The following is a 72089-nucleotide window of genomic DNA, read 5'->3' on the forward strand; positions in this document are numbered from 1 at the left end:
ATTGATTAGTGGGAAAATAAGATATAAAAATAAACAAAATGAAAGAGCTATGTGGATGAGAGCAATTTAGAGATTAAGTTTGTAGATGAAAAAGAGAATGTGATATTAGAATATTTTGGCTGGCTTCCTTTGTTATTAATTGATGTATATATTTTGCTTGTGGAATATTTTGTCTTATATATCAGGTGGACCTATGTTATATTCATAGGGCCGATCTTAAGCAAGTGCAAGTCGTGTCTACGCCTAAAACTCTAAAAAATTTTAGTTTTCAACAACTGCTATGGTTCGAACTTTTCTATATATATACAATAGTTTAGGGACCCATAAATAATCTTTTGCCTCGGACCCCTAAAAACCTAGGGTCGGCCCTGCATCCACACTTCTAACTCAAAGGGCTCTCGTGTGAGTGGGTGTGTTAGAGTGAAGTATAACATATTTTGGAAAATCATCAACTTAACCTTTTGATGTGAAAAATTTTATTTAACCACAAGCGCACGGTGTACGTGTAGTCGCGAGTCAAACACAAGAAAGTTAGGACAAGAAACTTGCTAATTTCGATTAATTATATTGCTTAAAGAAGAAAAATATTTGGTTGGTTGTTTAGCTATTGAACTAAAAATGCAATAAAAAATGGGTTTAAACTATACGATTAAGAGATCTAGGGTGTCGGGAATCCCCTAAAGTCTTGTATGATCAAATTCTCATTAGTGTCTATAAAATGTCGGATTAATTACGTCGTCAAATATGATCTTGTTAATTTCAAACTCTCGCTCTGTTGATTAACTATTAAATTTAGACCCTACTAATTCAATTCTCACACGCTAGTTTTATTGAATGAATTAATAAGAATTTAACTAAAATTTACCCTAAAGCAAAGTCGATCCTAATCTCACACACTAGTTTTAGAGTTATTAGGACAATTTAACCACTTTAATTCTAATTTTTAGTAAATAAAAGATGATGTATCTACAAAATAGTCTAGCAAAGCATTAGTAAGAAATTTTTTTCTCTCATTTCTCTCTTCTACTCAGGTAAATAAACATTTTCCTGTTTATCTTAATTAGATGCATTGTAATTAATGCAAGTGTTTTTTTGTATAAATATAAGAAATTGAAAAACATGTACAAATATATTAGAGGAAATACTCTTTATATCCTTATATATGAAATTGCACTTAATTTTATCTTATTTTTCAACTATAAATTTATATTACATCATTAAAAAGAGTTGTTATTCAATTGGAATTGGGAACCGACGGAGTTTAACATTTAGTTTAAGGGAGGTAGTGCTGGCAGAGGCTCAACCCCGCAGTTCAATCTCACAATTCACTTTGGCAGCTTATTTTTTAGTGTGGTCTCCGTAAATATTTTAGTTGTGTACTTCTAGTATTGTTACAAGAGTAATTAAAAAGTCAGTATTTTCTCTGTTCCATTAAATTTGTATTAATTTTTATTTTAGTCCGTTTCACTTAATTTGTATTATTTTTATTTTTGGAGAATGACTTACCATTTTCCTTTAATCTCATCTATACATTTTAACTCTCTTTTAATCTCATCCATACATTTTAATTCTCTTTTAATCTCATTCACATAATTCATTCTCATCTATACATTTTTATTTTAGTACATAATTTAAATGATAAGGAAAGCTTTGATATTATCGTTCCCTTTAATCTGTACGTTCTGGTTTTGTCCCGGACTCCCGGTTCTAGAAGATTAGGAATATTAATAAAGTACACCAATACATCATGATGCATCTTTAAAAAGTCAACCAAAGTACTTCTACATGCATGAAGCAAGGACGGGTCAATCAAACAAAATAGGATTTTAAAAAGTCAATACTACTATATGAATTTTTAGCCTTTTACTATATTTCATAATAGTAACAATGTCCTACGTATCGAATTAAGTTGAGTTGGCATGTTATTGTAAACTCTATAATGATCCGGAAATGTCAAGCAAGCTAACTGCAATCCTATTCGTGATTCGATGCAGTCATATCTATGCACATGGGACATGTAATTAGCGAACAAATTCAAGTCAATCAATCAATAATTAACTAATTAATTCTTAATTTTATTTTAACTTATTTTAATTTGACAATATAAGATCTTTGCTCATCAATTGCTATTTTTGTTTGTCCTTTATAATGATCATTCACTAGCTAGACACAATTACTCAAATTATTAAATGTATTCAGAATCATTTTAAGAAGAATGTCAAGATTGTTCAAACTGATAATGCTAAAGAATTTTGTCAAGGTCAAATGCTTAATTTTATTCTAGATATGAAATCCTACACCAAAAGAGTTACACTGAAACGCCTCAACAAAATGGTATCGTTGAACGGAAGCATCAACACCTGATAGAAACTGCAAGGGTTCTTCTTTTCCAATCAAATTTACCTAAATCTTTTTGGGAAGAGTGCGCTTTTTATACTGCTTATTTTATAAATAGACTATTCTTATCATGTCTTAATAATATTAAATAAATAGGGCCTGATCTCTAAAATTGGTGTGTATTTTTGATCCGCCAATTGTATTCTTAGGTGATCTTTAACTTTTGTATTTTTCCTTTTATTGGATGATGCTTTCAATACCCTTGGATTGTAACAAGGAGAAAATTTTATTTTTGTAAATGTGTTGTGCATTTGTTATGTATAGAAAGTCTCATGGTGGCAATTTGTTGATGTACGTAATATTATATATATTTTTTATTAAATTTATGATATTTTTAAAAGCATTTTTTAATGTTTCTAAAATGAAAGGATTTGGACCCTCAAAGGGTAAAAAATAAGGTTAAGAAAAGCAAAAAATCAATAGCACAACGATAGAGAATAAATAAAAAAATTTCATCTGGTAACTCTTAATTTTTGGCTTTTCTATGTTGTAGATTAATTTTTTTTTAATTCACATGGTGACCTTAATCTTTCAATTTTTCAGCGTAGTAGACAAAAAGGAAGTTTTTTTTAATTAATTTTACGCTATTGTTACCCAACATAATGACATTTATTAGGCCGTGACAATTCGTCACATAATCTCACCATGGTCCACTAATGTGGACACGGAACACCCGTGAGCTTGGGCCCACAAACCCATGGGTCAAGAGAGTTGACTTGCATATACACTTGGTGAAGTTTATTGTTTTCCAAAACTATATGGTAGTAGGAAGTTTAGCTCACCCAATATATATGCAAGTCCACAACCCACTATTCTATCGATGTGAGATCTTCTCTCACATGTGAAGTATTTCCAACAACATTTTTTTCAAAAAAACAAACATCGTGATCACCTAATTGACCACATATTTCGAAATTCAGTCGAAATAATTACTTAATTTAACCAAACGTTTAATATTTTATCTATCACATGAAAAAAATTGAAAATTCAAAGTCACCACATAAATTTTAAAAAAACATTCGTAGAAAAACTAAAAGCTCATAATTATCACGAATTTTTTTAAAAAAAATAAGGTGTTGAAACACCTTATTATAATAAATCAACTATTTTCAACAAACTAAGTAAAATCAAACAATCTAATTAATCACTTAAATCACCTATCTACATTATTTACTATAAATACGCCAAAAGTTCTATATACTTATACTCTTTAAATCCAAAACAAACAAAATATAACGAAGTCAAACTTGACTTAACGAGTAGTGCAATCGTTTTTATTGCCAATGAATAATCTTAAGAAAACCCAGTTGAGCCTACGTAAAAACATACATGCTCCCTATCCTAATATTTGCTTCATTACAATTATCAATTATTGACACTATTTATTATTTAAGCTTATTTTATATATTACGACTAATATGTCAGAAAAATATTATCACATGAGATTTTATTAATTTGAATTTTCTAATAGCATAATTTTATACTATTCACTTTTTATAATTTTTGATTATTTATAATTCAATATATAAATAATTATAATAGTAAAATAACAAATTAGATAACATAAAAAGTCAAAATATATATAATGAAACAGTAATTTAATTTATAATGATGGACTTAATAGTGGGCATCCATGAACATAATTTAGCGATTGACTAATTAAGCTGAAATAAATTATATAAATACGGACTCCTTCAAATATAATCTCATTTGCAAGTTGATATATTTTCTATTCCTACGTGACCTCATTAGTGCTAATTCTTAATTGCATAATGCATCAAATTAAACACTTCAAACATACCATCATTATCATATTAAATTTCAGATAGAAAACAAATGATTACAGAGAAAAATAGGCAAAAAAAAACGGTAAAAATGAACTCATCAGAAATGGTGTCCATCTTAATGGTGTCGGGAATTATTATATGGCTGTCAATGCCAATAAAACATTCATCTGCACAACTTTTCGGCGATGGCGAAACGCCGTCGTGTTGGGCAAAGATTGAGGATTGTCAAGCGGAAAATGTGAGAAAGAATGAAACAGATCCAAGGTTTGATCCAAAAAGCTCTAAGTTTAATATAGGGGAATTGTATTGTTGCTCTTTAGTTAAGAAAACAGCTGAGAGTCAGAAAGAGTGCTTTTGTGAAGCTAATAGTGCTATTGGTAAAGATCCTTCAATAGGAGCCAATTTTACTCTTCTTTTGGGTGCTTGTAAGGTTGCTGATTCTGTTTCTTCTCTTGATGCCTTTTGTAAAGGTCAGTTTCTAATTTGCCTACCTCCCATTTCATTCATTTTTTCTTGTTTAGTTCTACAATAAACAATATTCGGAATATTATGTTTTATTTCTGCAATGCTATCAAATAATAGTATTAGAGGGAATTTTATGAAGAAAATTTTGAATATAAAATGAAACAAGTATACTATTTATCAGAATTTCCATTATTTAATACTGCAAGTACAAAATTGCATAGATAATTACCTTCCTCATAGCTTTAGTCAAAATCAACAACAAATTAAGACGGATGGTGGGTGTACTTCTGATAGTTGAACAACATGCATGGCTATACATTAGGAATTAGGATACTTAACAAATTTTGTTTTCAGTTTTAATAAAGTATGTACAAGTACAGTATGCAATTACTGCAAAGTGTTTTTCCCCTAAATGATATTAGGATGTGACAATTCGTCACATAATCTCATCGTGGCCTATTTGTGTAGACACATGACACTCGTGGGCTCGGGCACACAAATCCATGGGTCAAATGATTGACTTGCACATAAATTTGGTGAGGTTCATTGTTTCTCAAAACCATATGGTAGTAAAAGTATTAGCTCACCCAATATATATGCAAGCCCACAACCCACTATTTTATCGATATTAAATCTTGTCTCACATGTGAAATATTTCCAACGAATGAGATTTAAAACATTTAATTTACACAATTTTTATTTTTATTTCTAAATATTGTTTCCCATTCACCTTTCATGTAAACATCTTTTCTTCATATATATATATATATATATATATATATATATATATATATATATATATATATATATATATATATATATATATATATATATTGTTGTGATTAGTGTGACTTGAGTGCACAATTGAAGTGTGTAATCATGTGTGTGACTCTTGGTTTTGTGGAAACCAAATGGGTGTAATTATGTGGAGAGTATTCATGAAGAATTATGGGTGTTAATGAAGATTAATGAAGAAGTAGAAAGAGTTTGATTTATTGTAGCTCAATCAGAATTCTGACAGAGGAAGTAGAGAGGTCGCTAGACCTACCCGCTCGACCGAGCGAGCCATATTGGTAGGTCGAGCGGTCAGACAGAATGCTCCAGAATGCAGCTGATACTCGCTTGACCGAGCCGCTTGACCGAGCGAGCTCTCTGATCCGATCGAGCGGATCCTCTGATGTGCATGAGATGCTCTTTTTCGACCTTTCAAGTTCTTGGAATTATTTCATATTATTCATTACCCTATATTAATGTTGTATTCAGGAGAGCTATTGATATTCTTGTATCTAGTACTATATATAGAACTCTCATACTCAAGGTGAATCATCCACAAATACACCCCAAGCCAAACACTAGCCTATATCTCTTCTCTATTGTAATTCTCCATATTTGAGAGTTCTTTGAACTCCTTTTGATAATATAAGAGATACTACACGCCGGAGGACGTAGCCTTAGTTGGGTGAACCTCGTTAAATCTTTGTGTCGTTTTATTGCTTTATTTTCTCCTACAAACATTGATATCATTGATAGCGTAATTTGTTTGTCACTAAAACTTCATACACTCGATCTTGGCAATATTGGAGTTTGAAACACATTGTTCAAACTCTAATACATCGTCGTTTTCATATATATATATATATATATATATATATATTTATATATATTTTAGATAATTTAATAATCATTTAACTAGTTCATTATAATTCAAAATCATAAAACTTTCAAATCTTTAGCTCCGATGAAGATTTACATCAACTATGAATAATGCATATAATCAGCCTGAAAATACATTGTTTCAAATTAAATTTTCAAACAAGATGCAACAGGATTTTTGTATCAAATATATAAAAAAATCAGAAAAGAACTAAGTTTGAAGAATCAAGCCACAAAGGGCAATAATATAAATTGATGCATTAGAAAATAAACAACTGTAGTTTGATCTGTTTCATTTTCCTTGTATGATGTACTAGTGATTTTTGGTTTTTCTGTATGTTTCACAGCTCCTCCAACTCCTCCTCCTACTTCAACACATCCTTTAGCTTCAGGTAAAATTAAATTATTAAATAAATGACAATATCAAAATGAATAATCCGCAATTTACAAATATTAAAGTTTAAGGTTTTTGCGAATTACACTCTCAATATTTGTTGTATAATATTATGGCCACTAGAGTTTTAAACCGCGTTCAGGCCAAATTGCACAATCCCAACCGCTTAACCTTAAATTTCGACAACTAAAATGGTCAGGTGTCTTGTTATTTGACTAGAATATTGTAGAAATTGATATTTTATTAGCTGTAATTTACAAAAAAAAAAAATTAAAATTATGATTTGCAAAAGACCTAAATAAATAATTTGCAAATATGTCTATTAAAAAAACAAAAGCTTTTAGGCCAATAAAAAAATTTTTTTATTTTTTTTTAAATTTTTTTTATGGTAATCTCCTTTAGATTCAAGACTAACTTGAAAACTTTATTTTTAAATGTTAATTAAGATGGTACCACTCCGGCCTCACCTCCACCAGATCCTCCAGTTTCTAAAGGTAAATTTCTTTTTTCACAATATCATTCTATCAAACTAAATAGAGTATATAAGCTATCAAATTAGGCTTTTAATTTATCGAGTCAATTTTTTAATATGATATTAAAAATCAATATACAACTGATAAAAAATTATTAGGCTACGTATTGCTGTTTCACATTTCTAGTCTAAACTAGGGCTCAGGTAAAGGAGTGTGATAAATATAAAATATATTACAAAACCTTTACATTTGCAGGAAACCTTACAGTAATTGTTGGTGTTGGTGTGGGACTAGGAGCCGTCTTACTGGTGGGAATCGTTGTAGGCACAATCCTTTACAAAAGGAAAAAGAACAAGAAGAATCCTCAACATAATATCACCAACTCTCAAAATAATGGTGAACATTTAGTAAAATTTAATTTGCATATTGGAGATCATTAATTATAATTATTAACTGTGTTCAGTAAAGTAAACTAATAATTAGGAAAATCTTGCTTAGTGTTTGGCTGTGTATGTAGAAGAAGGGAATGAGTCACCTCCCCCTCCACCACCAGTAGAGAAGATCGTTACAATGGAGAGCTTGCAGTATGAATGGGAAACTCTGAAAGCCGCCACTAGGAATTTCTCGGATGATCGGAAACTTGGTCAAGGTGGCTTTGGCATCGTTTACAAGGTACTACAACAATTTTCATTATCTGAATGTGTTGGGATGGTTTATCCCACATCGATAAAATAAAGATGGTGTGCACACTTTATAACTCATTGAAGCCCTTTCTTCCATTGTTATATTGCTTTTGTTTTAGTAATTTATATTTTATTCTTAATCTATAAGTTAAAACATAGTTAAGTGGGATCCTATTTAATTCGTCTGATATAGAGATTATTGATATCAACTTTTTTATAATTTTTAGCTATGCACCGTTAGAGATATTCCCAAATGAAATGGGATAAAGTCATTAAAAATAAGAGAGTACGTTTTTGTGCTGGTATATTCTAGGCTTAGGAGTAAATAAATTCATTATTTCCAATTGATTGATTCTGATAACAAATTTCATTTTTCATCTGCAACTTCATGTATAAAGAGATTACACGTAATTTAATTCGTGTTTAAATTTTGCAAATCAATTAACATTAGTATCATTAATTTATTGTTACTTTAATTTACTTGTGTGTTTAACTCAGGGGACCTTAGGAAATGGACAAGAAATAGCTGTAAAAAGGCTATCAAAAGGCTCTGGCCAAGGTGATAAAGAATTCAAGAATGAGGCAGTATTAGTAGCCAAACTTCAACACAGAAATTTAGTGAAGTTGGAAGGGTTTTGCTTGACAAAAGAAGAAAAGTTACTTGTGTATGAGTTTGTGCCCAACAAAAGTCTTGACTGCTTTCTATTTGGTATTGAGCTAAGTAATTTTATTCAATACAAAAAATTGCTATTAAAAAGAAACGGATGATACTTATGTACTAATCATATTTTTATGAATTAAATCCGAAATATGATGTATAGATCTAGAAAAGCGAAAACAACTGAATTGGACAAAGCGTTTTGACATCATTAAAGGTGTTGCTCGAGGAATGATGTACTTACATGAAGACTCTCCCATTCGAATTATTCATCGTGACCTTAAAGCAGCCAATGTTTTGTTAGACTCTGTAATGAATCCTAAGATTGCAGATTTTGGCATGGCAAGGATCTTTGATGAACAAACCTATTGCCATACAAGTAGAGTTGCTGGGACTTAGTAAGTTTATAACTCTAAATTTCTACTTTTTTCTTACGTATAACTTTATTTGGTACTATTAATTTGTCTTTGTATGAATTGCAGTGGTTATATGGCTCCAGAGTACTTAATTCACGGACATTTCAATGTGAAATCAGATGTATATAGTTTTGGTGTACTTGTTTTTGAGATCATGAGCGGAAGAAAAATAAGTGCTATGACTAATCAATCCGGTGTGATTGAAAACCTTCTAAGCTATGTGAGTTTATATACAACAACTACAATATATCGAATTTTATTGTCGTTTATGATCATGCTTGTTTTAGTGAAATTCATTCTCAAAACTGCCGTTTAAAAACGAACATTAAATAAATTAAATGTGATTTCCATTCTAATGTACAAAATTGACAGGGATGGAGATGTTGGAAGGAAGGAAGATCAAAAGATTTCATAGATTCAACACTTAAAGAAACATATTCAAAAGGAGAAATCACAAAGTGCATACATCTAGCCTTGTTATGTGTCCAAGAAGACATGAAAGAAAGACCTTCTATGTCAACAATAGTCCTGATGCTCAACTCTAACTTTGGTGTTGGTGCATTGTCAATGCCTGCGCCACCAGCTTTCATGTACATTGGAAATAATCAACAATCAACAGCCATTAGCACTAACACTGCTTCTATGATGTGGTCTAGTGGAACATCAATCAATGACTAAACATTTTTCAGGGTTCAATTCTCATAACGTACAGAAAAATTTTTAGAGAATTATCTTTGTCCGAATGTCAAAATTTTTCTTTTAGATGTTAACCATGTGAATCTTGACTTTCTAGTTTTTCCTTGTAGGGAATTCCTAAACTTTGCTTCATATACTCCAATTGATTTGATAGGATGTTGGTAGTATTGGAAGTATATTTTGTTTTTTTTTTTTTGAAGTACTTTTATATTGTCAAGATATGAGCTTTTTATTTTAGAGGTAAGAGAAAATGTAAGTTTATTACATAAATAAATAATGTCATATTCAAGGGCGGATTCAGGTGTCCTTATGTGAGGACACTGCATTTAAAAGAAAAAAAACATAAATTGCAATAGGATTTGAACCTTTGACCTGTGAGTTATGAGGTAAGACATAAACTAGTTGTGCTATTAAGTTTTCTTTGTAAATAATGAATTTTTATTGCACTTAATATGTGTTCAACTGTATAACAAAGCTCAATTAAATGCAGTTACAATTCTCAATACCTATTTAAAATCCAATTAATTTTTCTTAACTATCCCCTTTTTTATGTTTAACAAAACATCCAATTGAAAACATTATTTTTTATCCGCCACTAATCATATCACCATACTTAGAATAAACTATGTTTATTATTACTATTAAACCTTCAATATCTTATACTAGTATACTATAACAAAGTAATAGGGTACACATTTTTTGACTTATAAGTTACAAGTATAATAAATTAGGAACAAATGATCAAATTATGTTAGTACTACGAGCTGATCTTGTCCGACAAAATCGGTTGAAAACTTCAAATATGTTTCAGCTTACAACTAGGAAAATTATATAAAAAAAAATTATTAAAAAATTTTAAAACTAAACTTAGAAACTTTATTTTTCAAAATAAACGTCTTCATGTCTAAACTTAAGGTTATGATTTGCTCGCTATTACCAACAGTAAACAGGAGAAAATTTTTAACACAACATTGTTGATAATAGAAACAAAAGGAAGATAAAGTTATAATTTTTATAAGAAAAAAAAAATAAATGGTATTATTCTCTATTATGAAAACACCCACACCCAATAAACAATTGTATTTTTAAGTTCTGAGTTAATCTTACTTTTGTTCGCAGTTAGTAATATTGAATAAAACTGTGGTAATTTTTTTCCTTTTAGACTTTAAACTCATACACAAATACACTTATTTTAAAAATTAAAATTATCGTATACTTATTTTGAGAATTGTTTTTTTAAAAAAACTTATTTTATTCCATTTTGTCCTTAACTACAACACATGCTTTGGACTTGTTCACGGGAATCTAATAGTTTTCCAAGCCCTGTTTCTCCGCAATGGCCATTGGCCAATGAGGTTTAGATATCCACAGTTGAACTCCATTTTCTACATGCGTAAATTTTGATGTCGTGTGGCATCCTAGCAAACTGTATTCCTGCATTGTCAGAATTTCTTTGTGCTTCTTCCATCCGGAAGATAAGTTTCTGGGATATGTTGGTGAAGCTGAACAAATTTGAAGCAGAACCCTAATGTAGTTTCGTCTCTGGGCGTAAATCATCATCTCCTTAGGCGCAATCTTGCAGAATTTCTCTTTCTTTTTCCTGATAAATTTTCATTGTAAGTTCATTATTTATGTCAGTTCTTTCAATTTTTTCATATATGATTATTAGCGTTGGATGGACTTTACTTTGGTGGTTATAGTGGGATGCCTTGTATGTGTTTGATGAAATGCCACTTTGAAAAATGTCAACATCTATCAGCTGTAAATATATGCCATGTAATCCCAACTTTTTGTTATTAGAGATTTCCAAAATTTGTGAAAACGAGGATGACTACACAAGATCCTAAATTGACTCGACAAGACATATATTAGTCCAACATAATTCTGCTGAAATTATCGCAGGCATTGATGGGTAATGAAATAAGGATTTAATGATTTAGGGCCTTTCTAGATTAGAGGGATTATTAAAGTGCTGCTAGGATTCTTTTGATGGTAGGTTTTCTGGATGCTTCAAATGAATATTTGGACTTCCAAGAAACATATATCTATGCTATTGCTATCAGATATTTTACTCATAGTTGAGTTTCTTATGTTGCAATAACCTGAGACAAGGATTTGTGCTTTAATTTTGACTAGATCTGTGACTGCTTCTGGACTCCATGGACTTGGGGGAATGCTAATTTGACTTTCTTCATTTCACTCTGATCAGGAATGTGGCCTATACTTACTCTCTATGTTTCATGTCAAGCTATTAAGATGAGTTGGGGGCTGGGCTAGGACGGGGTGGGTAAATGATAGAGACTAGAGTTGAAACGAATTGAATTAGGGGATGTAAGAGAGATGGGTTGTAAAATGGGCATTTCTCTTCTGCAAACAGTATGAAGTATGAACTAAAGTACACTGATTCATGAATTGATACATTGTTCAGCTTTTTTAGGGATTATTGGTAGATTATTGTTATTATTATGTAATGATTATTTGAAGCTTCTTGTTATTTTGATGGAGTAGATAGTTAGGACTTGGGATGAAATGAATCAAAAAAGCAGTTTCAAGTGGTACACGGGTACACCAAAGTAACTGGATGTAGTGTTGTGTATTTCTTTATGTCTAATTGTTTGTATGTTTTTAGGTTCAACTAAGATCAAAATACAATGAGCAATGCCTCCAGATTGAGTAGTCTAAGATCTTCTTTCTCATACTGTGTACAACAAGTAAGAAACTATGATTACCACAATTACCTTTGTCTGCTCGAACTGCCCCCTGAAATGCGAAGAGCTGCATTTGCACTTCGTGCCTTCAATGTCGAAACTGCCAAAGCTATGGATGTTGCTTCTGATCCCAGGATTGGCCTAATGCGCCTTATCTGGTGGCAAGATGCAGTTGACAAAATCTACGCCAATAAGCTGATTGAGCATCCTATAGCTCAATCTCTATCATCTATTGTAGCAGAGCATAAAATCAGTAAGGCTTGGCTGAAAAGATCTATTGATGCTCGTATTAAAGATGCGCAAAGGGAACCTGATGAAACCCCCAAGACTGTGGAAGAGCTAGAGAAATATTCGGAGGACACGCAATCAACTATCTTATACACAACACTGCAAGCTGGTGGCATTAATTCTACAGCGGCCGATCATGCTGCTTCTCATATTGGTAAAGCTAGTGGGCTTGGTCTACTGCTGAAGTCTTTTCCATACCATGCTAGTCGCCAGCGATTATTTGCTTATATTCCTTCCGACATTGCAATCAAACACGGACTGTTAATCGAGGATGGGGGTCAGACTGGGATCAGAATGGATTCCCGTGAGGGGCTCAGTAATGCGGTCTTTGAGATGGCATCCTTGGCAAACACACATCTACAGAAGGCGCGTCAGTTGGCTAAAACAGTCCCTAAAGAGGCTATTCCTGTGCTCCTCCCTGCAGTTCCAACTCAAGTGCTCTTGGATTCTCTGCATCGGGTGAATTTTGATGTTTTTGATTTGAGATTGCAACGTGGTGTTTTGGGGATTCCTCCATTATGGTTTCAGTTAAAATTAAAGTGGCAGTCATGGAGGGGGAAATATTGAAAAACTTTTTGTTGTAAGAACATGAACAAAATTGCTAACTATGTTCTGTTTAAAAACATGTTGAGCAGAGTTAGTCAGTCCACAGGCTTATATTATATACCACTACGGTTACAATCAGGATTGATTTGCTTGAGTGTAATGTAGCTGACGCTAGAATATTTTATGAATTTGATATTTCTGAACTTTCAGACTCGTAATCCCTATAAAACGAGAATTTTGGAGCTCAAATTGTGTAAAAATCTCATATATTGAAGTTGTGATTCCCTGTTCTAAATACTTTTGTGATGCTTTGTGACGGAAGGGGAGAGTTAGCTAAGATTTATATGGGTTCAAAAAAGAAAAAATTAAAAAACGCTAAAAGGAGGGCTTAAACCTCTAACCTTGTGGTTAACACCCACACGTTATAACCAACTGAGCTATTCTAGCTTTTTGTTAAAGTAACCCTTCATATATTTATATTTCACTATGCCTGGTAGGGTGTTGTCTCATGGGTTGGATTGGTGGAAGCTTTGATTAGGATGTGGCTGTTCTGGGGCCACTCTTGCTAGTGTCTGTATGACTGCTCCGGTGAGCCGTTTTATATCATTTCCTTCTTTTCATTTTATTAGCCAAAGATTACTGCAACAATAATAATGTTAAAGTCGCTAACAATTTATTGCAACGACTTGATTTGAAGCGAATTAAACCAAACCAGATGCTTTTAATATAAGCCAAAGAACACGAAAAACTATTAGAACCGAGGAGATTGCCTTCACCGTAATGATAATTAATTATGTCGTCTCTTTGAAATTGTTATTGATAATCGCATTACTTGGTAGTAGCAATCGCATTACTTGGTAGTAGCAATCTCAGATATAGCATTACAAAATTCTGAATTACACTACCTCGATGTGCAAATTTCAAAAGTAAACAATAAAAAGCAAGAAATTATGTCAAATAGGAGGAGGAGAGAGACACAGTGTAATGCTTTTTTTTATACATTCAGATAGAAGTGTTTAAAATAGATTTGATGTTCTGAAATTTTGTCCAATTTTATAATCGAATTCGATTTGACTCGACTTAAATATAATTTACATTTATGAAAAAACAATATGAATACAAAATCTGATATCAAACCCACCAAAAAAACTCTGACCCAAAAATAACTCGATCGCTCAAATCAACAACTCTAGTTCCATCCCACGCAATAAAAAGATAAAAAGAAACAAATGAATACACTCAACAGAAAACGTAAGTCCAAGAGTAACACATGCTTCACACAGGCCAATTCCCAAGACTCTTCACTTCCCTCACGTGTCAATTCCTCCTTTTGCATGGCTTTTTGCCTTCTTCCTCCTCTCATCTCTTTACTTTCTTCTTCATATAACCACATCCCTAATTTCCTTGAACTTCAAATGCTTGCTTTCATTTCTTAGCTTCATCTCATCAGTTTCTAATTCGATGGCTACTCTGAAATCAACCTTAGGTATTCTTGCAGTGTTAGCCTTTCTAACTCTTGAAATTCTATGCATTTCTTGTGAAGCATATAGGCCATGGGAGATGAACATTCGATTGCCTTCTGACAAGAAAGAAATACAAAAGGAAAAAGTAAATCAAGCAGAAGCTCAGAAGGATTCTGGTACTAGGTGGGCTCTTCTTGTTGCTGGTTCTCAAGGTTTTGGTAATTACAGGCATCAGGTATACATTTCTCTCTATTCATTCTTCTATTTTTTTTCTTCGATGTGGGATCCCGGGTCCAGGTAGCATATATAGACTATACAACATATTGTTCTACAACCATCAGCTTATGCTTCTACTCAATTAGTTTGAATTATATATAATATTCTGGGCTATAACCATCAGTTTATCAACAATCTATTCAATAGTTGTAGCTTCAGGGCATGCTATAACTTTTATCAACAAAATTATTTGTTTTGTAACACTATACCTTTGTCTGAAATGGGGTTTAGTCTCTGATGAGGTTTATTTCATTACGTATATTTTTTCTCTGTTTTCGAGTTGTTGAATTTGGGGTGTAAATTTCATTGCAGGCAGATGTTTGTCATGCATATCAGATATTAAAGAAAGGAGGATTGAAAGATGAGAATATAGTAGTGTTTATGAATGATGATATTGCTAATAACCCCCTTAATCCAAAGAAAGGTGTGATTATCAATAGCCCTAAAGGTGAAGATGTATATGCTGGTGTTCCTAAGGTAATATTTAAATTCCTTTTATCAGATTTATTGTTCTTTAATTATAAATTTTTCAGAAATTTTTGGTTGTATGTGATTTGAATGAGAAACAGGCATGGAGAAAGTTTAGGATTTCACAAACCGAAGGTATTAATTTTGTGATATTTGTATTCTATCCCACATTGACAAATCAAAACATTCTTTAATACTTTATATAACTTCACATGACTTATTTCGAATGCCGAGCCTGGTAACGTGGGCTTGTGACCCTAGTGGGGGCATTACTGTGATGGAACATGAATTCAGCTTGGTGGGTTGGGCCAATGGTTGGCGCCAAGCTGGCTCGCCCTATCCAAGATGGGAGTTGGCCCATGTGGTCTGGGCGAAGGCCTGGACTTCATGAGGCCCTAGAGTGGAGGGAATCGCGTGAGGCTGGTTTCACAGAGCAACGAAAACCTCCCTCTCTTGTCAGTGGAAGGATAACGGGCTAGCGTCTCCTTGGTCCTCCAATGCCTAGCTGGCTGGGTTCCTACTTGAACCATCACTTTTTTGTTTTTTAGTGTAAATAATATTGCTTTAGTCAACACAACCAATGAGACAACCATGAGAGATTGTTACTAATTTGTTTCGGGATTAAAACTTTGGCATTGTTGCCACTTTGAAAACTTCTTGTTTAGAATTTCACTTTATATGATGGAGATCCCGGGCCTGTGACCCAAGTGGGCTCCTGAGCTGGGCCAAAAAGTAGCTATTATGCTGGTCCGCCCTATCCAAGTTGATAGTTGGCCTATGTGGTCTGGGTGAAGGCCTAGGGGTGTTTAATGGGCTGGGCCCACATTTTGAGCCCTTACCCGGCCTGTATTTAGATGGGCTTTGTAAGGGCCAGCCCAAAAAAAGAAACGGGCTAGGGTTGGAAACGACTCTTTGTAAATAACATAATTAATGTATAATTTAAATATTATAAATGACAATGTCAATGGAGATTATTAATATTTTTTCAATTCAATTATTATAAATTGATAAAAGGGGATTAAAATAATTGTTGGTAATAAAATGGGCCGGATTGAGCTGGGCTGGGCTTTGAAAACCCAGACCATTTAAAGCTCATATGTTTAAAGGGCTTTTATCCAATCTGGCCTATATTTACTTAAAACTCAGCCCGGCCCTTAATCAGCCCATTGAACCATTGACATTAATAATATCTTCCATTGACATTTATAATATTTAAATTATACGTTAATTATATTATTTATCATTTGTAACCGTTTTTGAGACTATCCGTTTAAATATTAACCTCCATTGAGATTATTCAATTTAAATATGTATAATTTTTGTCAAAGATTAATAACCCTGTTTTGGAGATTCTGGCCCTAAAGTGGAGGACACTGCGTGAGGCTGGTTTCACAGAGCAATGATAACCTCCTGCTCTTGTCAGTGGAAGGTTAACGGGTTAGTGCCTCCTTGTTTCTCAATAGCCTGGCTGGCTGGGTTCTCACTTGAACCGTCACTTTTATTTGGTTTTTTATAGGTTAACTCTTAAAGAGAATTAGTTGTGATTTATATGGTGATTGCATGTGTGAATTTGTTGAATTTACTATTCAATGCAACAGAAGAGACATGAATTTAGCCTACATAACCAGAAAAATGACTGTCATCCTTTTTGTGTTTTGTGGCCTAATTGCAGAAGTTATTTGTGAAAACGAGGCTGAGGGTTTGTCGTCTTTGTAGTTGGGTGTAAAGTTGGACCTTCAACCATAGTGTGTAAAAACAAGGCTGCATCTCATCGGCCACGTAGCAAATGTTTTAAAAATAAACAAATTCATATTTATCGCATTGTAAATGTTCAAGAAAACATGGTTAGGGTCGTAGGAAAGGATATCTTATGGTTTTGGGCCGTAGGAAAGGATATCTTATGGTTTTGGGCCGTAGGAAAGGATATCTTATGGTTTTGGGCTGTATGAACGGATATTTAGGCGTTAGAATAACCACATCACTCTTGTTATTGCATCACCGTTATCATGATCGTGATCGTTGCCGAATTTTTACACGATGCCTTTCAACCTTTAAAATCTTTATTTTAGACAATCCGGCTCTGGCTACAACCTTTGAAAGATTATTACCTTCCCAAAAGAATAGAAGTCTATGATAATAGCATGGAAAAAGTTAAGGGATTTTACAAACCAAAGTTGGTATTAATTTTGTAATTGTACCACATCAAAGAATAACAACTTATTTTAATACGTTATATTGCTTCAGATACATGATAATTGCTGAGTTCAGTAACGTGAGCTTGTGACCTAAGTGGGGGCATTATTGTGATTGGGCCAATGGTTGGCATCAAGCTGGGTCGCCCTATCCAAGTTGAGAGTTGGTCCATGAGGTCTGGGCGAAGGCCTGGACTTCTGCCTCCCTAAAGTGGAGGGCGTTGCGTGAGGCTGGTTTCATAGAGCAACGAAAACCTCCTGCTCTTGTCGGTGGAAGGATAACGGGCTAGTGCCTCCTTGGTCCTATATTGTCTAGTAGGCGTGGTTCTTATTTGAACCATCACTTTTTCCCTTTTTATTGTGTAAATATTGCTTGAATAAGAAAATTAGTGGAGATTTATATAGTGGAGATAAATTTCAGGGAAATTTCACGTGGTGATAATGAGTTTTTTACTTTTTCACAAATGTTTTTTTAAATGCGTTTGGTGACCTCGAATTTTCAACTTTTCTATGTGGTAGACAAAATGTTGTTTCTGGTTAAATTAAGTACTATATATTTTTGATTGGATTTTGAAATACGTGGTCAATTAGGTTGATCATAACGTTTGTTTTTAAAAAAAAAACGCCATTATGTTGGATAAAAATAGTGTAATTAACAAAAAAAAACTTCCTTTTTGTCCATCACGTGGAAATATTAGAAGGTCAAGGTCACCGACTCACCACGTGGATCAAAAAAAAATTTGTCTACCACGTGAAAAAGCTGGAAAATCAGGGTTACCACATGAAATTTCCCTAAATTTAATTATCTAAAGTCAAAGTTTGTAAACAGAAGGAACAAAGGATTTAATTTTACACCTATTTTGCATTTAGTGGAGATTTGTGTACTTTAGATTTGGTTTTGTAGTGTAGTGTAGCTTATCGTTTGATGTTCATGGCCTGATCACGATGCATCATAGGATTATACAGGGGAGCAAGTAACTGCGGAGAACATGTATGCAGTGCTTCTCGGTAACAAGAGTGCTGTGAAAGGTGGCAGTGGAAAGGTCATCGATAGCAAACCAAATGACAGGATCTTTGTATACTACTCCGATCATGGGGGTCCTGGTGTGCTAGGTAAGTACGTCTGTAATTCTCTTTTTGTTTTTCATTTTTCAAATATCTGTTGTAACTAGTACGTACACAATCGATAGCAAGTGTCGGACTGTGGTTCTTTTGTGACACAATCCCATGTAAATGGTCTAAAACTATGTTACATGGACTCGGGTACTGATGTCGGATACTGGTACGTGTCCAAGTATTGGATACGTATAAATTAACAATTTTACACCTAAAATGAAGTGTCTTAAATGAAGTGTCTTAAGGGCCATACCAATGTCCGTGCATCAAGGATTGAACACGGGTACATGAAATAAAATGAAGAATCTGAGTAACATATATCAAGGATCGAATACGGGTACGTGAAATAAAATAAAGAATTCGAGTAACATAGGTCTAAAGAAATTGACAAGAATCTGACTTTCAAATAACGATGTTGATGTGTGCAATTGAGAATTTGAAACAACGCTTTTGGGATTGCTTGCAGGTATGCCCAATTTACCATACGTGTATGGTAAGGACTTCATTGAGGTTTTGAAAAAAAAGCATGCTTCAAAAGGCTACAAGGAAATGGTAAGTGGATGCAGATTTCTAAGTAGAGACATCATAAGAATTTGTAATGCTGTGAAATTCAACTAACGAATGTGGAAAATTTATGTTTTCAGGTAATGTATATTGAAGCTTGTGAAAGCGGAAGTGTTTTTGAGGGATTGATGCCTGAAGATCTGAATATATATGTTACAACTGCGTCCAATGCCGAAGAAAGTAGCTATGGAACTTATTGTCCTGGTATGGACCCTGCACCGCCTGCTGAATTCACGACGTGCTTAGGGGATTTATATAGCATAGCCTGGATGGAGGACAGGTAATTTCCCTATCAAATATGTAGGTGCCCCTCATATTTTTTGGCTACTATCGAGTATAGTCAACTATTCCCAAGGTTGTTGCTCTCGATCAGCTGGTTTGACCAGCTGATAGTATTTACAGTGTTGACTGATTTGCTAGCCGTTAAACCATTGGTTGTGAAGATGTTTGGTAAAATTTTGTTTTTGCCAGTTTGCCATTTTTATTAGAGAAAACGTGGATTAATAAGCCAAAAACCAATACAAAAGTTATTCATAGTAGCCTCTTTGTTTTGACTTAAATTCTTTTACAAACACTTACTGTTAGCTGTTTGATCGACCAAAAAGCCGAAAGCTTTTAACCAGCAAAAAAAAAGCTATCCGCGAAACGCCATTTTATATAGGCAAGCAGATCAACATCTTCAGACTTGAACTCATTTTCTTATATTTCTCAACTGAGAGATAGTTGCTAACTTGTCATGCATTGGAGCACAAAATGATTCCCGAGAGGTATATATAAACTGAATGTTTTATAACTTTTTTCTGCAGCGAGACGCACAATTTGAAGAAAGAAACCATCACCCAACAATATGAGAAGGTAAACATATTTTGAGCTCAATCAGTTAAACACGAGATTATAGTTATATAGACAATAAGGCTCTCGTTGACAGCAAATGTACGTATTTTTTACAGGTAAAGGCAAGAACGTCAAATTTCAACACCTACGCGGCTGGATCCCATGTGATGGAGTACGGAAATAAAAGCATTAAACCAGAGAAAGTGTATCTATACCAAGGTTTTGATCCAGCGACTGTGAACCTTCCCGCTAATAGTTTGCCTCTTGATATTACGTTAGGTGTCGTAAATCAGCGAGATGCAGACATTCTCTTCCTCTGGAAAATGGTATGCCTGCATTCAAGTCCTTTAAAACTCTATATTACTCGTATTAATCGGTTATGTTTACCTGGATACCTTCTAATTTACTTCTACTTCCGACTTCCTAGGCCCCATATCAGATTATAACCAACTTGTCTTGGTAGGCTGATGGGATCAAATTCTCTTTGGATTTTGGTGTTATTACCCCTTGAGCCTTGATTAAACTACCACGGCCATGGCCAAGGCCATTAACCCTTGAGACTTGACTAGGAGTGCTCAATGGGCCGGGCATCCATTTTGAGCCATTATTTTAGAAAGGCTTTGCAAGGGTCGGGCCTAAAACAGGCTCAACTATAATTAAAATGAAACGGGTTATAAAAGAGTTCAGTTAGATTTGGAAACGCCCTTTATAAAGAACATGATTAATGGAAAATTTAAATATTATAAATGACAATGTCAATGCGAAAAATTTAATTATTATAAATTAATAAATAGGGGTAAAAATAATTAGAACTAAAAATGGGCCAGTTTGAGCCGGATCGGGCTTTCAAAGCCCAGCCTATTTAAAGCCATATGAAGTTTATGAAGTTTAAAGAGCCATTATCCAACCCGGCCCATATTTACTTAAGTCCGGATCTTATCCGGCCCATTTAACACCCCCTAGCCTTGACCAAAGCCGCCACTATATCAACCAGCTCTAAAATAAAATTTAAACTAGCATCGTATGTACATAATTCCATGCAATGAACTGCAAATTTTTTGTGCATTTGCTGCGCGCAGTTTGAAAGATCAAAAGACAAACCAGAGGAGAAGCATAAAATCCTTACAGAGATAACTGAGACAACGAAACATAGAACTCACCTCGACAGTAGCATCGAACTGATTGGAAAACTCCTGTTTGGACTAAGCAATGGCCCTTCCATTTTAAGTGCAAAACCAAAACCGGGTTCGCCTCTTGTCAATGATTGGGATTGCATGAAATCAATGGTAAAGAAACCAAGCTCTTAGCTGAGGTGCTTCATAATTAACTAGTATAAGAACAAGTTTAATAAGATTTGATTAAACTTAACACTTATGTTTTACTTCTTTAGGTTCGGACTTTTGAGAAAGAATGTGGTTCTTTAACTCAATACGGCATGAAACATATGCGAGCCTTTGCTAACATTTGCAACAAGGGGATTTTACTGTCTGAAATGGAGGAAGCTTGCATTGCAGCATGCAGTTGGCGCAACGGAGGGCAATGGCATCCTTCGTTCTACGGTTATAGTGCTTAATTGATAATTTGCCCTTTAATCTGCAATGTATGTGCAAAAGGCCTACAGTAGTCCTATATATTATTGTAGTCCTACATATTGTTGTATTATATGTGTCGTATATGTAGTTTGTATTCTAAGCTCCGCTTGCGTTTGTTTGGACTTGTAAAACAAAGCTGAGGGTTTGTTCATGATTGCTGTAGCCATCAATCGTAATGGTAATTGTTAGTCGTAATAGTAGTTTGTTAAATTACTCGAACCGTTTAGTTTATCCAATATAAAGTACCATGTCGAATTCTCGACATCCGGACAAGTAGAATGTTTGGACACTTCATTCTAAACAACAATAATGGGACTTCATTGTAATTAATTAAACAACTAATTGGACTTGCAACTTATAAAAGCTTTTATGAGACAATTATATGTTGTACCTTCGCCTATAGTTAAAGTAATTGGATTCTATGTTAGAGGAGCACTATAGAAATGTAATGAGAATCATCAAAATATTTGGATGTTAAGGAAAAAAAAAAGGAAAAAAATTTTATACTCGAGTTTTGAGAATATAAATATCGTATGTATATACTTTATTTATAAACAACCTATGAAATGCATATTTATTATTTATTAACTAATTATTAATTTTTATTTTATGTGAGTAAATTATCAATGGATAGATGTAGCTAAGTCTTAAAAACTATTTCCTTTCACTGAAAATGAGATAATATCTAAGATATTTTAGTAAACTTAATTAAATATAATGGAAGATCTAGAAAAATCTAGAATTTTAATTAAATATAAAAATATCTAAACTAAAGAATTAAAAAATAAAAATATCTAAGATAATATAATGGAAGATCCTAGAAAAGTAATTAAAAAAATAAAAATATCTAAGATATTTTAGTAAACTTGCACTATAAATACCCATTGATGTAATCAATTTTTTGTGCAATGAAGAACAATATCCATTCTACATATTCACTCATCTTCCTCTCCAAATAAATCCATTCACTATTTTACCATCTAAATTTTCCTACATTTGGTATCAGAGCTAATTAAAACCAAGACCTCCAAACAACCTAAACACATTAACCAACATACTCTACAATAAAATAAACCTCTAACCACAAAATAAAAAATGACCTCAACCACTAATTACCCCCAAGTTAATTGGGTTCCCACATTTAAGGGAGAAAAATATGAACAATGGGCTATGCAAATGAGGTCAATATTTATCTCCCAAGATTTATGGGAATTAGTACAAGAAAGTTACGAGCAACCACCCAAAGATGACACTAAAGAGTCATCCTCTTGGGATGAAACAAAAATAAAACAATATAAACAAAATAGGATAAGGGATAACTATGCCCTATCCCTATTATATCGTGGAGTCGACGAGGCAATACTTACAACGATCATGCCTGCAAAAACAGCTACGGAGGCTTGGAGGATCCTGGAGACAAAATACAAAGGTTCCGAAGAGGTAATTCTTTTTAAACTCCAATCACTATGTAGAGAATTTGATAATCTATTAATGGCAGAAAATGAAACAATACATTCATTTTTTGACCGAGTCACTAATATAGTTTATCAAATAAGATCAAATGGTGGTAAAATAGAAGATGAAAATGTGATTCGAAAAATATTAAGGAGTCTTTCACAAAAATATAACATTATTGCCACAACAATAGAAGAAGTTAACAAGAAAAATTTATCTCAATTAAGTATGCCCGAATTAATGAGATCACTACTTGCACATGAAGATAGATTAAAAAGATTTAACGAAGAACCACTAGAACAAGCATTTCAAGCTAAATTAAAATTTTCTAACGGTGAAAATAAAAATAGTCATTGTAAAAATTATGAAAAAGGACAAACATCAACTAATTGTAGCAAGGGGAGAGGAAATTTTAAAAATCAAAGGAGTCGATTAAATAATCAAACTGACCTTTATTGTAAATTATGTAAGAAAACTAACCACAATACTAATGATTGTCGGTACAAATGTAAGAGGTGTAAAAAACACTCTCACCTCGAAAAAGATTGTTGGTATCGACAAAAAGAAGAAGCAAACTATTCCGAAAACAATAATTCCGGAGAGCAAATATTTTACACTGGATTAAATGCACAAGAAAAAGTAAGTGACATATGGTATATTGATAGTGGTTGTTCAAATCACATGACTGGCAATAAAAATTATTTTGTCACTCTTGACGAAAATGTTAAAACACACATCACACTTGGCGGCGGTAAAAAAGAAGATGTCGCCGGAAAAGGAACAATCGCCGTTAAAACAAAAAATGGCTCATCAAAATTAATTCATGAAGTTTTTTATGTTCCCGGACTTGCATAAAATTTATTAAGCGTAGGCCAATTAATTAAAAAAGGATATATGGTTAAGTTTGAGAATAACAAATGTCAAATCTATGATAAAAATAAGGGTCAGATAATAACAACTGTTGAAATGGCTCTTAACAAAATATTCCCATTAAAATTGCCATTTGAAGAAAAATTGGCTTTAAACTCAATAAATGATGAATCCACCTTATGGCATTTGAGATTCGGGCATCTAAATTTTAACAGTCTAAAACTATTAAAACAAAAAGAAATGGTAATTGGACTACCATCAATAAAAAATGAAAGTAAAATTTGCGAAGGCTGTATATATGGCAAGATGCACAGATTGCCATTTCCTACCGCACCTTGGAGGGCCAAGGCTCCTCTAGAGCTTGTTCATGCAGATATCTGGGGTCCTACCAAGAATCCGTCTCTTGGCGGAAAAAGATATTTTCTTCTGTTCATAGATGACTACTCCCGCATGATGTGGGTATATTTCCTGGAGAAAAAATCATAAGCTTTTTCCCACTTCATGGAATTCAAAGCCCTCACAGAAAATCAAAGTGGGCATTCTCTTAAGATTCTTAGAACGGATCGTGGCGGAGAATTTACAAGCAACGAATTCAACAACTTTTGTAAGAAGCATAGGATTAAAAGAGAACTTACAGCAAGGCGTACACCTCAACAAAATAGTGTCGCGGAAAGGAAAAACCGCACTATAGCAGAGATGGCCCGCAACATGATGCAAGGTAAACATCTACCCAAAGGATACTGGGCCGAAGCTGTTCACACGGCAGTATATATCCTCAATAGATCTCCCACAAAAGCAGTTAGGGATTTAACGCCATATGAAGCCTGGCACAAGAGAAAGCCAAGAGTAGAATACCTCAAAGTGTTCGGATGCGTAGCTTATGCCCACATCCCGAAGAAGAATCGGGAAAAGCTCGACGAGAAGGGAGAAAAATGCATATTCATTGGATACAGTCACAAAACAAAAGGATATCGCCTTTACAAGCCTGAATCTAAACAATTAATCATCTCTAGAGACGTAATTTTCGACGAAGCAGCCGAATGGACGTGGAAAGAAAAAGAAACTGAAGCTCGCGAAGGAGATACTCTCCTAAGAGATCCAAGTGAAGAAGACAGAGCAGACCAACCAACAAACCCATCATCTCCGAGTCCAAGTACACCTGAAAGTACAAGATCATTCCCAAGCTCAAGAAGCCAAACATCACGTTCAACTCCTCAACCTCAAGAAGCCCGAAGATCAACACGAGATCGGCAACCGCCATCATGGTTACAAGATTACCATTGTGACCAAGCAATGATGGCTCTCTTCTCTAGTGAGCCACAAACATTTCAAGAAGCAGCACAAGAAGAAACCTGGATTGAGGCTATGAACGAAGAAATGAAAATGATCGAGAAGAATCACACATGGAAACTTGTAGACAAACCACAAGACAAGGAAGTCATCGGACTCAAGTGGGTCTACAAGGTGAAACATAATGATGATGGCTCCATCAACAAGTATAAAGCAAGGCTCGTAGCAAAGGGATATGCGCAACAACCAGGAATCGACTTCAACGAAACATATGCACCAGTTGTCCGCATGGAGACAATCAGAACAGTCCTGGCATTAGCAGCACAGCATCAGCTACCAGTCTTTCAACTCGATGTCAAATCAGCATTTCTAAATGGTGAACTTGAAGAAGAAGTGTACGTCGAGCAACCGCAGGGATACGTCATCAAAGGCCAAGAAGACAAAGTATACCGCCTTCGAAAAGCTCTGTACGGACTCAAACAAGCACCCCGAGCGTGGAACAACAACATCGACAATTATCTTCTCCAGCATGGTTTCATCAAGAGTCCGAGTGAACCTTCACTATACATCAAGACACAAGGTAACAACTTTCTCATTTTATGCTTGTACGTGGATGATCTAATCTATACAGGCACACACCCAACGATGATCGAAGAATTTAAAAAGGCTATGATGAAGGAGTACGAGATGACAGACCTTGGTACAATGAAATACTTCCTTGGCATACAAATCAAACAAAGCCCAGGAAAAATATTTCTATCACAAGAGAAATATGCAGAAGACCTTCTCAAGAAATTCAACATGGGTGAATGTAAACCGCTGGCTACACCAATGGCAATCAATGAGAAGTTATCAAAGTACGATGGCAAACCAAAAGTCGACGGAGCAATGTATCGAAGCTTGGTCGGCTCTCTTATCTATCTCACACATACAAGACCAGATATAGTCAACGCTGTCAGCATCGTATCCAGGTTCATGAGTGAACCGAGCAAGGATCATCTAACAGCAGCAAAGAGGATTCTCAGATACATTAAGGGAACAAAAAGCTATGGGATCATGTACGAAACTGAAAAAGATTTCAAGCTCACAGGATACACCGATAGCGACTGGGCTGGAAGCGTGGATGATAGAAAAAGTACAAGCGGGTACGTATTTCAGCTTGGAAACAAAGTGGTCTCATGGTCATCAAAAAAACAGGCGACAGTAGCTTTATCATCAGCAGAAGCAGAGTACATTGCAGCAACAAGTGCAGCATGTGAAGCAGTCTGGCTGAGAAGGATATTAATCGATCTACAACATAAGCAAGAGACACCAACTACAATGTTCTGCGACAACATGTCAACAATAGCAATGACGAAGAATCCAGTGTTTCATAGCAAATCAAAGCACATCGAGATACGACATCACTACATTCGTGAGTTAGTAGATAAGAAAGAGATCGAACTACAATTCTGCAAGACGGAGGAGCAGCTCGCAGACATTTTCACAAAACCCATATCAACTGATAAATTTATCGAGTTCAGAAGACAACTTAGAATTCAAGAATTTTCAGATTAGGGGGAGTGTTAAAATAATCTAGAAAAATCTAGGATTTTAATTAAATATAAAAATATCTAAACTAAATAATTAAAAAATAAAAATATCTAAGATAATATAATGGAAGATCCTAGAAAAGTAATTAAAAAAATAAAAATATCTAAGATATTTTAGTAAACTTGCACTATAAATACCCATTGATGTAATCAATTTTTTGTGCAATGAAGAACAATATCCATTCTACATATTCACTCATCTTCCTCTCCAAATAAATCCATTCACTATTTTACCATCTAAATTTTCCTACAGTTTTGAGAATATAAATATCGTATGTATATACTTTATTTATAAACAACCTATGAAATGCATATTTATTATTTATTAACTAATTATTAATTTTTATTTTATGTGAGTAAATTATCAATGGATAGATGTAGCTAAGTCTTAAAAACTATTTCCTTTCACTGAAAATGAGATACTTATTATTTCACGCTATGTAAAGCACTTATTCAATATTTAATATTCCTTATTATAAATAACGAAATATCCTTTATTATACATAACAAAATACTATAAATAGTGGATATTAATAATCTTTGTATTAATATGAATCAATTAAATTTTACATGACTACATTTTAATTTATAGATTAAGAAAAATACAAATTAAGAATAACAAGTGAATAGTGCTAAAAAGTAAATGTCTGATTGTGAATAGGAGGGTTTATCTAGAGTCTAGACAATTAATATTATTAGGAGAGACAAGTTAATAAATTGTAAATAATAATAATAATAATAATAATAATAATAATAATAATAATAATAATATAATAATAATAATAATATTAATAATAATAATAATAATAATAATAATAATAATAATAATAATAATAATAATAATAGAAAGTGATTAGTTGCTATTTGCTATGCATGTGGACCAAAAGAGAAGATTTGATATTGATCCGGAGGTGGACTTGAGATTTCAATCATGGATTTGGGTTCAGGTAATGGTAAGCAACTAACCAACATTTGAATATTATAAAGATGGGGAACTAAGTTACCAAAAAGGGAGAATCATATTGATATTCAATTTCATAATATATACATGTTTGACACAATTGTTAAGAGTTTTAGCTCAACAAATCAGCTTGTGAAATTAACTTTAAAATTTACTTTTTGAATTTTCAAATTAACTTCTTGTTAAGGTGTTTCGAGAAATTAGGTTTTGAAATTAATTGTTTAAATATAAAATGAAAAAAACATATATATGAGAATATGATATTCATATCTTGATAATGAAATATACGTCTTGATAATGATGATCTTTTAAAAAAATTTAAAACGCTATTGTGTTGTTTCTCAAAATTCCCATAAAAAGCCATTTGTAAAATGTTTATTTTACCAAATATACCGTACTCTTGGTAATTTGCATCACCCTTCAATATTAATTTTAATTTCTGCGTGATTATCTATACAAAGTCTTTTAATAATATAATATAAAAATAACTAAGTAAATAACATAAAAATTAATTAAGTCTTTTCACTAATACAAAATCACCAACCATTGATTGTAAAAGATTTTTGTTCAAACAATTCCAAGAACAATCGACCCCACAATAAGCTATTATCAGCTTGCAAATTGCAATTATCTAAGTCAATAAGTGAATACCATTAAGAATATTATTTCCAATTATAAACAATTCCAAGAATCAGCAACCTCAAGGCAATAATTGTGATTAAGGAAATATCATTAACTCCTAATAACACAAACGAAAAATATACTATTTTCAAAAGGAAAAACTTCATAGTCATGAAAGTTGAAAAGGTTCATTATTGAGTAATTAAGATTGGGAGAACCATTCCTAATTAGTATTATTATTAATATCATTAATTCATCATCAAAACTAATTACAAATTTCTAACATTCTCAAAATTGAAAGGGAAAAAAAAAGAAAAAAAGAAATACTCACAATTTTAAGAGAATTTCTCATCATAATTATATTACAAACATGTACTATGTAGTATGTACAACCCTAATGGATTAACTACCTTTTCAAATACTACAACTACCTCAAAGTGAAAAAAACATACACAAAAATATTTCTCTATTTAATCGACGCCTATTAACGAATGCAAATTCGATCACAATCAATAATAAATTTATGGACCATAATTATGTACTAATCTAGTAATAAAAGGCTTTTAATTTCACCTTTATAATAATCGTTCGATTCTCACCGTCTGGTCAGAGGGATTAATTTTTCTTTCCCAACTTTATCTTCGAAGCAAATTCATTTAGACGGAGCAAATATAAATTAAAATATTATTGTTTGATCTCAAACCAATCATAGAAACAAACATTTGGCTCCGGAAATATTATTATTTGGACAATAACCTCCGGGTCGGGGCAGACATTTCCGATTTCCTGCAGCAATCCTCATCTGAACATTCTCAAATTCCGATATTGGACATGGTATAGTTATCCGACCCGGATGATCAAACCCATAAACATTCTCTGCCTCTTCCAACAACTTCCCAAACAGAGGATGATTCAAGAACAGAATAGGCACCAGAACACGCCGTGTGTCACCTTCTGGCTCCTCCACGTGTACAGCCAGATGCCCCTTCGGAATGTGAATCGGTTTTGAGTCAATCACTGAGTCATGACCAACTCGTACGTATCCCCGAGTTGCTACCGAGTTAAGCAATCCGCGTTTAATCTTCCTTCCCCAATTGCACAATCTCGAAATTGTCTTGCTTTTTTCTAACTTCTCATATTTGCTTAATTTTGATCTTCTCCGGATGATCCATTTAAAACCCCGAATCAATTTCCGGCCCAATTTGAATCCCCTGTTTCTTTTTCCGATCATCATTTTGATCAAATTAGATAAATACTTAAGTATAATTAGGAATAATTAGAGTTAATTTGATGATATTGAGTAGTTTAATGACGTGGGTTTTTGACAAATAAGCCAATAGACTTTTTTCTTTGTAGTTTTTTATGGTAAAATATCTGAAACACAGGATAGAGAAAGGTTGGAGAGGAAGAAGATGAAGGTGGGGTATTGAGTAGGGAGATATATAGGAAATCAATGGAGAGTTTATGGTTATTTAAAAATGTAGGAAAATAAGATTAAATAATGCTTCACTTTTTTTATTTCACAATTGCTACTTGTGATAAGACTTTTCTTTTTTTTTTTTTTTTTTTTTTGGGATACTAGACTGTTTGTTTGATGCAGTATTATGTTTATATAATTTTTTTTAATTAAGGTTAAGACATAAAGATTTCTCTCTTAGGGGAGAAAGAAGTAAGGTGGTATTTGGCCAAGTTTTTACAACAATTTTATAATAAGAAAGTTAAAATTTGTCAAAATATTGTGTTTCTCAGAAGTTGGAATACTTTTAAATAAAGCTAAAAATAACTTTTATAAGGATCTACAAATTATAACTTCTCCTCCTAATTTCTGAAGGAGCTTTATACTTTTCTCATCTTATGTTAAAAAAATTCTTATATTTTCTCCAACTAATTGTAAAAATCTTTTTCATTACTTTTTTTTCTCTATATCTTCTTCCAAAATTCAAAATTTTCTACTTTATTGCATAGTTATCCATTTGTTATCACAACCAACATCGCAATTATTTGAAGTAATTTTACGCTAATTGAATATTATGCGATCAAATTATATCAAAATTTCATACATGTTTTATCTTTAAATTTATAAACACATTTAAATATGTTTTTCTATATAGTAAATTGTCAAATTTGAAATTTATTTATATTTTCAATTACTTTAGTGTATTTGAATTTTTTTGCTAACATTATAGTGATTATTTTTTAGTGTATGCTATATGTTTTTCCATCATATAACAACACTAATTTTAAGTAAACATAGGAAAAAAGGGCCAAACACAAATTGTTTTTGTTTCCCGAAAACTCTTTTTAAAAATATAAGGCCAAACACATCTGTTTCCAAAAGTATTTCTCTAGAAACAATTTTTTACAAAATTACTTTTAGAAAACAAAAGTTGATTTTCAAAAGTTGGCCAAACATACCCTAAATTATTTTTGTATGGCTTTGTTTTTTTTTTTCCATATATATGTTCTTACGAAATTTTAGTATCAAATTTTAATCATAATTTATCACTAATATCTATATGAAATCAGATATATTTATGTGCGATTTTGATAGTTTCGTTTCAATATATATATTCTAAATATTAACTTTCTATAATTTTTTAAAATTCACAATTAAATTATTTAATTTTTAAGTTTGCATTAGGATCCAAAAAAAAAAAAGTAAATGAAAATTTAAACAAATGAAAAAAGATAGAGTATTTCTTTTTTTTTTAATTAATTTAATTGATTTTAGTAATGAAAACTCATTTTATTGATTGTAACTCAATCTTACTTATAAAAACAAATTTTTAATGATTTAAACTGATTTTTAATTATTAGTGAAACTAGTTTACTAAGTGTAACACAGTTATCGTTGATTAAAACTAAAAGTAAAAACACGTAGCGTTTAGGTTAACACATGATATTCATTCGAGTAAATTCATATTATGCCAAATGCATTAAACATTAAACATGAATAGTAAGTGATAAAATCTCTTAAACTCTAAATCACTCCTTAAATGTTGGAAACAGAGCAAGTTTAAGTTGGAAAATATAAAAGAAAAAATTAAATGTTGAGAGATGCTTCGTGGGTGTAGTGATGAAAGTGTATGCTCCAATTCAACTTTGAAGTTTGAAGTAATTAATGGTGGGGGATTTGAAAATTGTCTTAGTCAGAATATGTTTGTTTTGGCAATTTAATTATGTGGGAGGTTTAAGTGTCTCTTTTGGTGGGAGAAAATTTCGGCAGGCAGAGACAAAAATGAAAATAAAAAACTTGGGAATAAAGTGGTAGAAAGTAGGATGTGCGGGTAACCGGACGTGTGCGCCATTGACCGTCTGCCCCCCCTTCCTACCGTTACATGCACTTGTAGAAACCGAGAACTACTAGAGCAGTAGAGCATTATAACACTATGTTATTTTATTTGTTTTTTTTATTGATTATAACTGATTTTTATTGATTAAAATTTATTTTTACTGATTATAAAATATTATCTTTTAGAGTTGAATCGAAAATATTAATTTTTAACATATATATTTATAATTTATTTTTATTTTTTATTGAATTATTTCATAATTGTGTTCTCACTGAGTTTGACTCTTGGATCCGCCATTGAACATAAGCCTACAGTTGTCAAAAAAAATTTCTAATTGAATGTTATTGATTAGTTTGAGTGAATCAATTTAATTCATCAATAATTTTTGACAAATAGTAAAGATTTTCAGAAAAACATAGTATAGTAATTGTAAATTATTATTATAAAGAACAGTATATTATTAAAATATATAACATATCATAGGCCTCAATCATAAGCTTAAGTTTTTGGTTGAATTAGTTCCTTGATATGGTATTAGAGCCAACGTGACAAGAGGTCACGGGTTCGCATCTCAACCATCCCTTATTTAAAGTGGAATATTCAACATCTATGCGCATCCACATTTTTAGCCCAATGGGCTCTCGGGTGAGGAGACGTGTTAAAGTATATAACATATCCTGGGGCCTTAACTATAACCTTAAGCTTTTGGTTGAGTTGGTTCCTTGACATATATCACTTTAAAGGATTTAAGAAACAAATAAAAAAATTGTCTAAAGGGTTGAATTTCACTTCTCATTTTAATCAAGGAACATATTTTCAAGAAATCTGTTAATGAACTATTTATTCTTAAGCTTGAGCTGAGATTGATAATTAAAATCACCACTTACGCTAATAAATTAGCTCAAACTCTCCTTTTTTTTATAGCTTACTCAAGCCTAATAATTTTATTGTTAAACTAATCAAAAAATCTAAGAAAACAGCATATAAACCTTCTACATCTACACACTATAGTAATTTTTTTAAAGACATTCTATTAGTTATTGGAAACATTTAAATCAAAATAACCATAAAAGAAGTAGTATACAAATTATATTCTCTTCGATTAAGCGTCTATAAGAATCACACTTAATAAAAAAAATCAAGCTAATAATTGTAACTCCGACCAGCTAATACTATATAATTTATCACGCACACCTTTTATAAATGATTTATTGAAGTTTCTATTTGTTACTCATATGTGCATTGTTCATCAACTGATGATTATGCCAACTTATATAGTTGATAAATGATTTTAGTAATAAACTTTCTTTGAGCTTGTAACTTCTAATTAGATTATTTTTTCTTCTCCTTATTTAAATTCTCCTAATCCATTTCTTAAATTCTAACTATTTTCACTTAAAATAAGAGATAAATACATCGAACCTATGACCTATAAAAAACAGACTCAACTAATAAAAAGACAAAAAAAATTTATTTAGCAAACATAAATCTAGTAACCTTGTTGGTATCCAGTTCTTGGGTGGAGTGTATGAGATTTTAAGGCAAGACAAACGAGTCACAATCATAATAAACCTGGAAACTTTTAAACAAAGTACACCAAGTAAAGTTTTTGTGACTCGTGAGTGTGATTAAATTAATATTGTTTACATTAATATTTGACCTTTCTAATGCATATAAGGGTACCAACATCAATCTCATTATTATGAAATAGATTAGTGAGTGATTGCTAATATCAATTTGCTATCTAATTGAATGACTCTTTGCTTGAGGATTGGGTCACATAAAGCTAATATATTCATTTGTGATAAGAATCTAATATAATTTTTTGATCAATGGAATGTAATTCTAAAAGTTTTTTTTTTTTTTGGCAACTTTTTATTTATTTGTATCAATCTTAAATTAGTAGTTGTAAAATTTAACATAACTTAATTTAAGAAAGAAATTAATTTAGGGAATTTTTTTTTGTTTGCTACGAATCGATGAATTTTAATAAATTTAGATAGTGAGTAGTATTAGATAAGATTTGATCAAACAAAATTTCTCTCGTAATTTCTATTGATTTCAAGTAAAATGAAAATTTACAAAAGCTATAACTCATGAAATAGTTCATAAAATTCAAATTATATATCATTGTCAAAGAATTTAATATCTTATTGAGAGAAGAAATCAATAAATATAGGTATTAAATAAAAAATTTTACAAAGTAGTGCTATATAATAGAAAACGTTTATATTTCGCTATTGACGATAGTGTTGCATTGGGCGACTTGTGTTGTTGGTACATGGCTCGGGATGAGGTGTTGAATGATAATTAGATTACATAATATAATCAATATTTCTTTATGTTTCCGTAGCGATAACTTTTATTTTGCACTGAAATTATTTTTTATTTTACAACTCTAATCTATTTAGGTTACATAATATAATCAATACCTCTTTATGTTTCCGGAGGTAAATAGGTCATTGAAAGCACAAAAAAATTCTTAACGTTAACACGTAAATTATTACAAAATTCTCCCTCTATATAACATAATTATTATATTGGAGTCCTTGTATTTAAGAAATTATGATTCTAGTATTCATCAATCAATAAAAAATTATTTTTGTTCTTTACAACTACTTTTGTAAAATACTAACGAAATATATTTAATGTGATTTTATATAAATTTTTTAAACGGAAGAAAAAGAAAAGGAGGTATTGAAAAGTAGCTGGACTCATGGTGGTAGTAGGAGATTATTATTATTATAATTATAATTATAATTATAATTAATCCAAACGTAAGAAATTGGAGTTTGTGGAGTACATACGTACTATTCCGTACCCATTTAGAGAGCGTAGGGACTACGAAATAAATCAACGCAATTGTCGTTTTCTTTTGGTCTTGAATTACGGATTCTTTACATTCAATTGGATCAAATGAGAAAGTTAAGCCTCTTTATATTTTATTTATTTATTTATTTATTTATTAATTTATTAATTTATTTATTTATATATTGAACATGTTAAAATGTCAATCCCCCACTTTCAAAAGTAAGCAATTTGAGATCCACTAATAGCCCAATTAAAGAATAAGAAAATAAATTTTTGATTGGTCATGATAATATTCTATTCAAAATTGATGTATGAGAGTTGAGACTTGGGACTTGAGAGATTCACGGGTCGGTAATGTAGTAAGCTCTTTTACTTTCTAAATCTTTTGAGGTTGGATCTATCAATTTTAGAGTATAAAGTGGATGTTAATTTTAAATTAAAAGTTATATATTTTTTATTTTTGAAGAATTTACTAACAATAATAGATGGTGAGGGCGAATGTCATTACAAATTATTACTCCTACAAAAATAAAAAGTGAAAACATATATTTATCCGTCCCATCAAGACCGTAATATTCTCTCTCAAAAGTTCTCACATAAATTTGCATTGCAATTTTAATGAAAAAAAGTAAATAAAAAAAAACCCTAATTTCAAACAACTAGAGGTGTTCATTCGGGTGATCGGGTCGATTTTGGACGGGTGTCATTCGGTTCAGTTGTATTTCGAATCGGTTATTTTTCGGATGCGTGTTACGACGGGTTACACTCAGGTCAGGTCAATTAGTCACGGTTCGGTTGAAGATCAGTTATTTGAGCTATAGGTTTAGCATCAGTTCGGTATCAGTTGAAGTTCGTGTCGAGTAGTCAATCGGTCTCGGACTGTCGTCAGTTAATAATTGGTTCGGTTTTATCGGGTACAGATCGGGTTCGGGTATTATTTTCCAGTAGAATTCGGCTATGAATTACTAATTACTATAGATCGAGTCAATATCAGATTAAGTTGTTAGACATTTTTTAATTGATGATAAGATTCCCCTTAGTTAATAAGGCAAAAAAGTTAAAATGCAAATCAGTTAGTGATTATTACTTTGTTACTTATACTTGTTTGACTGTAAATTAAAATTAAAGTTTAATCATTTTTCATCTAATTTGATTACAAATAGTTAAATAAACATTGACCATTGATAATTAACTCTAAATATATGAAATCATGTATGTACAAAATTTTATTTATTCAAATTTCTATTACTTTATTAGATTAACTAATAAGATGATTGAATATGAGTCGATCTTACCTCTATGTTAAAAATTAATTCAGGTTTACAGCATTTCGATTAAAAATTCGTTCGGGTTAAGTCGATTTTAGCCGTATCAAGTTCGGTTTTGAGCATGATTCGGGTTGGGTATGACTCGGGTCTGTCCCCATTAGGTTTGGGTAATCTCGGTTAACGGTTATATGTCGGTTATAAAAATCGGTCGTAGTTCGGGTTCGATTTTACGATTTTCGGCCATAAATCGGTTTGAGCGCAACTTCGGTTTGGATAATGTCGGTTCAATAAACCTAAAAAAGAAACATATTTTCGGGTCGATTAACTTTCAATTTCGACTCGGATTTTTGAGTCGGGTCACATTTGAAGAGCTCAACAAACAACATAAAATTCATGACAATCAGCAAGTAATCAACAATTAGGACACTTGTATAGTGGATATTATAACTCTCAAGTTCCCAAGGTGCATGAATGTACATACACTTTTAGAACTTTCTATCCTTACCAACTTAAAAGAAGATGCAAAGAAAATTGTAGTCAACATTTAATTTTGTTACATAGTTATTTGTAATAAATTTATCTAAATGCAAGAAATTAATTCTGACTAGTAGACAAGTTTGGTCTTCTAAAACCACTAAATTTCAACACCATGTACACGAATGAACAAAAACCCACAAGACAACATGATGCTTCAATTATAATATGTGCACGAATGGCTAAATTATTGATTAGGATTGGAATACTTATTAAATATAACACAAGTCCTGTATGAGATGAGATAAATCTATATAATTTTCTCATTTCTCTAATTAATCACTTTAAGTTTGTAAGTGATTACTTTAATGTTATAAGCGATCAATCCAAGACTCTAAATAGTGAGCACTTTAAAACTCTAAGTGATCATTTTAAGATTATAGATGATAGGTGATTATTTTAAGACAATAAGTGTACATTGGGTAAATCAAAAGAGATGGTCTCTCCATGAGACAGTCTCATTTAAAAATCTGTTTATTAAATATTAATATGTAATAATTAATTAAAATTTACGTGAACATTCATAAAATAAAACCTGGACCAACTTTGGGTTATGAGATTAATAATTTTCGTTGGTTCCAAAATATGGACAACTCATAATTTACAAATTACAATTAGGAAGCTAAGTTGATTCTTTGTTTGTTTGTAAAGATCCAAGATTTACATGTGCCTTGGAGACAGCCATACATAGTTGTCTTTTTTAAAAGGAGTTTCACAAGTGGTCTTTAGTTTATGGGGCATGGATCTTATATTACGCTAATAAGATTGCCTCAAAATTACTATATAATTATTGCACAATCATCGAAAGATTATGAAATAATTTATTTAGTTAATTTGATCAGTTTTAAATTTAATTATAAGTAGGGTAGTTTATAAAATTGGGATGTGTACTTATTGTCTTTGCTACGTAAATTCTTAATTTTGTTGGTTGTCAGACTTGCTCATATTCATATAACTATTTTGTACTATCCTAGTTACAAAATAATACTTGCTCATTATCTTAATGCATACACTGCTTTTTCCTTGCAGCTGGGAACTTTTTAATGAAGTAATACAATTTTGAAAAACAGTGTATACAGATAATCGGATTTTGTCTTAATTGGAACATAATTTACTTTTTCTAACAGAAATTTAGATTTGATTATTGTTGCTCTCTCCCCCGCTCAGTCGACTAGTATACCAAAAAATTACTAAAAAAGTAAAAATCATATATTTGTAACTTCTAAAAATATTAAAAATTTTCACTTTGTTATGTTTAAGGGTCAAACTTGTATAGTAAGATACAAGCTAGCAATTTAAGTTTCACTGATCCTTCTTCGTTGTAGGGATCTGTCATTCTGTGGATCAATCTCGAGTCGGGGACTCTTTGGCAGCATTCTCTTTTATGAGTATGGGTTGTCGCACTCCTTCTCTCCCCAGACTCTGACCATAGTATTTCTTCTTGTCATTTAGAGCGTATAATAGTCATCGGAAATTAAATTAAATGAATTAATTTAAATAAATTAATTTGAGAATGTCTCAAGGTTGCAAAGTTTATGTTTTTAGCAAAAAGTAGTGTTCACGGATCGTGAAACAACTCGCGGCTTGCGAGAAAGGAAAGAAAAACTACTGTTTTGTGGAAACAGCAGGTTGCGGCCCACGCGTTTTGCGCTGTTTTGCGGATTTTTTTTTTTGCAAAGTTAGTTTATCCGTTTGCTAGTTATAATGTAACTACCAACAGTTAAATATGGTTATATTAACCAGATATATTGGGATGGTTTGTTTTAAAGACGACATTAGTTCGTGAACCAATCTTGTGTTTCAAGGAGTAACATGTTGCTTCGTGAAAAGGTGTTAGCTATTCTATAAATATAGAATGCTTGTGTGGTTATTTTCTACATGCAATTTTTGATTTCTTTTCTTCTCTAGCACTTTACATAGAGAACTTGCAATCCTCGATTGTAATTTTTCGTATCTTCTTCCATTTAAGTTTTCCTTACATTGTTCTAGATTTCGTGTGCTAGGAATTTAGTGTAATTCTTTGTATCTTAGAACATATTTCCGGTTTATTCCCAAGCACCGTAGTAGGAAGGAAATGATGTTTCAGGAAATAGTATCTCGCCTAGAATTAATATCAAGATCAAACAAAATCTTCATGTTACTTTGTTCGGGATTGAAGATCGGTTTCTCGGAGTTCTCAGTGGTGTACATAAGCAATGTTCTTGATTGTCATATGTAATTTGTTTCTTTCTACAAACTTGTAACTTTGTTTTATTGTTTATTTAAGAAATAAAGTAACATTTTACAACATTTCTATGAGCAGGATACACTTGTATGATGACGATGATGATGTGTGCTCAGTAGTGAGTACTCTAATGCCCCTATAAATGTTTATGAAGTTTCGATTTGATTACTTGATACATATCAAAAGTAAAAACAATATTGTATTTTTTTTTTAATTTGTCTTATTTTCTATTTTAAGTTGTCTTACTTATTTCTGTTATTTACATATATCAAAATTGGACTCATCATTTTTTGTTCTTAATCATACATTTGAACTCTCTTTTAATTTCATAATACAATTTAATTTCTTTCTTTATTTATTACCATTTTTTTTTTCAAAAAATACTTCAAAATTCTTTTATAATTAAAAGTCATGGAGTAGTATCGCCACAATATAATCTTAATAAAATAATGAAAATAGAACTACTATTAGCTCATTAATGTTCACTATACAAATGTAAGCAACAAGCAAATAATGCAAGTTGCTGACTTGAGTGATGAACTATGATTGACTTTACAAGCAAGATTGACTTCCTCAAAATTCCGATCCAGATCAGTTTGAGTCAGCAAACAAATTAACTAAGGTTTACTACCTCTTTTACTTCATGAGCTCTTATTTGACTTAATTAGCTATTAATTTTAACTTTTTAACTGTAAATGTAATTCTGATACATATGCACATATTCCTTAATGATATAGAAGATTAATATTTTACATATGCACATTAATATATATATATATATATATATATATATATATATATATATATATATATATATATATATATATATATATATATATATTTTATGTGCATTGCTTTGTTCGATGATTACAACTTGTATTAGTTATTGCTACTTGAGACTTTTGTTTAGTCCATTAATATTTTTTAAAACTTGAGATTTATTATTAATATCATTGTTGCATCTCCGAAAAGACTCAAAGCGTTGCATGCAAATCTCAAAATATTGTTGGCACAAAAAATTTGGTCTCTACAACTAATATTTGATTTGATTTTCACAAAAATGCTAACAATAATCTTGGAACATTTGATTTCCTATGAATTTTTTGGTTGACAGATGAATAGGATTGATTCTAACTTTTTTGGTTTCAACTGCTACGAGGATAAAGAGCCTTATAAAAAATAAAAATAGTGAAATCAACACTTCGTAACAATATAGATGACGAATTTCATGCTGATAGTTCAGAAATGAGAGATAATTTGCAAAGACATAAACTATCAATGGAATTATAGAAGATTTAATTAAAGTGTAAAAGAGCGTCAAACTTTAATTCAATTATGTATAAGATAAAGTTAGCTTCATCTTTGCTCATTCGTATTCATTGCAGAAACTTCTTTTGATCCTTTTTGAGTCGAGAGACTCTTTGGCATGCTCTCCTTTATGGGTATGAGTTGTCCCCTTTTCTTTCCTTCCCAAACTTTAATCATATAGTTTTTTATGGACGAGATACGCTTGGAATGATTATCGAATATTCATATACTACATTCTGTTTTAGTATCTATATATTTAATTTACATTATAACTTTTTGCTGCATCGACTAAATTTTAGTTGACTATAAATTTTTTTGTGATTCTGGTCCTTAAAATTGTGTCCAAATTTGACCAATGTAAAGAGAGTTGACCCAGCATCAATTGCAGAAACATATTAAGGCCGCAATTATGACCAAACTAGTAATCTCTCCTATTAATTGAGAATGAGACATTTTCTTATTGGACCAATTTACTGAAAATGTGTTATTTTTATTTTTGTCATTTTTTTTACCCTTTTACCTTTACTACAATAACACAATAACACATAAATATCAATGCCTTTTTATGAAAAAAGAAAGTTTTCTACCCACTTTTAGTGGTCTCCACCTCCTTCTTGGTTTTAATGCAAAATCCAAATGCCCCATTTTCTATGAATAGGAGAGAGTATATCTTTTACATGATTTGATCATTAATAGTTGCATGTCAACAACCAAAGCAACAATATACTGTTTTGCATGAAAGTTATACTGCCTTATTTCAACACAAACAAGACATGGATATCGTATACAAATCCACTAATTGGTTTTGCAATAAGTAAATGAAGATTATCATCATGATAATATGTTAATTTATGATCAATAAGGATCTGATATATATTGCCCCAATTATTAAGATAATAAAATGGAAAATCAGATCTTATAATTAGAATTAAAGCAAATACTGCTTTCTCAAGATAATGTTTTGGATTCAATTCTCAAGCTACTTCTCTCCTTCTCTTAGATTATCTTATATACCTTTGAAAAAAAATAATTAAAACTCTGTTAGGTTAATGGTATTACTAAATAGTGGTAATGAGAATAGTTTATAGTGTAAAATTTCATCAAAATTCCATGTCATTCTCATCGAGATCATAATCACAAAAAAATTTTTTCGTTTACAAATTTCCATTACCATTTAATACCACCTCTTTTAATGGTAATACATTGAAATGGATTATATAAAATAAAATGAGATGATTAAGTTGAACAAGCATTGCCATCAAGGTAGCCCAGACAGGGGCGGATCTACGTATGGGCCTCCCGGAGCATGTGCCCCGGGCGAAATTTTAAAAAAAAAATAAGAAAATTATTTTCTTCGAATCTAGGGGGGTCAAAACACAATTTTCAGAATAGCAATGAACTTCAAACCACTACATTAGTCCCCTTCACTCTACTCTGAAAAAAAACCTAAAAAAATTCTACTCTACAGCCGTCATTCAGCCCCCGCCGCCTACCGCCCTCATCGTCACCGCCTGCCGCCGGTGGCTCAGATGCTGTTGTCTGGCGCCGCTCATGCTCGCTCCTGCTCACGCCTCACTTCCTTAGTCGAAAGTTGAGGGTCGACTGTCCTCTACTCCTCTTTACAACAACCCTAAAAATCAAATTTTTGAATTTTTAAAGGTATTTTCACTCTTAATCGTAATCTTAATCTTAATCTTAAATTCTTGATCTTGTTGTTCTAATCTTTATTCTTAATTTTGATTCTCGAATTTTATTAGAATGTTGTTTCTTGATTTTTTTTGTTTATGTTTTTTGAGTGATTGAATCTTTGTTATTGTTAATGTGTTTGTTAATGTATTTGTTTATCTTAAATAGTTGATTATTGAATATTTCTTGATTTTAGATATATGTGCTTCGAGCCATATCCAGAAGATAATTTAGAGTTTGTTAAGAATAATGAAATTAAGCATTACTAATTAAGAATTTCTAAACCATTATTGTACTGTTGTTGTTTCTTAATGGAAGAAGATCATATGCTTTTTTTTGAGTGGAAGATCATATGCTTAAGTTAATAAATATAAGGAATGCTTGATAATCTGAGAAGTTGGAGTGCTTCATAATCAAGACAGAAATCATTCACAATCAATTAATAATTAATAATCATCCACAATCAAGCACTATCCTTACATTTATAATCAAGAAAAAATTTCTAAACCATTATCTTGATTTATGATTTCCAAATGCTCAGTTCTGTTTTTGTTAAGAGGTTGGAGTGATTGTGGATGATTGGCCTAAGTCCTGATTTTGATTCAGAGATGTGATTTACATAAGTAATAAAGGCAATTCGATTTTCAAGCTGGTTGATTCTTGGTTCTTGGATCTCTGTTTACAAAATGACAATAATAACGTGATCTTGAGTTATGATGTTCTGTCCTTATGATCTTGATTTATGATTTATGAGGAATCACTTAAACATTTTATTAGTGATGTGAGGAAACGACAAGCGATTCTTGGATATAAAGACTCTTAATGAACTTTTCATAAAACTTATTGAGACAAGGACATTTTGTCAATTTTACAACTAAAATTCTGTAGAAATTTCGTCCATTTGTTTGTGGTGTTTCAGGGGACTCCGAATCCTAGATCCGCCACTGAGCCCAGAGATTTATCAACCAAAATTATACTAATTTTTATTTCTATTACCACCATTTATTATCACCTCCCAAACGGAACATAAAATAAATACTAATAAATAATAAGGGTATTCGTTGAAGTTTGGTAGGAAACAAATGGTAACATTATAAGGGCACATGTCAGCGTAGATTAAGGTCATGACTCATGATATCAATTAATTTTATTTTGAATCTGTTTTATAACCTCTAATAAAAACTCAATTGTACAAGAAAATCAACGTAATCCCACACTTAAATTTACAAGAAAATAGGCAAAGACAAAGTGCATGAATGACGGATTATGAACAACATTCTCCATGCATCTATCTATAATCAGTTAGTTTATAGATCAGTTATAAGTTGCTTTGTCTATATATAAATAATCTTTAGTATTACTCATTTCAGTTATTTGTATATATTTTACTCCTGTTTCATAATTTTGATTTATTTTGACTTTCCTTTTTGCATATTTTTAAGTATAATTTGAGTTTTAATATATTTATGAAAACATACTATAATATTTATTAAAATTATTATATTAAAATTCTACAAATTGAAATGAATCTAATAAGTATCATATGGATAGATATAAATTAACTTCTTTATATCCATAAAAAATTATAAAAATTTATCTTTTACATATACACAAACAACACGAAAGAACAGACTCTTAAATAAAAAGATTTGTTTGTTTCTTAGGAAGCTACAGTTGAGTCATCATGAATAATGAATATGATCCATCTCCCTAAAATTGATCTTCCAAAGTAGATATATGTGTTTTTATCTTTAAATTTAATTGCAATATTATGTAATATTGTCTTGGAGCATAATACAAGAATGTTAGTAAATTTAATTTATCTCTTAAAAAAATAAATGTTGCTCTGCTTTTTCAATTCAGTTTGAAATAAGTTTTGAAAAATATTACACTATTTGTTTCGTATTATTGATTACGTTTAGTATGTACTTCCTCGTTCCAAATTACTTGCAACATTTGTTTTTTCTTTCCTCACGCAATTCAATACATTAATTCAATCCTTAATATCTCAAATTATATATAATAAAAAATTATAAAAATAGAACATTAATAATCTTTGCATTAAGTCGAATCAAATAAAATCTCATCACTTGACTATATTTTAACTTATATATTAAAAATCAATCACAAATTAAGGGTGATCAATAAATAGTGTAGTAATCTTAATATTGCAACTAATTTGAAGTATTATAAGAAGAGAAAAAAAATTAAACATGATATTCATTAATATAAAAAAGCTCAAGTATGTTCATATGAGATATTGTTATATTGTCTCTATAAATTCTTAATATATACTGTCTACAATTTATCATTTAATATTTTATATTAAAACTTGAATTATTTTTGTGAACTATCAAAAAGCAAATGTAACAAATAAAATTAAATGGATGAAGTAATTCCTTAAAATAGTACCAAAGTAAGTGTATTAAAATTTACAATCGCGAGTTATGTAGAAGTGCTAACAAAAATTTAAATTAGTACTTGAAGCCACATGATATGTTATATATCTATTACGCCCCTCAATATACACGAGAGCACTTTAAATTAGAAGTGTAAATATTAGTACTACTAAATCTAATGTAAGGAATATTTCAGAATAAAGAAAATAATTTTCTTTTGTAAAATATTATAATACTACTACTTTTAAGAAATTAAAGTCACTTAGTTGAATTCAGTGCATTACCAATTCAGCCTTTGAGCATGCATGCAGTTGTTGACAATTTTCTCTGAAATTTCCACTTTCCAATCAGCTAAGTTTATGTAGAAGAACAATTGTGAATTTGCTATGCAATATTCTTGATTTTACACTATTTTGTGATGTTTATATTGTCCCTAAAGATTGACAAATTACACTTTCATTTTTTGTATTAGTTACGTATCACAACATTCTTGGTCAATCACAATGATACTTCTATGAATTTTCGTTGGAAATTACCATTAATAGATGGAGATTTTTATGGAAAACAAAATTTAATTTATAATTTATAAAATCATTATAGTGGACCTTAGTTGACTAACATATGACACAAAAGTTAGCCTCAAATGACTCATTTTCCTCTTTATTTGTTTTAAGATGCATGTCATAAAATTGGCATATTAGTACTTATTATAGTCGGAATCCTTCGAATCGTATTTTCTAAATAATGATTGTTAAAGTCTCTTTATTTAACAAAAAAGACTCTTAAAGGTCAAAATTACTCTTTTGTCTCTTATAAGTCTATATAGACATACTCATTTTTGTCTGTAGATAGAGCATCTGCATGTGGAGCAGAAGGTTTGGTGTTCGATCTCTATTGGGCACAGGTATCAATTGGGGGTTTCTTGACTGCGCGCATCTCTCTTTACTCCCTCCTTGAGGGAACGGGTATGATTTGTCCGTATTTTTCAAGAAAAAGAAAACTCCCACCCGGACCCTGCCTTATGCGGGATACTGAGAGTGTCCTTTACTCATTTTTGTCTGTTTCAGTTTGTGGGATTCTATTTTTCGTACTTCAAGGAATGATAATCCTATGAGAAAACTAAAATTTTGTGACCGGATACTTTGCAAATATTTAAAATCTCTCAGGCGAACTAGTATATGGCATCAATGCCCCAACCTCATCCTTTGTCAGGAACAATGCAATATAATTCGCCTAATTAATTTGCTTTTTGAATGTGCAATTAGCTAAAAATAACTCAAAATAACCCAAAATCAACCATAATGAGTTTTTTCGATTCGTGATTATTTGCAAGGAGATGCTTCCTTTTACTTTTTGTCTATTCCCTTCTCAGGCTAATCGTTGGAAATCAGGATTAGAATGGGCTGATCGAAAGTAATGGGTCTGGGCTCTGGATCGATAAGATTGATATATAGAACACTTCAGCAAGTTATTTGTCAGACTCTAAGTAGCTCAAGTTGGGTCTGGATCAAAATCATCTCCAAGTCGTCCAATACGTTATAATTGAATCCCTTTTTTGATTAGGTTATATCAGCTAGCCCGGCCCAAAGCCAACCTCTTTGATGGCTAACTTTTGCTTTTGTTGTGAGAGACCGTCTCTCAAAGAGACGATAATAAGAAGCACACATTTTTATTTTCTCTTTAATTTGTATTAATTGGACTTTTTAGCCTATATATCTAACGCGTCTCTCAGATAGACCGTCTCTCACAACAATTTGTGTTGTCCAAAATCATGTCACTAAAAATTTCACAATCCTTAAATTAGATGGTTTTATGGTCATACTATCACTATTAAGCTGACACATATATATTTAATGTATTATAATGATCACTTACAATTATACAATGATCAAATAAACTAATTATATAGGCTTGTCTGATATAAAATGATCTCATTCTCATACAGGACGAGCTCAAAAAATTTACCCACGGATAGTTTTAGGTTATAACGCCTTTTTATATGTTTCTATCATGTGCCCATTAAATTGACATAGTAAAAAATATATGAATTATATTAAATTAGGCTGGACTTATTGTGAATGTCAGCATATTAACGGGGGAACACAAGTGCACACACTTTATAAGCCAAGGAGATATATACCATCCCAAAACCATATGGCTATGGGAAGAAGGTCTCTAATAGCTTATAAAGCGTGCACACCATTTTCAATTTATTGATGTGGGATAACTCATCCCAACATAAGGTGAATATTTTTATCAAAAAATTTTAATTTTCTCTTATTAACATTTTATGTTACAATCCGCCAATAAAACATGACAAAACTTGTGATGAATTTAACAAACACAATCTAAAATGCTTATAATTCTAATGATCATTTGACTGTGACCTTTATTTATTAGCGGAATTATGAAAACCACCAAAAATAAATTCTTACGAGCATGGCTAAGTGATGATTAACAATAACTACACATCAAAGTTACATCTTTAATTTTACGTGGTCAGTCTTAATATGATATGTTATAGTAATGTATAATTACACACCACTAACTTTTTCTTATTATAAACTAAATGTTAATTATTAAACATCAGTCTCCTAATTGGCGGTTTGGTGATTTACAGTTTGAATTAAATATCAATAGTCAAAGTTCTTAAAATTGTTATTCTAACTTAAATTAAAAATAATTTTCAGATTCAGATAGTAAATCGAATTGTTCTACAATTTTGGTTAAATAAGAAGTTGTAAAAATCATGATGCTAAGTTAAATAAGAAACAACTAGCTTAAACATAATTTATATATTAAGAACTTTGTTATTATTATTCAAAAACTACAAATATACTTCCTCTATTCTAAAATATTTGCTACATTTCTTTTTTTATTTGTTTCATATTACTTGTAATATTTTCTAATTTGGCAAAAGAAAACCCCTAAAGTGTCTTATTTGGCCTTACTTTTTTCATTCTCCAAAGATCATACAATTTTTTCTATACTTTAATTATGGGTGTTATGTGTATTTTGCTACTTACCAATCACTTTTTTAATATTTTTGTAAACACACACTGTTGTAGCAAGTCTTTTAAAATGGAAAGTATTCATTATTTTTATAATTTTAATATATAATATATATATATATATATATATATATATATATATATATATATATATATATATATATATATATATATACATATATATATATATATATACATATATATATATATATACATATATATATATATATACATATATATATATATATACATATATATATATATATACATATATATATATATATATATATATATATATATATATATATATATATATATATATATATATATATATATATATATATATATAACACATCAAGTACATACAATAACGAAAATCCTTAGTAAATTAAGCAATACACTAAGAAGAGTGATCTTATCATGTAACAAATGTATCAATGCCACATTCTATTGTATCAATTTCAAAGTCATAACAATTCCTAACACCAAAAGAAAAAACTCAATAATTTCCGCAATCAATAATGCAAAAATTATCAATTATGAACAACAATCAAATCATTAATAAGTCGATAACACCAAATAATATCAATCTTCAACTGGTAATCCAAATGAAAAGATAGCTCTATGGTTGCAAGAATTTTCTGTAAAAAGATAAGAGTTCCAACGACTCTCACATATGATCTTCATAAAACAGTCATATTATGGTGTAGATTCTCATTTTAATCATTAATAGCCAAAAAATTAGCAATTAGCGTTTAGGAACTTAGTTGGTTGGGTGGGCCAAGATCTAGTTTAATGTTTTTATGGAGTATTTTTAAAAACATGTAGAATCAGTAAATAGTATGATTTTTGTTGCAATTTATAACTTTCACCTAATATTCCCCTTTCCCATATCGTACACAGTAAATAGGGTTTAAGGATTTACTTGATTCTAGATAGAATCATGCAGAATCTATAAAATTTTTAAAAAAAAAATCTTAAATTCTATTTTGATTTTATTTTCTCCTTTTCTTTATCTACACAGTAATGAAAAAATATATGAGCATCTACCATCGGAAAAAAAATCCCAAGACTTGGAAATCAAGCATGTGATCAGGATATGGGGCCACATTTTATGTATTTCTGAAGAATTAATAATTTCTGGAATTTCGTTTGAAAGATACTGTTTTTTCTTCTTGTTTATTACTTAGAATCATATTCTATATATACATGAGCATTTATCAATTAGTAACTAACACAAAGTAACTGCCTAGTAACTGCAATATAAATGTAACTGCCTAGTATAGTGTAACTGCAATGTAAATGTAACTGCAATGTATATAATGTAACTGCACTTCAATACTCCCCCTCAAGTTAGGTCGTGGGATCACCGATGCCTAACTTGCATAAAGTGCTATTGAAGACCTGTGATGAAACTGCTTTTGTGAGAATGTCTGCTAGTTGGTCTTTAGATCTAATAAAGGGCAGATGGATGACCTTGCTTTCTAGTTTCTCCTTGATAAAGTGTCGATCGATCTCTACATGTTTCGTTCTATCATGTTGGACTGGGTTTTCGGAGATGCTTATTGCTGCTTTGTTATCACAATACAGACGGCTTGCCTGTGTCTGGTGAAAGCCGAGTTCTCCTAGGAGTTTCCTAATCTATAGAATCTCTGTAACTCCTTTTGCTATCCCTCTGAATTCTGCTTCAGCACTGGACAAAGCAACCACCTTCTGTTTCTTTCTCTTCCAAGTGACTAGATTACCCCCTACAAGAGTGAAGTATCCTGAAGTAGACTTCCTGTCATCCCGATCACCAGCCCAATCTGCATCTGTGTAACCAATAAGATCAAGATTATCATTTTTTGAGTAGAAGACTCCTTTATTACTGGTTCCCTTCAAGTATCTCAGGATCCTCAGGACTGCTGCCATGTGCTCTACTTGAGGTTGATGCATAAACTTGCTTACAATCCCTACGGCGTAGGCAATATCTGGTCTCGTGTGGGATAAGTAGATCAGCTTTCCCACTATCCGTCTATAGCGATCTTGATCTACTGCTTCTGCCCCTTTAACAATTTGTAGACCATGATTAGCTACCATAGGAGTATCTGCGGGCTTGCAGTCTAACATACCTGTTTCTGCTAAGAGATCTAAGACGTACTTTCTCTGATTGATGAATATCCCCCTTTTTTATCTTAGAACTTCTATTCCTAGGAAGTATTTCAGTTGTCCCAAATCCTTCATCTCAAATTATTGGAATAATTTGCTTCTGAGACGGTCAATTTCCTTGGAGTCGTTTCCGGTAATCACCATATCATCTACATAAATCACGAGGCATGTAATTTGTTTTCCACTCCGCCTGAGAAATAGAGTATGGTCTGAGTTGCTCTGTTTGTAGCCAAATCTCTTCATTGCTGTAGTGAATCTTCCAAACCACGCTCTAGGGGACTGTTTCAAGCCGTATAGTGCTTTTTTAAGTCGGCACTCCTCTCCTTGGCTATACTCGTCTGAATACCCGGGTGGTGGCTCCATGTATACCTCTTCTTCAATCTCCCCATGTAGGAAGGCATTTTTTACATCAAATTGAAACAGAGGCCACTCTTTATTTGCTGCTACGGAGAAGAGGACTCGAATAGTATCGATTTTGGCCACAGGTGAGAATGTTTTCGAGTAGTCTACCCCGTAAGTTTGTGTGTACCCTTTAGCAACAAGCCTTGCTTTATACCTCTCAATGGTTCCATCAGCATGATATTTGACTGAGAAACCCATTTACAACCAACCGTCTTCTTATCACCTGGTAGTCTGCACTTCTCCCACGTTCCGTTTTTCTGGAGAGCCATGATCTCTTCGTCCATAGCTTGCTTCCACTTTGGTTCTTGGAGGGCTTCTTTGATGGTTTTCGGAATGATACTGGAATAAAGAGATGCATTGAAGGCAACAGCTGTTTGTGAAAGTTGTTCATCATCCGGTCTACCAATAGGATATCGGGATCTCTGGGATTTATACTCGGGATCATATCTCTTCGGAGGCATTCCTCTTGTACTTCGAGTGGGCAAATTATATTTCCTGGGGACAACAACACTCCTTGGCACAATGTGGTCAGGGGATATATCAATGAGAGGAGTAGTAGGACTCGGTGTTACCTCTCTTTCGGTCGGATGCTCAGGGACTGGAGTAGTAATCTTTGGAGTAGTAGTCTGAGGAGATGATTCAGTGACAATGTCTGTGGCAATATCGGTGGTAGTGCCTACTTGCTCTTTGGGAGCTCGACTGTCAGCCAAAGGATGAGTCAACCAGCTGAGATCCTCACTCATACTCTCCCCCTGAGATCGAGGGTGGGTGTAGTAGGAGGAATGTTCAAGGAAGTCACAGTCCATGGTGGTGTAAAGCTTGTGATGGATAGGATCATAACATCGATATCCCTTTTGCGTAGTGCCATACCCAAGAAACACACATTTGACTGCCCGTGGTTCAAACTTAGTGCGGGTTCGTGATGGAAGATGGACATACACAACACACCCAAAAATGCGAGGAGGAAGGGAGTGAGAAGAGGGAACAGGAGTAAACGTATTGAGTGTGGCAAGAGGGGTCTGGAATTGGAGGATTTTTGTGGGAAGTCGATTAGTGAGATAGGTGGCAGTCGCAATGGCCTCAGGCCAAAAGTGTACAGGTACATGAGTGTCAAATATGAGAGCCCGTGCCATCTCAAGAAGGGTACGGTTTTTACGTTCAGCCACCTCATTTTGTTGTGGAGTGTCGGGGCAAGATGTTTGATGAATAAGACCATGTTCAAGGAAAAACTGTTTCATTGCAACTGAGATATATTCACCACCATTATCTGAGCGAAGTATTTTAGGTTTTGCATGGAATTGAGTGAGAATCATGTTATAAAATTTTACAAATACATCAAAAACCTCAGATTTGTGTTTCAAAAAATAAACCCAGCACATTCGAGAATAATCATCAATAAATAGCACAAAATATGAAAAACCATGAGAGTCAGTATGGGGGGCTGGACCCCATACATCAGAATGCACTATATCAAATGGTTTGGGAGCACGGGTATTACTAGGAACATAGGACTGTTTGTGACTCTTAGCTAAGATACAAGTTTCACAATCTAAAGATGCATTACAACTATTAAGTGAAGGAAAAAGTTTTTTTAGATAACCTAAGGATGGATGACCTAAACGGCGATGCCAAGTCCTCAATTGGTGAGCAGGAGATCCATGAGCAAGCATTGCACCACTATTTTGAATCACCTCATCGACATAGTATAGTCCACCTCGTTCAGTACCACGGCCAATGATCGTCCCCGTCTGAGCATCCTGCACAATACAATTAGTAGAGGTTAACAGCACAGTACAGTTTAAGTCCTTTGTTAGCTGACTGACCGACAATAATTTATGAGACAAACTAGGAATTAACAAGCAATTTTTAAGATGGAGAGAGGGAGAGATATTGACTGCTCCAGCGTTGGCAACCGGTACACATGCCCCATTAGCTGTCTGGTTGTGGGTTTTGTTAGTTGGATGGGTGTATAAAAGATCATTGGGGTCAAATGTCATCGTATCGCTAGCCCCATAGTCAAATATCCATTGAGAGTGTGTGTTATGACTAAGAAGGCATTTGGTATGGCTGGGTTGTGGGCTAGAGGAGCAAATGGGTCGGGGCTTGGAACTTGGGCCGAAAAATAAAGGTTGGGATGGGTGTGAGGTGAGTGTTAGGGTTTTCTGGTTATAAAAGGGAGGTTGGGGGTCTTTGGGATAATTGGGCGTCCCTTTCCCTTCCCTTTTGCTGACGGCTGTTGCTCTTCTCTCTCCTCTTTCTTCCCACTTCTGATTCTCACCAATTTTGGCTCTATGCTCTGAGGTTACCGTTGCTTCTCCTTCCCCTGTGCTCCATCCTTCTAATTCACCTGATTTTTGACATGATGTCGGTGGATCGGCAGTACTGAGGTTAGCCTTGCCGCCGGTCCGGCTTGCCGGTGCCTTGGTGGCGGCTCTCCTTTTCTGTAGATCGTCCCACCACTCGGGGTATCCCACAAGTTTGAAGGACCCCTCCTTTGTATGTCTGGAACCACCACAGTGAGTGCATCGGAGTTTTCTCCTGTCATCCTCTTCTCGGCTTCTTTGGAAAAGTTTGTTTCTCGTGGCTAACCCCGAGCCTATCTCTAAGGGACCAGTTCCCGATGATGAGACGCCGGTCATAATTTTCCGGCGTGCGATCTCTCGTCTGATTGATGCGTAGGCGGTTTCCACCATCGTTAAAGGTACACTATTGAGGATGTCCCTCTTCTCTTTGTCAAGATCGTCGTTAATCCCAGTTAAGAATTGATAGAGTCTCTGTCTTTGAATGAATTTATTGAATTCTGTTATATCCCGTAGGCAAATCATTGGATTTGGCATTCTCCTATCGATTTCTTTCCATAGCGTGTTGAGTTTACCGTAGTAAACCTCAATAGTGTCGTTGTTTTGCTTCAATGTTGCTGCCTTTGAACTCAAATCGAAGATTTGCAATTCGTCCTTACCACATCCTAAGAGACTTTCGATCCCTTGCCATAGGTTGTGTGTTGTTGTATAGTCTAGGAATTGATTTACAATATCTCCATCTATGTTCTCGATTATCCACGCTATGACCATGGCATCTCGTTGTTCCCATTGGGAATAGTTGGGGTCTGATGGTTGCGGGGGTCCGGCAGTGATGTGACTGAGTTGCCCCCGACCTCCAATTGCTACATGCATTAACTTGCACCATTTTGTATAATTGTTGTATGTTAGTTTTTCTGAAATTTTGAGTGATGTTGGATTTTCGGTTTGATTGGTTATTTTGTTGAGTTTCTGAAACATCTGTTCCATCTGTTCCAAAGACATTAGGGTTTGGTGGGTTTGTTCTTCTGATGAATCGGCCATTTGTAGGTAAGAACCGGTAGATGATGAGTCCTTCCCGGATCTAAACCCTAAGGCTCTGATACCATGAAGAATTAATAATTTCTGGAATTTCGTTTGAAAGATACTGTTTTTTCTTCTTGTTTATTACTTAGAATCATATTCTATATATAGATGAGCATTTATCAATTAGTAACTAACACAAAGTAACTGCCTAGTAACTGCAATATAAATGTAACTGCCTAGTATAGTGTAACTGCAATGTAAATGTAACTGCAATGTATATAATGTAACTGCACTTCAATAATTTCAAGCCATGAATTAATCATGATTAATATTTATTTCAAATCAATCAAGTCTAATTTAAAAACTCATCGACCATAATTATATGTTTAAAACGATTGAATGTTATCTAATATAAGGTGTGAGATTTTGTTGGTAAAGTCAATGTACGAGTATTTTTATAACTACTTTTCTTTCAAAAAAAAAATAACTACATTAATATGATTCAAGTATTGCTACAATGTCGAATGTCGATATAGGAGTGTCGCTCATCTGATCTAAAATTACTTTCAACATCACTAAAACTTTGTCCACACAATCTCAATTTTTTCCTTTATTAGAATATTTGTCACTCTAAGAAAGTATACTTTACCTAAATATTTTATATTATATCGATTTAAAAAACTACAAATTTATCGTTAATTGATTCCTTCAAAAATCCTAATTTTTATTTGATTTTAGGTTTATCAACTTCAAGAAAGTTTTTGAAACATTAAGAGACAGAAAAAGTATAAAATGTTAACAATGAGATGGATTGAAAAAAATCCTACTTGACTATGCCGAAATTTATAGATTGTGAATAAAATATAAACTAAAAGTGACAGCTGAATAATGCCAAAAAATAATGTATTCATTTAGAATAGAGGAAATATAAGTATTATAATGGTAGTCATGGTTACTTCTCAAACTCATAAAGTGTATATAAACCAGAATTATAATTAATATGTCTCTTTAAAATATCATCATCATCATCACCAATCCAAAATCCCGCTCGAGCTTGGATGAGGGATGTTAACAAACAATTCATATTTGTACCTAGCTTTTTGAAAAAGAGTGTCAGAGAAAAGCGGACAATTTTACCCATAAAGATGAGAACCTTCCATAGAGAGGAAAATGAGTGACACTATAGCCTCAAAAACTGCTAGAAAAACAACAGTAACCGAATCTATAAGAACTGAATAAGCATAACAAATCCGACGAAAAAAGACAAAAAAGCGAATAAAAACGCTTAGGCATTAGGGCAAGAAAGATAACTTAGGCGAATGCAAAATATACACATTTGAAAGATAATTGAGTGAATTACTTAAATTGAAATACAATTGGAGAAAAACAGAAAGATGTTGGTCCCAACTCCCAACATTATCATTGAAATTTGAGATCAAAATTGTTAAATTGTTGACTGACCATCAACTTTTTGGCTATTCTCCAAGTTGGAGTATCATGTATTAGTTGTGTATAAAATATATTTTTGACGTGAAATATCTATGTCAGATTGCCACTAATTAGTGTCGAAAAGTGTAAATTATATGCACAACAAAATACTAGAAGTGTCGTAAATACCCAACTGGACTAGCACGCTCATATGAGTGCCCAATTTTCCACAAAAAATACTCCAAATTCCTCCCTACAGAAGCAAACAGTACCGCATTCTACGGGATTTTATCCAAAAAGATCCATATTTATGTATATTTCTCTATACAAGTACTCCATAGTCCATAGTCCATAGTCCATACGCTATTAATTTTTTTAAATACTTTTAGTATGAATACATCAACATTATATTCTTTTTGCTATAACTAAATTATAATCCTATAGATATTTTGAAATATCCATTTGAAGATTTTTTAAAAAAAAATCTTATATTAAACTGTGACATTGTTAGTGATAAATTTGTTATTAGCATTATACATAATAAGATCCATATAAAAGTATTAGATTTGTTTAATAATATGATTTCTTCTAAAACCAATTGATAATAAAAGAAAAGAAAAATTATTTTTAATAATTTAGCTTATTTTCCATTTATTTTGAATAATTCTAATTTTTTCCAAATAAGCCAAACTTTGTATTTTTTTTTTGCCAATGATATTGCCATATTTTAACCGACTAATATAAGTATTTACCACTAAAGAGAAGTAGAGATAGACGAACGAAGAAGCATAAAAATGAAGACGAAATGAATGTAACGGCTAGTAGATAACTACTATAGCTGATTAAAATATGGCATATTATCACTTATTTATCAAAAAAACATATATTTTTTATTATTAAAAAACATAAAAAATTTGTAATTAAGAGTAGATTTATTATATTTTATTGGAGTCTATTACATTATCACCTATTATCAGATTGAACCCTTTGTCAACTATTTTATAGAGCTTATAATCTAATCTAAATTATAAAATATAACCAACAAGTTTATCATATCTAAAAATTTTTTGTTTAAAATTAGTATAGCTATTTTAAAAAATGGAGGACTGTATTTCGAGAATGTGACGTGGATAGACGACCAAAGCATACAATTCTTAGTAAAGTTTTAAAATTAATCACTCTTAATCATGTCTTAAGTAAGTAATTATACCCCTCAAAGATAATACATATAGAGATTTGTAAATACACACGTATAGACATTAAGAATGATCGTAATAATTTTGAAGTCCACTTTCTTCCCTCTCAATTCGTTGTCATTTCTTAATCTTTATTATTGTGACTAAAATTAGCGTGATAATTTTGTAAAAATATATAAAAACCAAAAGTAATCACCATTTTTATTTCCTCTCCTCTTTTTGTCCTTAATTAATCAAATTGATTTCACAAAAAATAAATAAATTTAATCATGCAGCTTGATTTCGGTTCAATTTCAATACATCTTTGATGCGATTTCCTTTGCTAAGATATAAGTCCACTGCTATCACTATTTTCTAATGTTATTCGCAATTAAAATAAAAGAAGAAATCAAGAAAACTAATATTGAGGTATAAGTGTTAAGGAATCAACTCAACTAAAAGTTTAAACTAATAATTGTGGTTCTAAGATATGTTATATCTTCTAACACGCCCTCTCACACGAGAGCTTTTTAGGGCAAAAGTGTGGATAAAGCACAGACTTTACTCATACCTAGAGTGAAATATTCCACTTGAATTTGAGGGATATTGGATTCGAACCAAAGAACTCTTGTCACGTTGGCTTCTGATATCATGTTAAAAAATCAATTCAATCCAAAGCTTTAATCTAAGGGTTGAGGCCCCATAATATGTTATATACTCTAACAATAAGAATCAATTAAGAGTAACTACCATTGGAATAAATAATACTCCCTCCAACTCATAGAAAATGGGACATTTACTTTTTGATAGTATTCATAGTCAAGTGAGATCTTGTTTTATTCATCTCAATGCAAAAGTTATTTATATCTACTTTTTATAATATTTCGTTATGTATAGTAAAAGATATTAAGCATTAAATAAGTGTATTGAATAATGTGAAAAATTAAATGACCCTTTTTTTAATGAATTTGAGGGAGTAATTATTATTGCTCTAAATTATAAAAAGAAATAACAAGTTTGGCAAAACCAGTGAAGAGTTGTAATAAGAGGATAAGTATCATTAATTAGTATAAGAATCAAGTAAATATCTAAAGTTCTTTTACCTAAATATGTTAGAAAAATAAGATAGTTTTTATCTAAAAAATATCCTAAAATAAAAAAACCATAATTACAAAATTTATGTGAAAGTTAAAAACAAATAAGAATGAAAGTGTTATTTTTGCAGTATTTACTAGTACTAACTAAAACGCTTATAACAACATCACTTTATTGATGTTGGAGTGTGGGAGCTAGAAAGTTAACTTAAACAATTGACCAAAATATGTCAAAGTAAATGCTAAATTAAAACTCCACTATATATATATATATATATATATATATATATATATATATATATATATATATATATATATATATATATATATATATATATATATATAAAGGGTTAGCATTGTTGTGGTAAGATTACATTATGACCTATGAAAAGCAATGAAGTAGGGAGGGACTACGCCTAAGTCAAATAGTAAAATATTGTCGTAGCTTATCCCAAACCAACATGCATTCATGAAATACATCATGTACGCTACTATTATTATTACTATAATGCTACCTATATGGTACCAAAATATCTAAATTAAATACTACTTTTTTTAAAAAAATTTTAGACTATTCCGTACAAGAAGAGATAAATTTAAATATGAATTTTTATGGTATATTTATCTGAAATCTTGTTAAATTTATCTCGATGTACAAAATTTTAAAAAATAATTTACATTGAGATGAATCAAATAAGATCATATTTAGTTATGTTTTTACATATAGTTAAGAATATAATATAAACTTAGAGCAATAAAATTTAGAATATTATTTGTTTCTGAGAACCAAAAGATATATTATACATAATTTATATTCTCTCCAATTCAGTACTAACGTCTCATTTACTTTATATCTCTAATTGTCCATTATTAAAAATTATGGAAAGTTAATATGAATAATCCTTGTATTAAGACAAATTAAACAGGATCCCACATGACTATGTTTCAATTTGTAGATTAATAATAAAATACAAATTAAGAGTAAGAGATAAATAGTATTAAAAAACAAATAAAACCGTTAGCGCTGAATTGGAGGGAGTGCAAAATATCATAATAATTATTTAAAGTAGAAAAGGTAATGGAAGAGAGTAGAGTGTATATGTATAATGTATATATAGTTGGCTACGATTTAGGTTAGCTGCTTAATAATTATACATTGCCTAAGCTTTACTCTTCAGTCTATACCCTTATTGTGGTACATGGTTTTCAATTAGCCGGTAAAACTCATTGTGAATATGATTGGAATGTCGATCAAAAAGGATTTTTATTTCATCAACAAATGTTGTTTATTTGGTACTTTCGTACCAACAATAATTGACAAAAGTATTAAGAACATGATATAGACTATGTATGAAATAGTTGCCAAGATCGATACGATGCTAAGAACTTTAATGAACGATAACATAATGAACTAAACAAATGTTTGACAAAGTAAAACTTGCAAAGAGACATAAAGATTTAAGGAGGTTCACCCAATGATGGCTACGTCCTCCGTCGTGTGTAGTTTCTTGTTTATATTATATTAAATGAGTATAAAACACTCTTACAAATGAAGTATTACAATTGAGTAAGAGATAAAATCAAAAGACTATGTGTTTAGCTTAGGGGTTGTGTTTGATGATTTTATGAGTGTATGAGAGCTCTCTATTTATAGGAGACATCTCACTAAGTAACATTAAGTACATTAAAACTATGAATAAATGATAATGAAACATCCCCAAGTACTTGAAGAGTCAAAAACAGCATCCTATGAGCATCAGAGACTTCGCTCGACCAAAACAGGGGCTCGCTCGCTCGCTCGAGCGGCTTGGTCGAGCGGGCTACAGGAAGTTTCTGGCTGCATTCTGTCTGCTCCCTCGACCTACCCTGAAGCTCGCTCGGTCGAGCGGCACTTTAGAGAGCTTCTAACAGCATTGCTCGACTTGCATAGTAGAGCATCTTGAATTAAACATTTACACTTCTTCATTAAATCCCATAACTCCCATGATTAACTCACACTTCATTACCACATTAATTCATACTTTTAATCACCATCATAAAGCATAATCATCAAGACTCAACTTAATACATCCACATTAATACACTTATTAGATTTCATCCCAAGAGTCACACATGAATGTACACATCAATAGTGCACTCAAGTCACACCATTCATGATAGCATTCATAACAATGTAGAGGTAATTGTGAGAGAAAATAAAAGAAAAATGTGGATAAAGATTAAAAGGTAGTGGACATACGACCTAAATTACAAATATTGTTAAGTTAAAGAAACAGACTAATATGAAAAATTTGACAATCTCTCAAGTATTAGAAATTTCTAGTCAATGACGATGATTTGTAAATCCCACAAAAAGACAAAGAAAATAAAAAAATATTAAAAGATAAAATAAAATCCCAAAATCTCTCCCCTATCAAATCATAACACATAAAGATGATTTATCTAGTTAACAAATAACCATGATTTACTTAGACAAACTCCTCAAATATATGGTTAGCCATTAGCCAAGCTAGGAGTGGAGCAATGATTATGGATCGAGGCCCTATTTTTTTGCAATTTCTTTCGAAATGAGGCATTTAATATACAAAGAAAATGAGATCAAGTATAAAAATATTTAACGTAAAAATGTATAATTACATTCTAAAAAGAAATAGTTTATACTTGAATATTCTAAAATTAATGGTGGCTTGTGCTCGTTCAAGCACTGTGGGCCAAAAAGGTCTTTTAAGTTTAAATTTTTTTTTTCTTGATGCTATGTATGTTTTTGATCCTCACTTGATTTCATGACATATTCTGAAAACGATGATGTATTAGAGTTCGAACAATGTGTTTCAAACTCCAATATTACCAAGATCGAGTGTATGAAGTTTAGTGACAAACAAATTATGCTATCAATGATATCGATGTTTGTAGGAGAAAGTAAAGCAATAAAACGACACAAAGATTTAACGAGGTTCACCCAACTAAGGCTACGTTCTCCGGTGTGTACTATCTCTTATATTATCAAAAGGAGTTTAAAGAACTCTCAAATATGGAGAATTACAATAGAGAAGAGATATAGACTAGTGTTTGGCTTGGGGTGTCTTTTTTGTGGATGTTTACAATGTGAGTGAGAGCTCTCTATTTATAGGAGAGATCACACTAAGTAACATTAAGTATATTAAAGCTATGAATAAATGATAATGAAACATCCCAGGAACTTGAAGAGTCAAAAACAGCATCCTAGGAGCATCAGAGACATCGCTCGAGCAGAGGCTCGCTCGGTCGAGCAGCCTGGTCGAGCGGACTACATGAAGTTTCTGGTTGCATTCTGTCTGCTTGTTCGACCCATTCTAGAGCTCGCTCGGTCGAGCGAGCTGGTCGAGCGGCACTTCAGAGGGCTTCTGACAGTATTGCTCAACTTGCATAGTAGAGCATCTTCCAACCTTTGAACTTCTTCATTAGGTCCCATAACTCCTATGAATAACTCATACTTCATTACCTCATTAATCCATACTTTAATCATCATCATAAACCACAATCATCAAGACTCATCTTAATACACCAATTCATGACATACTTATAGGATTCCATCCCAAGAGTCACCACATGAATGCACACACCAAATGTGCACCCAAGTCACACCAATCGTAACATATTCTAATAGGGATTTCCAAGGTTAATTCCATTTCATAATCAAAGATTTTTCACCAAAGTTGTCACATACCCAAGATTCTGTTAAGCTTGTTACACCAACATTTAGGATCCAGTATTAATCTACAAACATCGTCATATAATTTTCCATGACCAAAGAAATACTCTCAGTCACACTGCTTTCAAAACTTTTTTTAAAAAAAAAATACAATTTACACAATATTCTATTAGTAATTATAAGGATCGTACGTATTAAAATTTCCAATCCGAGGGCTAAGGTTCATACTAACAAGCTAAAGTATAATATTTATAAGATTCATTTACATTGAATGATTATTTGATATTTTAATTTATGTGGAGTAATAACTTTGTCTAATTTGAGCTTTTGATAAACCAATTTCAACATTCATCATATGATCTTAATTAGGATTTGAAGTACTATAGTTGAGCCGCTGGCGTATAGTATTTATAACTCGGCTCCTAATATATTCTATACCACAAAATTAAGTAAAGTTTAACGATCAAAATAGTAAAATAGAACTTAAAATATTGAATTTGAATTTTGATGATGTAGTAATTTTTATACTAATAATTTAACATAATTTGTGTTTTCAATACATTTATATTAAACTTGTCTTCACATCCTACCAACTTTTCAAATCTCCCATTATAAAAAAAAAAAAAATTCAATTAAAAACTAAAAACTTAGACCTCTTACATGTTTTTATACAATTATTTTGTAAATGTAGAGTCATCTGACTATCTTATTTTACTACCATCGACATCCGACTATAATTTTTTCGCTAGAATCTCCGTTATTCTATTATAATTTATTGCTACTATATGAAAAATTCAACTATATTTTTTTCCATTGTATTGGTCGCCCGACTCAATTTTTCACAAAGATAACCGTCATTTGACTTAATATATTTTACTAGTCTTCAATGTAAAATTTATGGCTTTGTCTCTAATAATTAAGATAAAACCTTTGATCATTAGATTAACTCATAATTCTTATTGATTAAGGATGGTAAAAAGGGTTATTGAACAGGTGGCCATTAACTATTGGATGTATTAAAATGGTTGTCCATGCCCCCACCACTATTAATCAGGTTAAACGTGGGAGCCAAAACAATAATGAGCTTAGATCAATAATTATTACTAAGTGGACCCACTTATAACATTAGCCCACCATTTTTCTAGCTTCTTTATGTTTAAATTAGCTTTTCATTTAGTCTTAATTATTTAATACTCTATATATTAAGATTTATAGAACTAACATATGAACAAAAATAAACGCTACTTTGCCTGTCATTAAAAGACTGGCTGGCTGGTGGTGGGCTTCTGTCCTTTTGTATTGCTTTGGGTATTATTTTTCTTTCCTTTCTTTTATGTTTGTTTAGATGAAACGACATAACAAACCTTACAACTAGAAATGTCAAAATCATCGATCAATAAGTTTATGGTCAGGTCTCTTTTGGTACGAGTCATGTTGTGTTTGGTTCAGATTTGAGTTAATCAAATAAATCAGACATTTTTACAAAAAATTATATTTTTTCAAAAACATTAATATAAAAACACTTTCAATAAATTTTTTTTTTCTTTATAAAAAAAATCAATATATCAATTTTAAGGCTATACCGAACAATTTTTGACTCATAATATAAAATATAATTAGAAATATAGTGGGTTTTGACTAAAGATAATGATGTGGAAGTGAAAACGGGGCAAAACGGTCAAGTTTAAGTTTAGTTCAAGTTTGACCTATTTTTTCCGATAATTTTGGGTTGAATCATTTTTAGGCCATGGGTCAAAATGTTCTGGTTATGATCCACTGATTTTCGGTCGAAATTCTTGTCAATTTTGGATCTATATTAATGGATCTACTTACAACTCGTAAATCTTATAGACTGTATATGAAACAACAAATAAATAATTTATTAGTTAGGCAAATAATTATATCTATAGGTGTACATTGAGTGTTTGGATTCATATATGATATATTGAGTTGGATTAATTTTAATTCTTCTGCTTTTGTAAATATCTTAACAATTCTATTTGAAATGAGTCGAGTCATACTATTTATTTAACTTTTAAATTAGCTCCAAACATAAAAATTTACATCTTTTGAATCAACCACACTCAATTCATTTTTTTGAAATTAATTCATTAAAAAAAATTTACTTTGAGAACTTCTTCAATGTATAAAATTCTTTATCTAATTCCTTTTGTTAGAACATGAAATAAACTGTCCAGTATACTTGAATTAGGGTTAGTTTAGCAGTTACATAGTAATTGGTGGTTACTTAATAGCAGTTATTTGATAGTGGTGCAGTTATATGCAGTTATGGATTGCCTTGTATAAATGAGAAACTTGTGATTGAATGAAAGATAGTTTTCCAGAAAATAAACTCCAAAATCAGATGTTAAACCAGAAAATCATGGTATCAGAGCCGCAACGATTCTGAATCGTTTTTGCAGCTTCATCATTTACCTAAAAACTTACCTGAAATTCCAAAATGGAAGAAGAATCAAGAAACGTCATAACACCAGATCAACCAGTTACGATGGGGCAAGTGTTGCAACTGATCAACCAGTTAAACACCAACAAATTACCCACCGAAAACACCAACACCCTCTCAATATCAGAGAAGCTAACAAACCAAAATTACACAAAATGGTCCAGGCCGATGCACTTGGCCATCAGTGGACGAGGTCGTCTCAGTCACATCATCGACGACCCACCATCCAAGATCGACCCAGCGTACAGCCAATGGACCAGGAGTGACTCGATTGTTATCTCATGGATTTTGGAGAATATTGACCCAGATCTGGTGAATCAGTATCTCGATTTCCCAACAGCCAAGACATTGTGGCAAGGGATTGAGACGTTATACAGCAGTGGGAGAGACGACCTGCAAATATTCGACCTAACAGTCAAAACCAACAAAACTCAACAAGGGACAAACACAATCGAGACTTACTACAGTACACTACTCATGCTTTGGAAGGAAATAGATAGAAGACAACCTAACCCCATGAGAGATCCAGAAGACATTATCATCTACAATCAATTAACACAACAAAATCGGCTATACCAGTTCTTAGCCGGAATGAATGAGTCGTTTGACAAAGACAGAAGGGATCTTCTCCTTTTAGACCCACTCCCAACAGTGGAGGAGGTCTATGCAAGCATGAGGGAGGTAATGAGGCGTCAGATCATGAAGAAGGAACCCTCCCCCGATCTTGACCCATTAAACACAGGTGGAAGTTACTCAGCAAAGGGGAAGGTGTACCGACGGGATGATGAAAAGACTCACCTGAGGTGTACCTACTGTGGTGGTACGAGGCACACAAGAAACGAGTGTTTTAAACTCGTGGGTTACCCGGAGTGGTGGTCGGATACTAAGAAAAGGGGAGAACGAAAGCCGGCTCGATTCACAGATCAAAATCGAACGGGGAAAGCAGCCATTGGATGGAGCACAGAAGGCCCAGCATCCATGGAAGACGGGGAGAAACAAGGAGAAGCTATACATGTGAAGAAAGAGAAGCAGAGGAAGGACGAAGGTAACAGAAAGGAGGAAGAAGAAGGAGGCGCTCTTACCGTAGGGTTCAGGGGAGGAAATGAGGGAAAAGGAGGCATCCCTCCGTTTTTTAAAGGGAAAGAGTCACGTGACTCACCTATTCCCCAAAAAAACCCTTCACCTCCTTTAAATAACCTTTCATCTTCGTTAAATTCATCGTCTTCTTTTAAAGTTTTTAAAGGAGGTTGGATCTTCGATTGTGGTGCCACTGATTCAATGTCATATGACCCGAGCGATTTTTTAACGTGTGATAAACCCATGAAAAACATCATTAAAACAGCTAATGGGGAAAAAATTGCAGTGAGCGGTGCCGGGACTATTTCTTTTGCGAAAAATCTCACTTTAAAGAATTGTTTATATGTCCCTGATCTGTCACATAAATTATTGTCAGTCAGCCAACTCACCAGAGATCTCGATTGTACTGTTCTCATTAAACCTGGATGTTGTTTTGTGCAGGATGCCCAGACAGGGAAAATTATTGGGCGTGGTATTGAGAGAGGTGGACTTTATTACTTGGAAGAGGAGTCTCAAAAAGGCAAAGCGGGTCTTGTTCGCGAGTCAGAGGAAGGACAGCTATGGACGTGGCATCGACGTTTGGGACATCCATCAGTAGGGTATCTAGAAAAACTATTTCCTAATTTTGTAGGGTTGAAATCTGAGTTTAAGTGTGAAACGTGTATTCTTGCAAAAAGTCATAAACACTCATACTCTAAGATTTTGAATAAATCCGATATGCCTTTCATGTTGATTCATTCTGATGTGTGGGGCCCTGCTCCCGTAGTAGGCTTACATGGGTTTTCATACTTTGTTACATTTATTGATGATTGCACCCGAATGAGTTGGATTTACTTCCTTAAACAGAAATCTGAAGTGTTTCATGTGTTTGTTGAATTTTATAATATGATCTGTATCCAATTCCTAACCCAACCTCGCATGTTTCGAACTGATAACGGGAAAGAATACATTAATTCTAACATGCAACAATTCTTTAAACAAAAGGGACTTATACATCAGACTTCTTGCCCTAATACACCCCAACAAAATGGAGTGGCAGAACGGAAAAATCGCACACTCCTTGAGATGACCCGTGCTATGATGCTTGACTCCCATGCTCCCACTAACCTTTGGCCTGAAGCTATCGCCACCGCCAATTACCTTACCAATAGACTTCCCACAAAGAGTCTTCAATACCATACACCCTTAGCCACACTCCAAACACATTACTCTGTACCTTCCTCACACACTCTACATCCTCGCATATTTGGGTGCATAGTTTTTGTTCATTGTCCAGCTCGGGTACGAAACAAATTTGAACCAAGAGCGATCAAATGTGTTCTTATTGGATATGGTAGGAATCAGAAGGGTTACCGATGATATGACCCCCTAACTAGGAAAATCTACACCACCATGGATTGCGAATTCGTTGAGCATGAATACTACTACCACCAAGTTCGATGTCAGGGGGAGAAGGAAAATGACGATCTCAGGTGGTTAGTCATTCCGTGGCTGTCCAACCTAGACCAAAATGATCAAGTAGACAATGCTACAGAGTCACCTCACCAAGATATTTTGTCCACTCCTCTACCACTCTCAATCCTGTCTGGTCATCAGGTGAGTCATGCAAATCTTGATAGTAATGCTCCAGAAGATACTAATAATGAAAATGTGATTGTTGACACTTTAAATGATGAAAATGTGGCTGTTGATAGTGTGAATGAGGAAATTGTTGCAGATACAATTGAAACAGGGAATCATGATGATCAGGATGTTGAAAATGAATCATATGTTTTACCCCCTCGTTCCAATCGAGGAGTTCCTCCAAGGAGATATGATCTAGAGTATGAATCAAAATGTTCGAGATATCCCGTAGAGAAGTCTGACGCAGGAGGTTTATCACGAAGTGCCTTAGCATTCAATACAGTCCTAGATACAACCAAAAGCCCAACCATGGTCGAAGAAGCTCTAACTTCCGCTCATTGGAGAAAAGCTATGGAGGAAGAGATCAAAGCTCTCAAGAAGAATGGCACATGGGAAAAGTGCACCTTACCGAGTAAAAAGACAATTGTCGGGTGTAAATGGGTATTCATAGTCAAGTACAATTCAGATGGCACAATTGAAAGATACAAAGCCCGACTCGTGGCGGAAGGGTACACTCAGACGTATGGAGTTGATTACTCAGAAACTTTCTCTCCAGTTGCTAAGCTCGACACAATTCGAGTTCTCTTCAGCATTGCAGCAAATCTAGACTGGCCTCTTCATCAATTTGACGTGAAAAATGCGTTCCTACATGGAGAACTACAAGAGGAAGTGTACATGGAAGCTCCACCAGGGTTTACATCAGGATTCTCAGAAAACGAGGGGTGCAGGTTGAGAAAAGCATTGTATGGGTTGAAACAGTCACCTAGAGCATGGTTTGGAAGATTCACCTCTGCGATGAAGAGATTTGGTTATCGTCAAAGCAACTCAGATCACACCTTGTTTCTCAGACGCAGAGGAAGGAAAATCACATGTCTGATAATATATGTTGATGACATGATCATTACAGAGAATGACAAAGAAGAAATAATCAATCTCAAGGAGAAACTATTCCAAGAATTCGAGATGAAAGATCTTGGCAGACTGAAATACTTTCTAGGGATTGAAGTTCTCAGATCAAACAAGGGAATCTTCATATCTCAGAGGAAGTATGTTTTGGACCTGTTAGCTGAAACAGGGATGCTGGACTGCAAGCCCATTGAGACACCAATAATGATGAACCATGGACTTCAGATAATTAAAGGAGGGAAACTGGCTGATCGAATGCAGTATCAACGCATGGTAGGGAAGTTAATCTACTTAGCTCACACTAGGCCTGATATTGCATATGCATTAGGGGTAGTTAGCCGGTTCATGCACAAACCACAGGCTCAACACATGGACGCAGTCTACAGGATTCTCAGGTACCTCAAAGGATGCCCTGGAAAGGGAATCTTATATCAGAAGAATGGTCACCTTGACCTTGTGGCATACCCAGACGCTGACTGGGCAGGAGACAGAGACGATAGGAAGTCAACATCAGGCTACTTTACGCTATTAGGAGGAAATCTAGTCACGTGGAGGAGCAAGAAAAAAAAGGTGGTTGCCATGTCTAGTGCGGAAGCTGAATTCAGAGGTGTAGCCAAGGGAATTGCAGAAGTTCTATGGCTAAGAAAGTTGCTAACTGAACTGGGATTTACCCCTACGAGGAGTTGTGAGCTATACTGTGATAATCAAGCGGCGATCAACATTTCAGAAAATCCAGTTCAACACGATCGCACAAAACATGTAGAAGTTGACAGACATTTTATAAAAGAGAAACTAGAAGCACAAGTGATCAAACTTCCACATGTCAAGTCAAAGGATCAACTAGCGGATATTCTCACAAAGGCAGTTGGATCCCAGTTCTTTGAAGAAGTTTTGCGCAAGTTGGAGTGTTAGAACATGAAATAAACTGTCCAGTATACTTGAATTAGGGTTAGTTTAGCAGTTACATAGTAATTGGTGGTTACTTAATAGCAGTTATTTGATAGTGGTGCAGTTATATGCAGTTATGGATTGCCTTGTATAAATGAGAAACTTGTGATTGAATGAAAGATAGTTTTTCAGAAAATAAACTCCAAAATCAGATGTTAAACCAGAAAATCACCTTTCTTTTTTCAGACAGTTTTCTGAGAGACCGTCTTTTTGAGAGACGTCTCTCAGACCTAACCCATTAAAGCTTGATTAGACTAAAAAATAATAATGGACTCACTAAATTAGAGATGCTCTCTCAAAAAGACCATCTCAAAAAAAATTATGTCCTTTTTATTCCTTATATCAATCTAATCAAATGAATTCACATTTTACTACATGATAATAAAATGGAGACATGTAAATCTAATATGTAATATAATTATTTAGTTTTCTAAATCCTCATTGTAATTTCATTTATATACAAAGCAATAAAATAGATCATTCCAAGGCAAATATCTCTAATAGTTAATTTGAACACAAAGTTATACATATTGGTATTACATAACTTTAAACAAAAGTAACTTTTGTTTATTACACTTACAACGCATCCAAACAATATATAAGAATTTCGAGGAAAAAATATAACCAAAAACTTAATTAACATAAAGTTTTCTTCTAATGTCTTAATTTACTACAAATTGTACACCTCGGCATATATCCCTACTAACAAAAATTTCGTTCTCTTATCAACATTCGTACCCTCATTAGCTTTCTGTTTTATTTTCTTCTTTCATGGCCTCCCTGACCCACGATCTCTTGTGTCGAGGCATATCATGAAATATGTTGGTAAATGTCGTCTTGGCATAAATACTTATATAATACATTGACTTATGGTACAAAGTATAATTTTCTTCCCATAATACAAGTCAAAGTATGTCTACATGGTATCCCAAACATACTCCAATTGTAGTCAAGACATGCCCTATTTTGTAAATTCACGTACTATACTACCATAAATGTTTCATCATTTTCCTCCGCCTCAAACTCATACATAAAATGTATGACCCGATTCATTTTTACTATTTATGGGCGGGCTACCCGCCAGGCTCGACCCACCCGATTTGAAAAGCAGGCAGATTTGGACAACATTTTTCAAAAAAAATTTAAATTTGGTCTGGTAATACCCGCCCGCCAAGATAAATGGACAGGTAATGAAGCCAAAAAATACCCGCGGGTATACCCGCCCGCCTGCTAAGTTTAATATATAAATTAATAAATAATTAATTCTAATGATTATGAAACTAGTAGTCTACTGTCTAGTACTACTAATCTACTACATACCCAACTTGAGTAATTAGAGTCCATACCCATTTTAATAATTTTTATAATTTATTATGATTAGAGACGTGTATGTCTGGACTTTGTACTCCGTATTAAGATAAATCGATGATGCAATGCTTTTGTTGGATTATCCAACATAATATTTATAGGGATATTATCAATGGTACCCTTGTACTATAGCAAAATATCAATAGTACCCCAGTTAATTTCAATGGTACCCCCCAACTATATGCTAATTACAACCGTGACATTATTAATCATTTTTCCGTTAAATGTTCGTTAAATTTTGAATTTAACCTAAGCATGGTTAGTTTCTTCTTCTTCCCTTTTCCCTTTCCTCTTCCTGGTCTCCTTCTATGGCTACTTCATCTCAAGCCTGACAATAATCAACCCGAATATGCAGAAAAGATCGAATTGATTTCCCGTCGCCGGTGGATGAAGGTGGAATCTGAAGCATTCATAAACACAGAGTCGTTTCTTCTATTCCAACCTTTTTCTTTTCGAATTGTTGCTCTAGCTCTCGCTAATCCTTCCTCTACCCCTCCTTCTTTTCTTTTCCTCTGCCATTCCTTAACAATATTCCAAAAACTCAAATATATTACTACAAATATAAATTAATAATTAGGAAAATTAAAAGAAAGCGTTGTTTTGAAAAGGAACAATGAAAAATGAGTGCCTAAACAACAACTATGGCAATTGAAAATTTCCAGCTAACAAATTCAATATCTGCGTGCCAAATTTTAAAATTCTAAATTTTCTTAGCATTATTAAATTTGTGTTTAATTTTTTGGAAATTAAAGAGTTACTGTAGCTGTGAAAACTAAATTGTTGTTGAATCACTCGAACAATATGAGAGAGAGAATGATCTGTTAAGCCTAATATAAATTCCAATAATTCAATCAAAATTAATAGTGGAATCTTTCGTTAGCGTATCTCGAAATTGTGGACTTCTGAAACTGATGAACAGAGCATCAAAAACATTGTAATCCAGAAGTTCTCGATGAAGATAGTAATACAGAAATTCAATTCAAGTTTCTGACTAAAATAAGCCATCAATTCTCTTTCAGTTGAATGAACAGAGCAGTTGCATTAACCGCAGTACAGAGCATATTCAACTCTAAGTGGTAAATATGAAGGTAGAAATGGAATAGTGTATCAGCTTTCAATAAAAATAATACTGAAAAGGGAAGCAGCCGAGAGTAGGAAGAGAAAAGGGAAAAGGGAAGAAGAAGAAATTAACTATGGTTAGGTTAAATTTAAAATTTAACGGACGTTTAACGGAAAAATGATTAATAGTGTCACGGTTGTAATTAGCATATAATTGGGGGGTACAATTGAAATTAACTGGGGTACCATTGATATTTTTGCTATAGTACAGGGGCACCATTGATAATATCCCATATTTATATTTATGTAATTTGAGCATTTTGAGACTTTTTAAGTATTTGGAGTATTTTAGACAATGTATTATATTTTAATTGTTATTAAAACATTAATTTTATAATTTGTATTATATTTTTAATTTTTGTATAATAAATACCTGTCTACCCGCGAATCCCTTTTACCCACGGGTCTCGCCCACTTTAAAAATAGACGGTAGCAACAAAAAAAATATAGGCGCAAATGCTCAAATAATATTACAAGTCAATTTCATGTATATCTAAACACTTAAATTAGAGAAAATTAGGCATTTACCCGGAGTAGCATCGATTGATTTCCAAACCAAAAAATTGCTAATTTCCTATGATTATTTTACTAATGTTTCAAGTATTTAAACATTAACCTCAAAGAAGTTGTTCCACCTCCCACACTTTTAAGCAAAAAGTACCAATTTTTTATTACAGTAATCATGCCTATTGCCTAATCAAAAGTTTGAGTTTATTTTTTTCCCATGTTTGTTTATGAAATTTAATAACTAAAGGGCATGCCACATAGGCAAACTAGTAGGGACCACCATTACATTTGGATCACGTGTGTGTCTTTTGCTTCACTTCTCTACTTCTTCTCACCGCCAAGCAAATATGTTTCCTTCTACCTCCATTTAATTTAATATTTTTATTATTTTTTAAATATGTTTTGCTATAATAAATTATTCTTTTTTTTTTGTAGCTGTCCTAAACCGGAGGCGATGAACCGGGTGAGCCAAAGGACAAAGTGTAGGGGTTTAACAATTCGGCACGCTTAAGCACACGAGGGAGAGGAATCAGAGTACGTGGATGATGGTGATTGGTTACACTTGGCATTCTTGGGTTGAATAGAAAAAATGTTTTCCCTACAAAAATGTAAAAGGTTAAAAGTGGGCCCAAAGGGCTGAAAGGATAAGGGGAAAGGGCCCACACAAAACGGGGAGAGGTAATTAATGATCTTGGGTTAAGCCCACGCCGGACCGTCAGCCGCCACGTACTGAATTTCACCCCGTACAAATCATTCCAGTTGGTGGGCCTTTTTCTCCACCAGCCTCCACATTCCACCAGGCAATAAACTATTGTCCTTTTTAAAGCTCCCTTGAGACTATTTTAAGGTGAAATGAGAAATTCATATAATTAGTTTATTTTTTTATTGATTATTTTGAAATTATAATTAATTACTTTAATAGACTAGACATACGTGATTTAGTCTAATTAAGAAACCATCTTATATAAGAATTTGTGCTTTAGGGATATCTATAAAATTTCTCTATTTCTACAAATGATCACTTTTTACTGTAACAAGTGATAGTTTTAAAGTTATAAGTGATCACATTTACAATAAGATTGTAAGTGCATTTTAAGGCCATAAATAGATCATTTTAAGATTATAAATAATAATTTTAAGATTATAAATAAATATATTAATACTATAAGTATATATTACGTCAGTCCAATAAATATAGTATCAATGTAGGACCGTTTCATAATTTCTACTTCATATTCTTTACACTTCTTTTATCTTTATTTTAAAAAAAAAACTACCATATGTTGATGACAAGATCTTCTAGAATATGAACTGTTGTCTGTTTTCTATGAAGTTGCTTGTCTATTTACATAAGATCATCACATAATTCCAAAATTATGTAAGTTAATTATGCCATTTCATGAAACCAATGCAATAATTGCGTTGGAAAATAGAAAGAATATATAGATGAATCACATTTTAAAGACAAGTTTTTCATAGAAACTAGCATGTTTGTAATATGAGTAGTGTGTAAGGCATGAGGTATTATATTTGAATTTTTTAAGCCTTTTTGAGATAATTACATATATATTATTGTTAGACAAACAAAATTTTCATTTATAATTAATAGTTTATTGATTAGAAGTATATATCAATTAAAAAATTATTTAACTAAAAGCTTCTGAAAACAATTCAATCAATGAAAAAGTCAAAGGGGCCGTTGCAGCCCACTCTCACAATTTATTTTCTTAGTTTAGCTTTTTTTTATTATATATTGCTAGTATTGTTAGTAGAATAGACAAAAATTGATGGTTCTATAATAAATAAACATGTGATCTTTAAATA

General features: G+C 32.5%; 4 protein-coding genes across 5 annotated transcripts; 3 read left to right on the forward strand and 1 right to left on the reverse strand.

Moving 5' to 3' along the window:
- Window positions 1-7142: 7142 nt before the first annotated feature.
- LOC130800971 (cysteine-rich receptor-like protein kinase 5) lies at window positions 7143-9630 on the forward strand. Its single transcript, XM_057664715.1, has 8 exons — window positions 7143-7190; window positions 7366-7372; window positions 7425-7565; window positions 7687-7841; window positions 8351-8561; window positions 8674-8908; window positions 8993-9146; window positions 9299-9630. The coding sequence occupies exons 1-8, from the start codon at window positions 7143-7145 to the stop codon at window positions 9602-9604; spliced, it is 1257 nt and encodes a 418-aa protein (XP_057520698.1). The 3' UTR covers window positions 9605-9630.
- Window positions 9631-10894: 1264 nt separating this feature from the next.
- LOC130801229 (uncharacterized) lies at window positions 10895-13459 on the forward strand. Of its 2 annotated transcripts, none has more exons than XM_057665023.1 (2): window positions 10895-11238; window positions 11759-13459. In XM_057665023.1, the coding sequence occupies exon 2, from the start codon at window positions 12274-12276 to the stop codon at window positions 13183-13185; it is 912 nt and encodes a 303-aa protein (XP_057521006.1). In that variant the 5' UTR covers window positions 10895-11238; window positions 11759-12273; the 3' UTR covers window positions 13186-13459. The 2 variants fall into 2 exon arrangements, with proteins under 2 accessions (XP_057521006.1, XP_057521005.1); XM_057665022.1 differs by having other exon boundaries at window positions 10896-11238; window positions 12252-13459.
- A 746-nt stretch (window positions 13460-14205) lies between these two features.
- On the forward strand, window positions 14206-21934 carry LOC130801230 (vacuolar-processing enzyme). The gene is made up of 9 exons (XM_057665024.1): window positions 14206-14862; window positions 15216-15380; window positions 18520-18676; window positions 19146-19231; window positions 19324-19523; window positions 20050-20098; window positions 20194-20403; window positions 21157-21363; window positions 21468-21934. The coding sequence occupies exons 1-9, from the start codon at window positions 14626-14628 to the stop codon at window positions 21648-21650; spliced, it is 1494 nt and encodes a 497-aa protein (XP_057521007.1). The 5' UTR covers window positions 14206-14625; the 3' UTR covers window positions 21651-21934.
- Window positions 21935-28816: 6882 nt separating this feature from the next.
- Window positions 28817-29906, reverse strand: LOC130801231 (auxin-responsive protein SAUR36-like). The gene has a single exon (XM_057665025.1). The coding sequence runs from the start codon at window positions 29690-29692 to the stop codon at window positions 29165-29167; it is 528 nt and encodes a 175-aa protein (XP_057521008.1). The 5' UTR covers window positions 29693-29906; the 3' UTR covers window positions 28817-29164.
- Between the last annotated feature and the right edge of the window lie 42183 nt (window positions 29907-72089).

This window comes from Amaranthus tricolor, chromosome 15 (assembly GCF_026212465.1).
Source record: "Amaranthus tricolor cultivar Red isolate AtriRed21 chromosome 15, ASM2621246v1, whole genome shotgun sequence".
In the NCBI taxonomy this organism is placed as follows: Eukaryota; Viridiplantae; Streptophyta; class Magnoliopsida; order Caryophyllales; family Amaranthaceae; genus Amaranthus; species Amaranthus tricolor.

Bases quoted from the DNA above. Each gene is read 5' to 3' on its own strand.
- LOC130800971 (XM_057664715.1), top strand. From the start codon at position 7,143: ATGGTACCACTCCGGCCTCACCTCCACCAGATCCTCCAGTTTCTAAAG. The intron at 7,566-7,686 runs GTGAACATTTAG...CTGTGTATGTAG, and splicing joins CACCAACTCTCAAAATAATG to AAGAAGGGAATGAGTCACCT. The intron at 9,147-9,298 runs GTGAGTTTATAT...CAAAATTGACAG, and splicing joins TTGAAAACCTTCTAAGCTAT to GGATGGAGATGTTGGAAGGA.
- LOC130801229 (XM_057665023.1), top strand. From the start codon at position 12,274: ATGAGCAATGCCTCCAGATTGAGTAGTCTAAGATCTTCTTTCTCATAC.
- LOC130801230 (XM_057665024.1), top strand. From the start codon at position 14,626: ATGGCTACTCTGAAATCAACCTTAGGTATTCTTGCAGTGTTAGCCTTT. The intron at 15,381-18,519 runs GTAATATTTAAA...GATGCATCATAG, and splicing joins TATATGCTGGTGTTCCTAAG to GATTATACAGGGGAGCAAGT. The intron at 19,524-20,049 runs GTAATTTCCCTA...TTTTTTCTGCAG, and splicing joins ATAGCCTGGATGGAGGACAG to CGAGACGCACAATTTGAAGA.
- LOC130801231 (XM_057665025.1), bottom strand. From the start codon at position 29,692: ATGATGATCGGAAAAAGAAACAGGGGATTCAAATTGGGCCGGAAATTG.